Genomic DNA, 64,600 nt, shown 5'->3' with positions numbered 1-64,600 from the left:
ATGAAGATCACATCATAAACAAACATGACAATTTTTTTTAACAATGAACATTCATCATGTCTTTTTTTTTTTTTTTTTTTTTTTTTTTTACATCATCACATCTTTTCTGTATTTTTTTTTTTTTTTTTTTTTTAAGTCACATAATCTTGAAGCCATGCAGGAGCATGTCGTATTCTCGGTGCACTAGGAGAGGGATGTGTTGAGGGCACAGTTTCAGTTTCGGGTGGCTCAGCAACTTGGTCGCTTGGCAGGAGGCAAGCATCATTATCAGGAGGCTGTGGCGCTGAAACAGCAGCACAGGTGGAAGAATGGGCAAGGTGGAAAGCATTCCACACCTTTCCATCAGACAGCAGATAAGTGGCTGGACCCTTTTGAGCTACCACTGTCAGTGGCTTGGTGAACCTTGAGTGTCCTTTCGCAATGATTCCAGGTTTGCGGATGCGAACCGCAGAGCCAATCTGGAAGCTGGGTGATTTTGCACCGCGACGTTTGTCGGTGTATCGTTTGTACTTCCGTTGTTTGTTTTGTATGTTTTGTAGCATGTTGCCTTTGTCAGCAGTGGGACGCATGGAGTGAAGACCTGTGATGTGAAGCTTTGTATTCAGTGGTCTACCATGCAACAGTTCAGCGGGGGATACTGAAGTCACAGCATGTGGTGTGGCTCTGTAAGTCTGTAAAAACTCAGTGAAGAAGGCTTTCAGTGGTTTACCTTCGATGTTGGCTGTTTGTAGACAGTCCTTGAAGACTCTGTTGAAACGCTCAATTTCACCGTTGGCTTGGGGGTAGTACACAGAGCTGCGACGGTGTGTGATGTTCCTGTCACTAAGGAATGCTTCAAACTCGGTCGACACGAACTGAGGGCCATTGTCAGTAACAATTTCCTGTGGATTACCTTCTCTGCTAAACACAATGGAAAGAAAAGTCATAACAGAGGCAGAAGTAACATTTGAGCAGAAGGCAATCTCAGGCCATCGGCTGTAATAGTCAATGAGGGTGATGGCGAAGCGGCAATCAGCAGGCGCAGAGTGAATAGGACCAACAATGTCCACAGCAACTTTTTCCCAGGCAGCAGTTGGGGTAGGCACAGGCTGTAATGGTGCAGTAAGTGTGGTTGCAGTTTTATCATGCTGCAAGCAGGTGGTGCATGATTTGATGGCGAGCTCAACGTGAGAATCCATTCCAGGCCACCAGTACAAGTCTCTCAGTCTTTGTTTTGTGCGAACTATCCCTTGGTGTGAAGCATGAGCAAGTTGGATCATTTTTTCCTGTAGCTGTTGTGGTATCACAACACGATGAGTGCCACGCACAATGACACTGTTCTGCAAGGCAAGCTCATTTCGCACACGGAAGTATGGCACGATGAGGGGGTCAAGGCCTTTTGCAGTACGAGGCCATCCCTTCTGCATGTAGTGTCGCACCTTCTGTAGCACTGGACATTCCTCACATGCACTGGAGAGCTCATCAGCAGTGAATGCAGCAAAATCAGGAGACACAGCAGCCACCATCTCCATGATGCCATCATTTTCCAGTTTCGTCAGCTCCTCCGACACCTTGTCACGCACGGCATATGGGAGTCTGCGTAGCTTTTGCTGGACTGGAGGGACGTCTGCACGCACTTTAACTTTGTGTATAAAACCTGTAGCAACGCCTAGAGCATTTGTAGTGTTGACAGTGTAACTCATCTCCGATGCGGCAGGTGTTGCAATCTGCCCATCTTGTATGTGGAGGCGAAGTGCAGTGAACAGGTCCATTCCCAGTAGTGGAGTACCGTCAGGAACTATGTAGAAGTCAGTATGTGCACTCTGGTTGCAGTATGTAGCAGTAAGTTGAAGACAGCCCAACACTGGAATTGGCTTCTTCATGTAGGTCACCAGACGCACAGTAGGCTTTGAGAGAGGCAAGTGCATGAATGACTGTCTGTAAATTCTCTCTGGCAGAATTGAAACTGCTGAACCAGTGTCCACAAGCAGGTCAGTAGTAATTGACTGTTCATCATTCGCATGGAGAGCAACTGTACACGTAAGGCGCTTTGGGACTGCAGCTGTAGGGGCTACATGACACACAGTAAGTTCTGGGACAGTAACTTCTCTTACTGATCGAGTAGGAATTGCGCTGCGGCACACTTTACTAAAATGTCCAATTTTTCCACATTGGTTGCATTTTGCATTTTTAGCAGGGCATTTGGGGTCATTTGCTAGATGAGAGTTGGATCCACAACGGTAGCAGGTTTTGTGTTGATTCCTTTTATCTCTCGAGCGCTGTGTATGTGTACTGCTCTGATTCCTTTTATCTCTTTGTTGCACAAACTTCACAGGAGTGTCGGACACGTGCACATGAGTAATAGCATTAGCTTCTGAAATAGCAGATTCGACTTGTGTAGCAATAGCGATCGCTTTGTCAAGCTTTAAGTCCGTTTCCAGCAGCAAGCGCTCTCTGATTCTCGAAGAGGACATCTTCTCAATGAATTGATCCCTGATCATATCATCAGCAAACGTGCCAAAGTCACAGTTAGCAATTAATTCCCTCAATGCGGCAATGAACTGAGCAGTGGTCTCGCCCGGTCTCTGAGCACGCTGACGGAACTTGGTACGCTGAGCAACGACATTAATCTTCGGTACAAAGAAAATTTCTAGCGCATCACAGGCGGATTTGTAAGAAGTGCCAGTGTCAGGAAGGGAAAGAAAAATTCTCTGCCCTTCTGTGCCTAAACAGTGCAGCAGTAGTGCGCGCTTTCGTTTGTCCGGCATTTCGTTAGCAGTCAATGCTAGCAGGTAATTTTCGAACATCTGAATCCACGTGGAGTACAACATCGTAGGCTCACCCGGGGTTTCAAGCAAAGCAGGGGGTTGTGAAATTCCGATCCAAGTCATCCTCGTCGCCAATATGTTGTGTATGTAGTCGGGTTGCAGTCGGATTCAGAGACAGGCACGGACGGTACAGTCATAGAGTGTTTACTCAACTTCTCCTTCGGTAGTTCTCTAGCACAAGTGCAAGGCTGCGCATAAGTATACAGTGACACCGCAGGAAGGGGAGTGTATTACACGACACCACACTGTCCCCTGCACTCAGCAATTGTTGACGAAGGAAAATGGATTGCGGCCACAATTGTGCATTTAACCTTAGGCCAGGGGTGGCGAACACGCGGCCCTAGAGCCACATGTGGCTCTTGGCCAATCAGAATGCGGCTCTTTGCCTCATCATATTTTCTATTTACTGTGGCTCTTCACCTCGGTTCATGTTTAGTTTTTTCCCCCTTTTAAAACACACTTGAATCCATCAGAGTGACGAATAAAAAATAAAAATTAATATTTTGAAATTAATTTGGCAGATTTTTAGTTTTTATGCTGCTCCGGACACATAACTGCGTAGGTTACGTCTAATGCCAGGAAATTAAGTAAACATTTCATGAGCGTGCAGACTGTTACCCTCATGGTTAAAATGGCAAAATGCATAGCGAAACGGAAATAGTGTTATGTTATGTGTGTTGTGGGAAATGATATGTTTTTAAATGTGTGTGTTTGTGTGTGTCTGTCTGTCATGGCAGGTCAGTATGTGGTGTGGCTCTTTGACTCTTGCAGTTAAATATTTCAGCTCTTTGTGTCAAACGTGTTCGCCACCCCTGCTTTAGGCCAACCAGAATGGAACAACTTCCGACAAAAGTGCCTTTGGGAAGTCACCGCTGATAGCAACATAAGTGCAGTTTATTTCAGGTAGAAATACACTAAAGGCAAAAAACGAGCCGCCACGCCTGTCAAAAGTGTGCTCTACAGGTCCCCGCTCACGGCAACATGCGATGGGTGATAATGAATTGCGGCGTCAGGAGTGCAGTTTCCTTTCGGTGAACAGAATGGATATTATTGCATTACTGTATTAAAGAGTGTAAACCAAATCTTGCTTTGACTTTCCCCAAACTAATTGTAGCAGAAAATCCCGAGTAGTTTTGAAACTATTAATATTTAGAATAAAATGACAACAACTTCTTTTATCTTAAAAACATAAATAAGTCAGCTACTGTAATCGGAGTCAACAAAAGCACGGTCCGACACCTCCTTGCAATAACGATTTATTTTAAATTCTTACCAAGCTGAAAAGAATCATTCTTGCAAGCGTTAGCCACCATTTGATCCACCTCAATCAAGGCTGACAACCCAGAACGCAGACACCGATGTCGTCATGGTCACAGAGGGGGATTATATACAGACTTTACATGCATAAAAAAATCAAATGGCGATTACATCGTTTTGAATTTCAACATCGTATGGCAGCTGATGAAAGTCATTGAATGTTCCTACTGATGACGAGGTGCTCGCTCCAGGCTCCAACAAATGGTCATTTACTGTAAACATGTATGTTTAATGTCATCTTAAAATTCAGTTACTACTGTACATATCTCAAAATAATATTCATATACCTATATATTACTTTTTTAATGATGTGCTTGCTTTATGTACAATTTCTAAGCATCATTTAAAGGGACAGTAAGTATTATTTGACCACTAGATGTTGCTGCTGTCTGTAGTGCAACTGAAAACCAGTGCTCAAAAGCACAATTAAGAATACAAACTACGGCGACTCAAAGTGACCAAGAATTAGGAGTAAGATGATAGAAAATTATGTCGCCCCCCTCTAGGTGGGGCTCATGTTATGTAAATTAAACGCAAATTTCTTGACTTTCAAGAATTTAAAAAAAAGCACAGTTCATGACAGTGCATGCATTTTGCATAATATTTAAATAAATATTGTTTTCTTTCTAATGAATGAAGTTTTTTTTACCACTAAGCGGTGCCAAATAATACCCACCGTCTCTTTATTAGCAAGACATTTTCCTGCTTCCTATAAAACTCCCCATTGTACAAGCAAAACATCCCATTTACTTGCGCTCCAACCCATCATGTGTCAGCTAACTGTTGTAAATCTTTTTTTGTCTTCAGTGTTGTTATCTGTGTTTAATTTGCGGACACATTAACTGAATCACGTGACCTTGGTAATGTACAGGGTGTCCCAAAAATGTATACACATTTTATCAGCTGATAACTCAATTATTTAGTCTTCCTTTATAGAATGAACCGAGTGGTAACAGCCAGACTTGACTTGAAGGAAAATGTATTCTAAAATACTACCGGAAGTATGAAAACACAGTAGAAGTGCTAAGAAATTTAGGAGGGATTTTAGCAAAGAGTCACTAACACAAGTTACCATCACTTGAATTAGATGTAAGTTTAAAGGTACCTTGTTTACCTCCTAAATTGTCTTTGCACTTCTGCCCGTTTTCATACTTCTAGTAACATTTTAAATTACATGTGCTTTCTTCAAATTCAACTCTGGCTGCCATCACTCTGTTTAATGGGTTCCATCTATAAAGATAGAATAAATAATTGAGTTATCAACTGGTATCTTGTGTATAAAAGATATGGGACACCCTATATCTTAAACAAATGTGATACAAAGGATGTGACTTGCAACACAAGGAAATATTTAACAAAGTGTTAACGTACATTTAAAAAGGAATTATGATCCAGGTAGTCTGATTATTAAATGGAAATCTATGTACCGTTAAACCGATCATTAAAAACAAATCCATTAAAAGCATGAATTAGATTTTGCTTAAACGATTATATTCAGAAAATGTGACTGTTAAGAGCTATAGTTTGCTCAGAGAATGAATAGCAACTATGATAATAAAGCATAGAAAGAGGGTTTATAGTTGTGACACAAAACGGGCTTCATGTAGATTTTGGATGAGTATTTCAATGCAGGTGTAACACAATGGCGAGGGTGGGGATGGTGCAAAAGAGATCCTGTTACCATGGCAACAATGTAACAATAATGCCACTTATCCACTCACCAGTTTTGAGACAATCATAATGGGAGGATTTAAGGACACGTGCAGTTTTAAAGACAGTTTTAAGTATGAGAGGGCAATCGGAGAATGTCCAATCTAGACTAGCGCTTAAAGTTTGTCCCCTTGAGACTTGAGACAAATACCAAGGAGAGCTACAAGCCTCGGCTGCATCGGTTTGATTCGAGGGACAAAACGGGGCATCGTCGGGGTAGGTGTCGAGTTCTCCATCGCTGAGGGCACGAACGAAGAAATAAACAGTAAAGGCCTTGAGAGTTGACTGACAATGGGAGGAGAAAGAGGGAAAGCAGATCACTGTTTGGCTATGTCCCCTTTTTTCAGGATGATCTGTCGTTGCCAGGGGGCCAGTTTGGTCTCGTCGTAACCCAGGATCCTCAGTCGTTCCTGTTCGGTCTTCTCCTCCACCTCCTTGGCTTGTTTGGCCTCCTCCTCTGCTTTCCTATGTCCGTTCAGAAAAAAATAGTTTCAAGGTTCAATGATATTCACAAACCAAGTCTAAGGTAGCATTGCAACTCAATACTCACTACTACAAAAAAATACTAGAGGTTCTTCTGACACCGCTACAGTACTTGAGGAACCCTATTTTAGGTCAACTCTTATTAAACAGATCAGTGCGAAAATAATAAAGAAAAGTGCCACTGGCAAATTATTTAGCCTATCATAAATATTATTCCCTCATATTTGAAAACATTTTTAAAGGAGCTGTATGGAATTTGAAACTTTGTTACTTTCTGCCGCCATCTCCTGCAGTTGTTAAATATTTTGTCTCTTTGATTGTTTTTATGTTATAATTTAATAAAAAGCATTGCAAATACACTAAATTTAGGGCTTAAAAAATGACATCTGTACACGCAGCTTAAGTCCTCCTAAACATTTTAAGTTGGAAGTAAAAAAATATATATTTTGGAAATTAAATAAACACCATGTGGGCGCATATGTTCCATGGTCTAAATAACTCAAATAGATAGTTATTTCGAACCCCAAGGGTTTAATTGAGCTGTAGAGAATTTTTATCTTATTTAACCGCTGCCAACATCTCCTGGTTTATGTCATCATCGCAGACTCAGTCAGCTCTTTCATGATGCATGTGCATGTACGTGCATTTCTTACACGCGATCGAAAACTTATTTTTTCATCTTTCTTGGGGTTTGGGTTAGTGTTGCGACTCTACTTGAGGCAGGCCTTTTTTTATTTTACCATTTTCATGCTACACTCAGAAATGGGAAAAAACTGTGGGGAAGAGCAGGATGTCACTCTCCAGCGCTCCGTTTAGCCTTCATTCCTCAAACCCAATGTGTTTTGTCGAGAACAGCTCTGCTAAAAGTAAGATAAAAGACAGGCACAATGTAAAATGAAGCATAATGGTTTATTAACCTCAGTTGGGCACTGTTAACGCATACTTAATAGAGAAATGTTTAACTTGAGACTTTTTAAGGACACCTCAAATGACACTCCCCACTTCAAAGGGACAGCATGTAATATTTTGTATCTCCTAGTGGAATAAAACAACGTTCATCTGGTAAAAAAAAAAAAAAACGACAACAACATTGATTTGAATATTATTAAAAATACACGAACTATCGTACCAATATAAAATTCTATCTAAAAAAAAAAAAATCATGGGTCGAGAAATTTGTATTTACACCATGGAATCTCAACTTTAATCTGCGCCACGTTTGTCCGGCATCCTGCTGCCCTGCTGTGCAGTCTGTTTACTGGCCCTAGCTCGTACCAGACAACAGAGTGCCATCTAGTTGTCAAATATTACACATTGGGGCTTTAAGTAATTGAAAATTTTACTGATTTTAAGTATACTTTCTTATATAATAAAAGTATTCCTTCCAACAATTATTATGAAGGGATGAATAATATTTAAAATGAGCAAAAAAAGGGGAACAAGATAATTTTTCTTCAAGATGTGATTGTTAATATTGATATTCTACTACGGGCTGTGGCTGTCCAGACTCGTAGGGGAACCACTTCCTGTGGTGTTACTTGGGCAAGTACAGCCTGGTGGTGCCTATCCCTCTTCAGGCCAACAAATGTTTAACCTCAACCATATCTAAACAAAAAGGATGCTTTTCACACAGCTCCATGATATCTCATTTAATACTCTGGGATACTGTCATCATTTGGTTTCCTAATATGTTATTGTGAGAAGTGTCAAATCAAAAAAATGTCTGGCTTATTGCCATAATCTCTTTTTTTCATTTAAAAAAAAAAAATCAATTTTTTTATAAGGTTGTTGATTTAGAATTATTCGTAGCATTGCATTTGGATGAACGGAAAATGAAAATAAAATGGTCAATCAATCGATCAATCAATCAATCAATGAAATGATCTGCATTTATATAGCGCTTTTCAAGTCAAGACTTCCCAAAGCGCTTTACAGTGTGCTTCACTTTTCCCAATAGTGGCCGTGCAGCTATGTAATACCCCCAATATGCAGGTTAGCATATTGGGGGAATTAGGGGTTCAGTGTCTTACCCAAGGACACTTCGATATGTAACACGGAGGAGCCGGGATTCGAACTGCGATCTCTTGATCCCAAGACGAGCGCTCTACCTTCTGAGCCACTGCTGCCTCAATCAATCAATTAATCGACCAACCGACCAACCAACCAACCATTTACTGCTTTTACATCCATTTTTATAAACTTTATAAATGCACTTTTTCCAGTATTTTAATTTGCCAAAGATAAAAAAAATATTGCACATATTAAAAAATAATAATTTACACTACACACATTTTACAATTGATTGAGAGCTGTGAAGAATATATTGAAAAAAAGGATGTTGAACTTACTCAAGACCTTTTGCTAAACGGATGCACAAAATACAGTTATTGAGATCCATTTGTATTTTAGATTTTGGAAATAGCTAAACTAAAATTGGTGAAATGAAATTAAGTTTTTTGGGTCAACTTTAACATTTTATGTAAAGATTGACCCTTTTTATTACAAAATTAAGGACAAGCAAATAATCTGTACATCATTTGAATTACGTAGCACAATTGTGCAGTGATGGTTAACCAAATGACACCACCCCAATGTCGCCTCTCTCCTAAATAAGCTATACCGTACTGCACAAGCTTGGAATGAAGACGCTTTGATATTTAGAGTTTTGGGGATATTTGTAAAAATCATTAATAATTGTTTAACAGGAGGTACGTTAACGTGAAACTATTGTCTCAGAAGCCAAAGAAAAACTTTTGATGGTCAGGTGAGAGCATTTGACTTTGGATATTATTCTCATTCAGATGTCATTAAAAAACTAACATGTCAAAAACAAAGCTTATTCCGTGTATGTCAAAATACTTTTAGTGTTCAGAGACCTTCTCTCAAATTAAATTGTTTACAAATAAAAACGGCACTACCCAGTGGCATAAACTGTATTGACATTGCACTAGATGAGATTGGAAATACAATTGTCTTTATTGCCATTGATAGAAACATAGTGAATACTGTTTACAGCAAGATTATACATGGCACTCCAGGATAAACAGGTAAAGAGACTTAAAAGTGAGGAAAGATAAGAAAATAAATAGGATTTTTCAGTATACAAGAACCGTGAATGGTAAATTTACTTGTGATAGGTGTCATTTTAAATCTCAATGATGAAATACATATACAGTGCATATGGAGAAAAAAATCTTACCTCTTTTGTTCCCTGTCACATCAGAAGGGCATAAGCACAAGAAGAAAAAATGTAAATATCACACACAATTTACAACAATTACATTCGTTACTTCTTTATGTTTAATGGTAAACAAAACTGACATGTCAAACGTGATGAATCACATTCCAAATTGTACGACTCAAATTTTCCAGTAATCATCAAACATCGACCGGCAAGGGTATTAATATTGTTGGGAACAGAGTTTAGTTACTCACCTATCTTCCTCCATTTTTTTCTTCATCATGTCTCTCCTCCAGGCAGGCATTGAAGCCAAACGTGCTGCCTCCTCGTCGGCCTGTCAACATCACCAGAGTGAAGGATGTTGTGTGAGTACTAGTTTCGCATTGTCTGCCACACCCATGCACTGTTTTGCTTAAAACCCCTTTTCTGACATTTAATTTATTTTATCTTATAAGGTAAAACGAACAAATGAAATGAAACAAAAGGAAAATGAATAAAAATGTGTTTTTCTGGAGGACAAGAATTACACATTTATATTAAATGGTATAATCTTATGCTGGAGGCCCTTAACTCAGAGCTGGTGTACAGTTGAAAGGAACAGAAATTATGTACAGAGTCACAATTGATGTTGCAGGCTCTCTCCAGGAATATATAATTTTAAACTTACATACCCTTATTTGATTAAATATATCCAAACAACTTAATAAATCCCGATTTGTGTGCGCGCATGTATGTTTTTGTATGTGACTTATAGGCTCTGAAACTGCTGAATCGATTTTCGTGAAAAGTTACACTGTTGTACTTTAGGCCTCCACGAGTGTATTAAGCTGGATTTTGTGTCAAGGCACCTCCAGTAAATACCCCCAAAATTGAAAAAAATATGCTCTTGTGTGGTCTGCCTTCATGATGTGTCTAACGCCACTTGGCGGTTAAATTTGGTTTAGCAGCTCTTGACCACCCACCACGCCAATCTTCTATGCCGGGCCATATTTGCTTGTTTGATTTAAAACGGCTCTGAAAATCGAATTATGAACTGAATTTTTTTCAGCATGCTCAGTAACATGTCATAAAATGGTGTTGACAAAAAAGTAAGCAGATGTTTTATTCTAATCACAATTAGTCCTTTTCCCTGCTAAATTTTGCCATTTTATTTTAAGGGGCTGACATTTTGAGGATTCTAACAAGTTAAACAAGAATGAATGATTAAATTGTAAGTGGATTAGTTTTTTATCTTCATCTTTTAGAGGTATTGCTGATGGAAGACAGGTGATGCATTTAAGTACCTGAATTCTATGGAGGACTGATCCTGCCATATGTAGAAATAAATGTAAAAATAAATAAATACCCACAAATATCATATCAATGAATGAACACATAAAAAACAGGTAATACTTGAATATAAAATACAAATACAATACATTTATATATTTATGCATTTTTATTTGGGATTTACTTGTTTCAGTTCTTATTTTGCTGTGTTGTTTGTCGCGTGACAAAAAGGCGTTGTAAAGGGAAGAAAGCAGTACTCTAATGAGGTGGTGGTATGTATGCAAAATAAATGACGAAATACAAAGCCAAATGCACATTAACATACATGACAAAAAATGACAAAATAAATACCAAAATAAATGACTAAATAAATCACAAAGTAAATTGCATTCATGTCATATATTTAGGTATTATGTTATTCAGTTATGTGTTAATTTATTTATTAGGCAAGTATATATTCTTAGTTATTTATACATCAACCGAATGGCAGGATTGGTCCCCCATAGAATTGAGTATTCCTCTATGCTTGTATTCATACACTGCAGTTGTACAGCATACATTCTCAAGCCTAAATAGAGTTTATTTATTTGGATCGATATAACCATGGAAACCCGTACTTTCTGTTGCATGTGGGTAAGCAAATTTCTAGCCCAAAAAAACAGCATGGAAAGGGATGGGCCGGCAGAGGCTGTACTTCCCCAATACGTACCACAGGAAGTGGTGCCACTATGACCCTGGTGGTTAAGGGATCTGTGAACTATGTACTGTTTCTTTGGTGGTAAAAGTAATGTTATCTAAAAGAGCGCTTGGTTAGCTGTCCCCTTCAACAGGTAGTGGTGAGTACATCAGGTAATAAAAACTTGTTTTTAAAACCGTAAAAAAAATTCTGAATCAACAGGCTGACAGAAAGTAACAAACCTGTTTAGTAAATTAATAACAATGTTAATTCTACAAGCTCGGTAACACTCCCTTTTCATCGGGGATCGAGCCACTTACTGTATTAATTGATGTTTATGTGACTTCTATTTTTTTTGTGAATGACTCTACTCCATTAGAGCATGTTTAAAATTATGTTTTAGTGCTGTCAAAAACGTTAAAGCTTTAACTTTGAGTCAAAGCAATACCTTTGATATGACTATGAATATTAACAAAAGCTTATTTCTTAAAAAAAAGTAAATTTGGGGCAATTACTTTTGGTTTATATCAGGTGTCTTTATATGAGCACATATAATTGGGAGATAAAATGGACTTTGAGCATTTACTTGATGTCTTGATATGTGCGGCGCCAAGAGGTCACTGGCTCAAAAAACGGTTCAGTCAAGGATATATAGGACACGATTTTGACTACAGTTTACAGTCAAGCTGTCACACCAACAGACCCTGTTTTGACTGTAAATTGCTAAATAATCCTTTATATGGAAGCTCATTTAACAATCTATGTTCATTGTCTGGATGGTTTATGATGAAAAACCACATAACAGACTTTAAATACCCAGAAGCTCTAACAAAGCACTTAGAGAAATTTGATTGGGTGAGTGGTTGGATAGGGCGCGGTTATACACAGAGCGCACACGCACTACTTTTCTTCCTTGCCAGCGTCGTCTGCACAGAATGTAAATGAGTTATACAACTTATTTGCAGTATTTTGAGACATTTTAACAAAAACCTCTGCTTGAACCTTGTTTTGAAAAAAATATTAATGACAAAAAGAGCCTTAACACTCTTATCTAACTGTGATGGAGACACATTTTAAGTGGTATATTTATATTGATATGGGACACATGATCTGGCATTATTATTATTTCCTAGATTTCATCATATCATCAAACATCATACAGTGATTTAAAATATGCTTAATGAAATGAAATGATCTGCATTTATATAGCGCTTTTCAAGTCAAGACTTCCCAAAGCGCTTTACAGTGTGCTTCACATTTCCCAATAGCGGCCGTGCAGCCATGTAAGGCGCTAACCTGCTTATTGGGGGTATTAGGGGTTCAGTGTCTTACCCAAGGACACTTCGACATGTAACACAGAGGAGCCGGGATTCGAACTGCGATCTCTTGATCTCAAGACGAGCGCTCTACCTCCTGCGCCACTGCCGCCCTTAAGAATTAGCTTTTGTCTGGAGATTGGGTTTGGCGGTTTTGTTTACTTTGGCTTAAATATATATGATGTGACTCTCGCAAGAAAAAAAAAATCAAAATAATTCTGCTTACATGGTTCTTTGGGTCAAAAGGTTCCTGACCACTGGTTTATACACTTGGACAATAGTTTCTACTGGTTGTTAATAGAAAAGAGTGAACCCTGGTCTACTGCTGATGTTACATTCCGGCAGTAGCTTAGGAGGTAAAGCACTCGTCTTGGGATCACAGGTTCAATTCCCGGCACCTCCTTATATGTCGAAGTGTTCTTGGGCAAGGCACTAAATCCCTAATGCCCCCATTTAGCAGGTTGTTGCCTTGCATGGTTGATGCTGCTATCTGTTAGTTAGTGTGTGTAAAAGGGAAAGTGAAGCCCATTGTAAAGCGCTTTGGGAGGTCTTCATTGACTTGAAAAGTGCTATATAAATGCAGACCATTTACATTCCCTCCCCCAAAATAAACGATCCAGCTCATCTCTGAAGAGCGGGATGACGCTTTACACCGGAAACCAACAGTGACCAGATGATAAAAGTGCTGTATCATAGTCAGATCAGGAGGCTTCTCCTGTTACAGTTAACCATGGAAACCAGGACTGTTTCATGTCTGGAAGCAAGACCCTACCCCATAAACCGGCCTGGAGTGGGATGGGTACCGCCAAGCTGCACTTGCCCAGGACACACCACAGGAAGTGGTGCCCCTACAGCCCTGGCGGTTAAGGGATCCCTGAACAGTGAACCTCATATAAAAAATATGGAGCAACTCATTGGTGTTACATTTTTACACGGTATTTCACAAAGCCAAAATTAATGAACATGTTGGAGCCCATTTTTTAATTAATATGCTTACTAGTTAATGCATTTTGTCCGTGTTATACAATTGCTCATGTTGTTATGAGCTTTTGCATAGAGGACAAACAACTGATGATCCCACTGTTCAACCACATGCTCTTGTATTAAAAGGCTTTATGGAAGAGCGCTCAATGCATTGAGTGTACCGATGTGCAAAAGTTACACATAAAACAGAGAAACTGGAGAGACATACTTAATAATGCGCACTGAGTCAACATATGACGTTTTCTCCACCAGCGCCAACGTGTAACTGGATTCTATTGTCTGGTTTTAGACTGTAATGCGAGGAGCGGCAGCAAAGAGGGCAGCAGCCATCTTCGATTCTCCCTTTTTTTTGACTTGACAAGATACATTACCCCTGAATGCATTTCGTCTGTTTAAGTGTTTCGCTTGTCTTGGCAAAAGGAATACAAGTAAGATAATCCACGTCATAAATGTTTTATGATTCCCTTGGGAATTAAACAAGTAAAAAAAAAAAGGTGATCAAAAATGTCCCTTATTTGCATGCAATAAGAATGGATTAATTTTCACATGCATTGCTAAATATTTTGTTAAAAATGGAACGGAACAACTGTTCTTCGGAGTATCAGCTGGTGTTAGAAATATTGAAAAGCTATTCAGGGATCGACTAACTCGGGGGTTCGCAACTCAAAATGTTGAAAGACCCATATTAGACTGAATTAATAGAACATATGTTCCGAGATGCAAAAAAATTAAAAGCTTTGTATAAGCCTTATAAAGAAGACAATACATACTGTGTATATGCATATTGTATATATCCATATTCACTAAAGCCAATAGGGAGCTTCAAAGAGCTGCATGCGGCTCCAAAGCCGCTCGTTGCCGACCCCTGGACTACCTGAAATACGACTCTTGAAAGCATTACTTTTACAGTGACGCATACATGTTTTTTACTGAGTCAATCTAGTTCAGGAAATAACTTGTATGTGACTTATAGGCTCTGAAACTCAAAACGTTGAAAGCCATATTGGAACAAAAGAAAAACCAACAACATACGTTTGGAGCAGCACAAAATTAAAAGCTCTATATGGGACTTAAATAGAAGTCAACACATTAGTATACACACACACACACACACACACACACACACACACACACACACACACACACACATCCATCCATCCTATAGCTGCACCGCTTATCCTCAGTAGGGTCGCGGGGGTGCTGGAGCCCATCTCAGCTGTCCTTGGGCAGTGGAAACCCTTAGCTGCTTGCCAGCCAGTCGCAGAACACACAGGGACAGACAAATCACTCGCTCATTCACACCTAGGGACAATTTGGACCGGCTAATTCACCCAACAAGCATGTTTTTGGATTGTGGAAAAAAAAACGGAGCGCCCGGAGGAAACCCACGCAAACACGAGGCGATCATGCAAACTCTGCACAGGTAGGCTGGTAGCTAAATTTGATCCCATGACCGTAGAACTCTGCCACGGACATGTTAACCACTCGGCCGCCCATTATATATATACATATATATATATATATATATTATATGTATGCACACACACACAATTTATTTATCAATATTAATTGGAAAACAATAACAATGAACACCAGGGAGCCATTAGGGACCGCCAAAGAGTCGCATGGCAGCTCCAGATCCGCTTATTTTCGACTAACTCTTGGGGAACCTCCACAGTTTTTTCTATGTGTTTTGTTGAATCTTTTACTTTGATCTATAGTGTGAAAGGTCTTGACATGGCACCACTGAATCTGCATTTATCAACTTGAAACCACAAAATCACAGATTCCACTCAAAAAACCATCTTATTTGTGAAGTTGCAGTTGATTAAGAGCCTCTGTAACCTTCTTCTGGCTTCTCAGACTAAGATGGTGCAGCAGCGGGAGTTGCTAAGAGGGTTATTTAAAGGTAATCTCAATGCTGTGGGAGACAAAATGACCAAACTGTAAGACCTCACAGATCAATGCCTTGCAAGACGACTAGTCTTTTGTAAGTTTTTGGGTACCCATAGCAGCAAGATGACGGATGATTCAGTCAGCTAACTTTCGGAGAGGCTCATGCCATGTGAAATAAATGCCCATTTTTTTGTATTTAAAAAAAATGAATGTTTATATGATAGTTAATGTATCCGTGCTAATTATTTAAATTGTTTTTAATATATATATATATATATATATATATATATATATGTATGTATTTTTTTTTTACCACCAGGAGGCGCTAAATAATGCAAACCGCCCCTTTAAACAGATAATGTAACCCTTCGTCAACCAAATGATTCCAAAAGTTGTCCTTATTTCTGAAATAAAAGAATAATGTGCATGGCTTTTAATCCATATTGTAATTGTGTATTACCTAATAGCTCACAAGTTTACATGTTCACAAAGAATGTAAACAGCTTTATTTATAAGAGCAAAACAGTAACATACATATGAATCAGAGAAATCTCCAACCACACAAACGCTCAAAAATTGGTGTGAAAATAATAATAATAATAATAATAATTTCCTTGTATTGTCATTCTGTGTAACAATGTACACAGAACGAAATGTCGATTGCACCTGACCCGTTGTAGCGAGCCGATGCAGCCGCAGCCAACAGAGGGCGCCGCCGACCACTTTTTAAGTCTTAGGAATGACTCGGCCGGGGCGCGAACCACCGACCTCCCAGTCTCAAAGCGGGCGCCTTACCATCTAGGCTACTGAGCTGGTAATGCAGAATAGAGCAAGTTCACTGGTAGATTTCTGTAAGCAATATGATCCTACAAACCTAGAAATTATCCTAAGGTCTAACATGCCAAACAAAATCGGGTTTTGGATCCCTTTTACCTAACTCGCCTGTGTATTTATAATTTACAGGGGTTGTTAACACTTTGTTCATAATAAAATGTTATACATCAGGACCCCACTACTCTAACCATAGTATTTTGATTCATATTGAGTTCATGGAATATAACTTGGGCAACAAAATCTCCAAGGTTTTATGCATCGCAGGGATACACAAATTTGACAATTGCTGTCTACTGTAAAAATTAAGGCACAGTGAACAAATAACAGCTGATTTTAAAGAATGAGGCAACATGAAACTGTCAATAACTGGTTGTCTTAAAAAAACAAATAAAAACAATTTGAGACATAATGGGTGATGCCATTTAAACAAATTTTCAGCCATTTCTAGAAATGCAACGTTCCCTTTCTACTTCACAGTTCAGGTATTAGAACTGCAAATGTATTTATTTTACGTTTTACTTTTTAAAAATGTCATCTTAATTATAACATGTATGGGATTTGTAATGGATTAAAGGAGGCTTATTGCCCCTTTCCCTAAAAAGGAAACATAGCTTTGCAGTCCTCAATATGGTATCATTTGAAAAATCGTTTAGATCACTATTGACATGGGCTATTCCTGTTTACAAAGTGTTTGAAAATAATCTGATCGTGAATTCATGATGTAAATAGACATTATTTCCGCATTGAACTTTTTACAAAAAAACTAAAAGTCAATTTTCTCAATGTCACCACCACTATCAATGAAGATATTTCCTCTTTACTTTACTAAGTTGTTTGATGGAAGCCTCATTTACACCATATATGTCCATATACAACAGTGGCATTTTCTCCACAATGACACATAATAAAGTAAAAATTTTACAACAAAAACAATATGTTCTCATGAGGCTTGATGATTGAGTTAGCCGTCAGTAGCGTTTATAACTCGTTTCTGTAGTACAAGGCCGAGAGTCATTGCAGCGCCAACAATCAAATGGGTTTACGTTACTGAGAATACCATTGATGAAAGAGTACCCAAGAATTAGAGCATATTTGGATTTCTGTGCTTGTTTCCACGGTCTTACATACCGGAATATTGGCAGCGTTTTAAACTAAAGCCGAATGCTACCTACATTGAGAATTTAATATGGATAATTTTAAAGACATTTCAGATATCAAAAAGCTCAGCTTCCTTTTCTTTCCAAAATGCAAAGCTTCTGTCAATGTATCGAATTATTTCCTCATTACTAAATTGCTTGAGTTCATAAATCACTTTAATTGAGTCCTCGTTTTCTGTATGTAGTGTCTTGTTCATATGTTCTGGTCTGGTTTCATCCTCTGCAACTACAACAGGTTCTTGGGTTTCTCTAAAGTCCTGAAACTGATGTGAGAGTTTTGTCATTGCATCACTTTTTTGCACGTTTTTCGCACTCTTGTTTATATCCTGCTGAGCATTTGGCCCGTTTAATGACATGTCCTTTATTTCCAACCCTGAATCTCCTAATGGGTCCAGCTGCATGTTCTGTCCCATGGGTTGCCTAGTGTCCAACGTAGCACCCAGGACAGCATAAGGTGACTCGATGGAGAAATTCAATTCAAATGGCAGTGTGGCATCTGCTGGAGTAGGATGTGCGTTTGGAGGTGGCGGGGGTGGAGGATGAGAGGGTGGGGGCGGATGTGTCTCTTCCTCTGGAATGGAGGTCTCCTCAGGTGATGTGGACTGCAGAGACGTCATCATAACTCCCCCTTCTTGATCCAAATCCCCAAAGTACTTTAGTTTGATGTCCTCAAAACTATCTGACCAGTCTCTTTTCCCGCTTTCAATTTCCCACATGACCTCCTTGTGGAACTGCTTTATGACTTCCCACTGATGCCTGCCAAGACGATCAAACATCTCATAGCACAAGAGGTGGCGGAACTTGCGTTCGCTGCGCGACATGTTCATTTCTAGAAGCTGAAAGTATCCGAGCATAAAAAGATCGAGCGTTAGGCTTTCGTAGCTCACAGGTGAGCCGTCAATATGTGGCAAGAAATGTTCCGGCCAGTAAATCATCTGGGCTCGACTCAGCCTGCGAATTTGACGACTGGGCACCTGGCTCATGATGGTCCTCCAGTGGCTGATCAGTTTACCCACAACCTGCTTGGACTTCATGAAAAGGAGGAGTTTGTCATCTTCACTGTGGCTCCCTCCAACAATCCCTCCGTTTGAGTGACTGAAGTTCTCCCAGCTCGCATCCGCGTTACTTCCTCTTCTGCTGGATTCTGAGATGGTGTACTTGCGCCAGTGTTCAAGAAACAGGAAGACAATCCTTTCTTTCCTTGTTTCAATGCATTCCTGAACATAGCTGACGTCTGTCTGGACCTCTGAACTTCTGGTCAGTTGGTGATTGTTTAAAAATTGGTCGGGAGAGAGAACCTGGTTGAACTCATCGATCTTAATTTGACCAGTCATGTTCGCGGTGGCAAATGTTTGATGAGCACAAGATGCCTCAATAAGTGGCTCTTCAACAAGTTTTAAGACAGACTCCGCCATTAAAGCCGAAGAGCAGTTTGTGTGAAACATAGGTGAGTGGTCAGAGGGACATGCGTCACTCAGAGAAAACATTTCTGGAATGGTTTTTGACCTGCTTACAACTGGGAGTGAGCTGTGGCGTTTACAAATCCTGGTTTCTCTGATATTCGGAGACTGTGACTGAGTTTCATAATTTGCCTTGAGGTTTTTCACCGACACACCAAATTGTTTCATCTCTTTCTCCACATCTTCCTTCGTAGAGAAAGACTGAGAGCGTCCAATAAATCCCATTGCTGGATCTGGCTGACTTGCTACCACATTCTTTGTCCCTTTCAGAGAATATGGAGGGTTTATTAGTTCCAGAATGTCAATCTCTTTGCCTCCTAGTGTTGCAAGAAGAATAGCCATACTCTTGAGCAAGGTAGAAATCTTGCTGCACCAGGCAGGAAGATCTTCAGCTTGTCCATGCACCTGCTTTGGATTGACTGAAAAATGTCCATGATTAAGTGCTGTCGAAACAGGCAGAAGCTGATGCAACTGTTGCTCCAGCTCTTCCAGCTCCTTCTCAACTTCTGAAACCTTGTGCATCACCTGCAAGTTCTCAATTTGCTTTTCAATGCGGTTGAGGTCACCCTCCGTCATCAGTTCCCCAAAGGGTCCCAATATAGCATTGTGGATGTGGGAGTAGTGCCAGTCCTGAGGATGTTGGCCACTTGTCGCAAACTAAAGCAGAGGTCAGAGGAGACCAAGAGACAAGAAAGTGGAAAAGGAGGGTTGGACTTTTCAGCACTGAATTCCTTGTTGAAACACTTTCCTTGCACATCCTTTCGGATACACCGCATTTACATGGATTTAGTGGTGCAATGGCAATGCCTCTTTTCATCCTCTATGTAAAAGGTAAGTATGTAAGACATATATCCATTTATTCTTTCTGCAATGCATATACTTTTTCCTATGCTTTTTGGTTTGAATGTTGATTTTTTTAATTGTATTTTTAACCATCAAATCTTATTTTGAAATAGTGGATAGTTTGATTTTCATCCTCCAATGTTGATTTGAGAATTTCTTCTCACATATTTATTTGAATGGTCACCCTATCAACCAACGTTCCCTCTCAACAATGGCTTTAGCACAGGGCTCGGGAATACATAAGAGCTGCAGGATTCTGAATCAGTTCTGGTCAATCATAACAACACATTACTTAAATGCATTCATGTAGATCAAGTTTTGCTTCACATTTTAAAACAAGATTGAAAGGTTTTTGTGCGTGTTGTGTTGAATATTTTTCTTTGAACTGTGGTGTGAAAGGGCTTGTCATCACACCACTGAATCTGCATGTATCAACTTAAAACCACAAAACACTCCAGCATCCAACCACTGCTCATTTTTTGAAATCCATTCAAGTGATTTGATGCTATGATGGGCAAGTATTCACATCACTCCAACCAAAAAAATACAATACCTGCCGCATCATTCTAAAGAAATACCAAGCAGGAAGACCCTTTCAACTACAAGATTGAAGACAAATCCATGCACATACACTAGGGATTAGAGCTAAGATTCATGGCCCGAGCCCGAACCCGAACCCGAGGCAATTTCGGGCCGGGTCGGGCCTGAAATGTCAGTCATACGGTCGGGTCGGGTTCGGTCCTGCTTTTTTTTTTTTTTTTTTTTTTTTTTTAAATTAATTAATAATTATAAATATATGTTCATTAAAAATATATACTTAAACTATGTATGGATACTAGACCAAGGAATACTTGTTATAAAATAAATAATTTGGATAAAACGGAGAAGGAGCTGTAATTGCTTTTAACGGAGCCAGAGCATGCTCTGTGCACGTGACGTGACGTGAATGCTGTCCTCTTAATAATCTTCCCCTCTGCAAATTCGCGTGATTTTGGCCTGGTATCCCCGATATGGAGTCGGACCAACAAGAAGTTAAGGATAAACTCAAGAGAGGAGAACTGACGAGGAAAACGCACTCTGGTAAGAGTTTTAATAAGCGTTTTATATAGAATACGATCGCTTTTGTCGGAAGTGTACATTGACGTTGGTGACATTTTCATCCGCGTTAAAAAACGCAATTTGCAGAATAAAATCACGCTTTATTGTTTAAATAAACGCGTTATATAGACTAGGATCTCCCAATTATTATAATTAGCTCGCTTTATTGTTTTAATAAGCGTTTTATATAGAATACGATCAGGGGGGGGGGGGGGGGGGGGGTTTGCATAGGAGTCGGAAAAGGACACAACACGTCAACACCCCCTCAATGATAGTGCCGCGCTAAAATCTTAAGGACGTACTACTACTGCTGCTGTGGATTATGGCCCAATGAAGTCGTCAAAATGACGGACGCCCTTAAATGTTTTCGCTACCTCAAAAAATGATGTAAATGTTTATACAGTTTTATTTAACTTAGGCCTAGATGTTGTAACAAAAGGCAGAGTTTAATTTGTTATCATAAATCACCCCTCCTTATAAATAAAATATGTAATTTCGGGCCCCCTCGGGCCGGGCCAGCAAATCCAGTTAATTAGTCGGGCTCGGTCCGGGTCGGGTTTAATACCCCTCGGGCCTGCGTCGGGCTCGGGTGCTTTTTTTGGGCCCGATCTTACCTCTACTAGGGATGCAACCAATTTTCTGCACCAAAACATATCCTGCCAAATATGAGCAAAAGTGCATTTTTGTCTTGAAGAGTGAATCAAGACGTTTGAAGCTGACAAGGGTATGTTTGTGTAAGAGGCAGTTGCCTAATTTTCATTCAGTCCATCAAACGAAGGAAATGGAAAAACAAGAATTCTTCCAAGTAAGACACTTTATCTGAAGTTTGTGCATCCCTCTGCTAGCATGTTTTGTTAAGCCGCTAGCTGGACTTTGGCTAATATTTACAGAGCTAACTTACTAGAGTTGGGCAGTTTTAATCCAGAAACATGTACTTTGTGTGTGACAGTCAGTTTGTAAGTTCCCCGAGCTGATTAGCAGGTGCTAACCTATGTGAGGTGATAGTTTAATTTTCTACAATTATAATAGTTTTTACTTAGTGAATATGTGAGTGTGACCCATTTTTTTGCATGAGGCTTGGCCGACTGGCTCACCATCAGTTACCCCCTCCTGTTTTCTTGTCACCATTGACTATCCTGTCCATTAAAAGCTAAAATGCCCCTAAAAGAGAGACTGTTCACTGTCAGTTACAGTTTTATCATAACTTCACTCAAAATAAACTTAACTTGCTTGCATTATCTGAATTTTAAATGCTTCAGCAGTTTTACTTGTTCTGTATCACTTTTCTGGTCTGACAAGGTCTCTTTTCCTTTGTGATACCTAATAGCTTTTGAATGTACAGTACAATAATTCAATAAAAGTACTTTAAATCAGCATCTTGTATCATGTTATCATTTCAAACACTACATTGTAAAATAATAGTTTTAATTGGGGATATAATTTTATATTTTTTTTGGTGGTTGGGTTTTTGAAAAAAAATTTCATTTTTGGTTTAAGACCAAAATTTTCCTTTCAGTGTACACTCTTACTAAAAACACAAAAAACATTCTATTCTAGAGCAGCCATTACATAAACTGTTGTTCTTATAATGAAACACTACAGTATGCCTGCAACAAATATAATATATATATATATATATATATATATATATATATATATATATATATATATATATATATATATATATATATATATATATATATATATATATATATATATATATACACGTATATACATATATATATATATATATATACATATATATTTATAAAGGGTAACAACTAGCAATGAATCAGTCGGTTTTTTGGTGGAATAATCAATTAATCAAATATCTTAATGACATTTTTAGATTCCTCCTCTTTATTCAAATATTGACGTTTTGGATGGATGAAAAAAAGTGGACTAAACAATTGTATATTCTATAATATAAACAAGACAAAAGTCTAAATTTTAGTCAATTAACTTGACAATAAGGGAGCATTCATACAAATGTATGCCACCCACCTGCAAATATGTCAGATACTATTTATTTTTCTACAACCTTATACAAAGATCATATAATATTTGGAATTATCATACAAAACAAAATCGAAAGAGCGATGGGTTTCATTTATGTGTAGCAAGTTTTTTATAAATCCACACAAAAATATCAAAAATGTAAACCCACTTTTCCAAATTTTGTCAGCAATTTTTATTTTGTTACATCTTTGAATATGACAAACATTTCCAATATGAAAATGATATATAATATGATCAAGAATTGACACCTGATGTAGATTTAAAAACGTGATTACTACTATTTTTATTTTTTCTTTATTTATTTTATTTACTTTTTTTCAGATTCTTTTTTCTCTGTACCTCTCTTTAGCTCTTTCTGTTCCCTTGAAAACATATATATATATATATATATATATATATATATATATATATATATATATATAAATGTATATACTGTATATATATGTATATACCGTATATATAAAATTTCAGTTTTGGGGAGGGGGAAATATATACAGGGTGTTTCCATAAAATAGATGCTTTGAGATGTAAATATCACAAAAAGTACATGAGCAAAGAAAACATATTAAAAAAGTATGAATGTTGAAAATCATCACATATATTCTTCCAAAAGAATGTGGATTATGTGAAAGATTTTACACAATGTCGAGTTGGTAATCCAGCTCCTGCCAAACATGCTGAAGCATATCTTTGGTAATAGCCTCCAGCGGATTGATATATATTTTCTTTTTATACACTAATTATCTGCTTGTGCGTTAGTATAGGGAAATACATACAGTATATTTATGATGATAATTAATGATTCATTTGTTATACTTAAAGTAGAAGGTTATTATACCAGCTCAGTAGCCTAGATGGTAAGGCGCCCGCTTTGAGACTGGGAGGTCGGTGGTTCGCGCCGCGGCCGAGTCATTCCTAAGACTTAAAAAGTGGTCGGCGGCGCCCTCTGTTGGCTGCGGCTGCATCGGCTCGCTACAACGGGTCAGGTGCAATCGACATTTCGTTCTGTGTACATTGTTACACAGAATGACAATACAAGGAAATTATTATTATTATTATTATTATATATATTAATACAGTTAGGTCGACTCAATGATTAGTTAATTTTCACGATACACACATTTTTCGCATGGCTTATTCTAACAAGAAGCAGATAAATCAGGATTATTGACAATGACATGGAGTAGAGCAAAGGTAGGTAAAGCAGGTTGACATTGTCATGCATGAATCAAAAAGGGACAGTCACAAAAAGCCACTTCAAAAGCAAGCTACTTCCCATCTGGGGTGATCGCTATTGTCAAGATGCAACTCTCACTATCAAATTGTATGTAGTACTACAAACGAGGTTGCAAAAAAGCAAACAAAAGGCAACAACCTTCCTGCCTACCTTTCGTCTATGCTCTTCCTCCTCTTGAACTTTGACTTGAAGCTTCCGCACCATCACTTGTCTCTTCCATTCCGGGATTGCTTTTCCCTGCTCGTCATGCGTGGGTACCAGTGCCTCCACATCGGCAAGGCTGGATTTTCTTCCGGACAGGCTTGCAGTTGTGCCGGCAGCAGCACTGCCATTGATTACAGGATTGGAGTGCAGTTGCTCGAAGCTTGTGGACGCTGACATGGTCCTGATGGTTCCTGACCCAGGAGGAATGAGAGGGGGACTTGGCGATGTGGTTGGAGAGGTGACCGTTTTATTGGTCGTAATTGAGGACGATGTCTTGGGTGGTGGGCTACAAGAGCGAGTCTCTGGGGGGGATGTGTTGTTTCCCTAGAGAAAAACAAAAGCCCGATTGATTTCAAATGGTTATCATGTTGGTCTATTATGCCTGTTTCATGAACTAAATTAATTGGCTAACACTACTATATATCATATTAGATTATTTTACAACAAACAATGAGATGGTTTTGATTCTTTCAAACCAAAAAACTCCAAAGATTGATGGGTTTGAACATCAATCACACCACATGAACAATCTTTAGACTTTTCAATCAGTGACAAAGTACAAAAGCAAATGAGGCTTCATACATCGTGATTTTAGATCAAGATTTAGTAGTCTAATGAGCAAAGCGATTTAGACTGTGTTCCAAATTTCCTGCGTCTTGTCATCATAGCAGCACCTGACATGAAAATGTTTGATGTGTTTGCTTCATCTAAATCAGGGATGTCAAACTCAGTTTGGCTCTGGTGCCAGACTTTCAGACTTTCTGTTCCGAGGCAGGCTGGATAAGTAAAAGAATGTCAACTCTACATTTTTAGCTTTGTTTTCCATTTTTATGCTTTATCTTCAAGTCTGCATTAGTAACCAACCCTACTTTTAGTTATCATGAACAGGGATCTTTCTTAGACACAACACATTTATTGGATAACAACGGGGAAATGGATGAGTGAATGTAGTTTTCCACCTGAACCTACGCACCACACTATACAAACTCAACATTGCCCTCTAGACTCACTTCTTTTTTGACATATTCAGACATTTATGGTGGGCCGGATTAAATCATCCGAAGGGCCGAATCCGGCCAGCTGGCGGAATTTTTGACATGGCTGATCTAAATGCTTAATGGAAAAAAGGTTTTAAATACCTTCTTTCTATACAGTTAGGTTTTCTGTTCCTGACTTAATTACCGCCAGTCTACTTAAATGCAAACTGGAAGATTCGTGTCTATTGCATTCTGTGTTGACAATGTTGTGATGGTTTATACAGTATTGTAATAATTATAGCATTCTATATGCTCCTCAAATTTCAGGGGAAGGGACAAAGTTTAAAGAAATTGTGGATACTGCGCACTTACATTGCTGCCCGGAAGTCCACAGTTGGAAAAGACAGTGGTGTAGCCTTTACTCTGAGGAGTTGGTTTCAGGCTCTTTCCGGCTTTGATTTCTGCCAGCAATTCTGAATTATCACCAGTTGGGGACATCATGTTGAAAGATTTTGTGCCTGAAAATAATAATAGTACAGATTAGAAATGAAGGTGGGATACAAGAACTGCGGCAAGATATGATGGATCCTTTTGAGGTAAAGGGAAGTATTGCTTAACTTCAGTGGATCATCTAATCAGGTAAGTTTCATTGACATGTTACATACTCATTGGACAGACATACAAGTGAATAACAGTTCCAGTAGATTTTAGTTGAGATGGTCAGGCTTTATTATCATTATGAAAGTTGAGATATTACCACCATCGGTCTTAGGCGGTCTAGTAGGTTACCCCAGATGTGAAAAATGCTGTAGCAAAGTTAACTCAGCACTTATGGTTTTGTTGACCGAGCATTTTTTTTTCAGCAAAAAAGGAGCAAAGGATGACTGAACAGGTCCTTCTCAACTCCAGTCTCCAGTTTTCTTTTGTTTATTTGTTGAGTTCTTTGGATATTGACGTTCATATTTTCCAAACGATAGACAATATATGTAGTTGACAAGATATTTGGCCTGTTCGTACCCCCATTTCAGGATGTTAGGCTCCCTCTAGACTTTTAGTCTTACTCTTTGGGTTTTCTATTCTTATGTGCTAGTGACCCAGCCAAAAAAGGATATGCCACCTAAAAATAGTTTTGCGTCTTTAATGGCACACAGTCATTCTAGTTAAAACTGTGCTAACAAACTGGCTATTCATCAGGTGAAAAAGAGAAACAATTGTTTTCAATGAAAAGCTTCAATTTTCTGTATTGTATTACCAAAGGCTAATGTACAGCTGCTGAACTCTCAGTTTGAGAGCGGATTGTTGTAAAATGTACGTATTCAGCTTTCAGTCCATAATCTTCTTACAGTGAATAATGAATCAACTCTAGGCATACTTTCAGCTGTGACCTGTTACGCCATTTACCCCCCCCACAAAAAAAAAAAAAACCTTTCATTTTTTACAACTAAAATGTCTTTAAAACCTCTAGCAACTTTTACGTTGGACCACTTTATAGCTATAGTACATTTGAGATATATCAATATCATAAATGGCAAATGAGTAATTTTATACACGTGACATCCAGCAATTGGTTCTTACGTCAAAATGATCACATTATAATCAAGACAATAACTAAAAGTATGGTTTCCCCTAAAACGTTCACCAATGAAACAACCTTTCCCTTTTAGCATGACATTATTAGTCCAAAACAAAATATCCAGATGGACATCTCACCTTAATTAATGAAAAACCTCAAAACAGTGAAACGTCCTCTGTCATATCTAATTGCCGGGTAAAAGTGAAATAAATTGTCCTTCAGTAAAAGGGTTCCTGTTGAGGACACTGCAATGGTCTAACTGGACCAAACAAGCCAAGCACCCTGACTGTATGTAACTCCTCCTCATGCTCCCTCGCTCCGCTGCACTCTCGCTCAGGAAGGAGAATGCGGCGTCCTGTTAAAGCCCCATCATTGCAGTCGGCGGAAACTCTAAAGGAATCACGAGTAACTGAAAGTGACAGCGAGCCATTGGCAAGCCGGCAAGGAATTATCACACATACGCTCGCACGCACATACTCACTTACAGCTTGTTTGTCAAAATCATTGGAACCAAGTTGGTACACAATAACGCCATTTTCACCACTCGCCACATGCATACCATTTGCCTTGTTTCCTAAACCAAAGTTAACCTTATTGTTCTGGATAATGTACAGCAACCGTCCCTAAACTACAGCCCGCGGGCCGGACATGGCCCGCCACCACGTTTGGTCCTGCCGGCTGAACAATACCAGAGAGCGTTTTAATGCACATTTTACTTAACAATAGTCTGAGTGTGCATTTATGGTTGCAATGGGACTCAAAACCAGGTCGCCCCGGTGAGAGTGACTGAACTTTAACCCCTGGACTACCAGTGATGTAGATCTTGGCATCCCGGACAGAGGACTGGAGGATGCTGCTTGGGAGGGTGGGAAGAAATCCCACTTGAGAAGACAGAGCTATGCCCCTGCACAATAGTATTGCCCTTCACAATTGGTCAACTGCTGATAAAAGTGTTGATAAAAATTGTTCAAACCTCATATTGTTAGAATATGATATAAGGAAATTGTGAATGTATTTAATTGCTGTTAAAAGTGTCGATAAAACCTTATATTGTTGTAATAAGATATAATGAAGTTGTTAATGTGTTTAATTGCTGTTAAAAATGTTGACAAAAATTGTTCAAATGTCATATTGTTAGAAAATGATATAATGAAATTGTGAATATGCTTAATTGCTGTTAAAAGTGTCGAGAAAAATTGTTCAAACCTCACATTGTTTATTTGCTATTAAAAATGTCAATAAAATGGTTCAACCCCCCCCCAAAAAAAACTGTGATGTAGATGAAATGTGAAAAGGAATTGGGTTTTATATCTTTATCACAGTATCTTGTGTCAGGGTACAAGAGACGGATGCAAATTTATTTTGTGCATTTCACATTTTAAAATGACAATAGAATTTTTACTGACAATGCTTAGCATAGATCAGGAGAATAGAATAGATTTTTAGTGTCAATGTAACATGTAAAACGTACAGCGAAATTAACATTTGTCTCTGATACGTGACTAAAATTAGTGTGATAATGAGATAAAATCTACTGCCTTTTCACCAGCAATCTATAACATGGGTGGTCCATTGCCCTGACAACTAAGTTGAACGAGTGCACGGCACAACAGACAGTTAATGTTCTATGGACTTTTTTTCAGTGAAAAACCTACAGTGTTCTGGGTTATTATTTATTTGATGAATAGTGTTATCATTTTCAGATTTTTGTTCGGTAAATAATCCAGAAGGGTTATTTGATATTTCTTTTTTTTAGTGCAAAAAAACTATGACATGTTATTAACAATAGTAGCATTGTTATTAATCATAAACATGCATACACACACAACTAATCATGGGCAGATGATTGGGCTTCTGCCTAATTCTATTGTATCTATCTATTTGGTATTGGGTTGTGGGTAGCTCATTGTTATGTGATCTCTACTTACTCTTCATTTGTCTTAGTGCCCCTCCCTCTGCTGATGGGGCAGAGAGACCCCCACCTTGAAAAAGCAGCAGTGAGTAAAAGAACATAGATCGGGTCAAAAAAAAAGTCAACATGAGCAGACAGAGAAAGGTGAGAATGAGTGTTGAAAAAAATGTCCTTTTCATGACTGCACGAATTAGAAAACAATTGTAATAAAGGAAGCTTTACTCATGGGGAGATAAAAAAGCAATGAAAATAAAAAGGCCCATTGCCATTCAAAAGAGGAAAACACAAAATCCAATTGCAGCACTTTTTTGTATAGAGCACATGTGTAAAAACCATGGCCTGGAGGCCAAATGTGGCCAGCCACATTGTTTTATGTGGCCCGCAAGAGCTTAGAATGTCTTAACCTCTTGAAATAAGCAGGTCAAGAGTCCTTTGACCCATAACTACATTTCCCATGATCCCTGTCGACTACACTATTTGCAGAGTGGCTCAGCAACACTCAACGGCTGTATTTCCATATCCAGATCACAAAATCACTGAGTGGGGTTAAAAAATATCCTAAAAATGAAGATTTTGTTATACAGTGAATCCTGTACTTGAGAAATTAATCTGTTGCCGGATCGTGCTTGTATCTCGAGCAAATTTTGCCGACACGAATGAACTGAAAACCAATTAACTTGTACCTGACTTCCCCAAAGCATTCAAGGTAACCCTAAATAGCTATAAAACAAATCTTCCTGGTCACTAAAACATATTCGAATTGTATTTGAACATAAAAATAAGTAATAAGAAAAATAAGATGATAATAAAATAACTTTAAAGCTTCGGTCTCCAGTGGAAACAGGTGGAAATTCTCGTAGCTTGGATTTTTCTCTAATGTGGGGAAAGAATTGCTCAAAAGACATCTTGTAACTCGAATATCTCTGCTAAAGTAGTTTGTATGTAGAGGTATCTCTGCATTTATTTTTAACTCACTAAATGTGTCTGTTACTTTATACGAGGTAGTAGTTAAATTAGTTTTACCCACCATTGACGTTAAGGTAGATTTAGAAGTTACATCAGGCCCTTTGAGGAGAGTCATAAAACTGCTATGCTCTTCAGTGAAAATGAGTTTGACCCCCCTGCATTTGAGTATTACGAAATGTATTGCTATTTATACATTTACAAAGCTCTGTGCTCTGTGGGAATCTTTTTAAATATACTTTTGAACCTAAATTCTATCAATTCTTGTTTTTGGGAAATAATTACTGGTACTGTCAGCAGCATCTGAAATAGTAAAGCACTTAAGGAAATGGCTGAACACAAAACCGGTTTGCAGGGTAACGGAAGCTCTGCATCATGAATTTAAGATGAATTATTCAGGATTGAAGTGTTTGGTTCGAATCAAGTCTGCTTTGAGAGGGTTTGCGTTGCCTTAAACATGCTTTCTAGAGGAATTATGCAGCATATACTCTACCGTTCAAAAGTTAGGGGTTACCTGTGCAATTTAGTATTTTCTACGAAAAAGTCCACATTTATTTAGCAAATGAGTTGTCCAATGTCTGTTATTTTGCCCGGACTCAGATGTGTCCTTTTCTTTGCCTCTCTGCCATGAAGGCTAGCATCTCAGAGTCGTCTCTTCACCGTCGCGTTTTGCAGGTACTATTTAATGAGGCTACTAGTTAAAGATGTCTATTTTTCAAACTACAAACTATAATGTACTTGTCCTTTAGCTTGGTTGCGGCTTCCAATTCTCCTTCTAGTCTGGTTGGGAGAATGTTTTTTATTGATCTTTGAAGGGAGTACTACACACTATTGCAGGAGATCTTCAGTTTCTCTGCAATTTGTTACATAGAATAGCCCTCGTTTCTTAGAACAAGAATAGACTAGAATTTCAGGTGAAAGGATTATTTTTCTGGCCATTCTGAAAGTTAAATCATACCAACAACTGCCAGATATTTGACTAGCTCAAAGAATGTCCGTTTTAAAGCTCCTCTAACAAGCTAAACTGTTTTCAGCTGCACTAATATAATTGCAAAAGGGTTTTCTAATCATCCATTAGCCTTCTAATGATATCAGGTAACTCAATTCGCAAACAACACTGGAATACTGGTTGCTGAAAATGGGGCCTCGATACACATATGTATTTATTGCATTAAAAACAAACATTGCAGCTAAAATTGTCATTTACCAGGTTCATAATTCGGGGTGTTTTTCTGATTAGCTTGATGTTATCTTGATTGAAAAAAACAAGGAAAATTTTAAGCGACCCCAAACTTTTAAACGGTGGTGTATAAGTACTTACATTTATCTACAAGAAACCGACTGTAAAATTGTGTTTTCAAAATTACCCCTCCAACCTCTTTAATATTGGAGTGGGCTATTTGTGGGCAAAGCAAAACCTACTTCCAGATGAGGCGGATGTTCGTCGCTGTTTGTTGGAGTTGTTTGCTGAATTATTCTGATTTGTGGGTGTGTCTGATGGCAGTGGCGGAGGCGTTGGGGGTGTTGGCGTTGGGTTACTCAGAGGGGGGAGAGGAGGAGGAGGTGGAGGAGGTGGCGGTGGGGTTGGTGCCGGGACGAATTCCTCTGTTGTGCCGCTTTCTGATGTAGGGGCGGAGCTATCGGCGGGCTCCTCCAATAAAACAGAACCCTGGGCAATGAATTGTAAAATCCTTATTAGTGATATACTGTAAAATTATACACACCAGACTTCAAACAATTGCAAGTCATTTTAAGAATGAAATATTAAACAACAGCGACCCAATGAAAAAGGTGCTGTATCTGAGTCAGATCAGGAGGCTTCTACTGGAAGTGGTAACCATGGAATCTGTTTCATGTCAAGAAGCAAAACCCTACCCAAAACAAACGCCTGGAAAGGAATGGGCATCACCAGGCTGTACTTGCCCAAGATTTGCCAAAGACACACTTGGTTATTGGATCCGTGAATCCAGAACTATACTAGGGCTTTGTCAAAAAAGGAATGATTAAATACTACCATCAATAGGGTTTACAATAATCCCTTGCCGTACCGCGGTTTACTTATCTCCATTTTGCTACTTTGTGGATTTTCAGCTTGCATCCTGATCTGCATTCTGACTGGCTAAACAGTCGCCCGCGTTACGTTGTTAGTTGTAAACGTACAAATAACAGCTTGGCGAACCTACATTAAGTATGCGCAAAACAGTTTCAATGACAAGTTTCTCTAAAAGCCAAACGTGTCAACCTAACGCTTCTAAACCAGGGGTAGCGAACATGTGGCTCTGGAGCCGCATGCGGCTCTCGGCCAATAAGAATGCAGCTCTTTGCCTCATCATATTTTCTATATACTGTGGCTATTTGCCTTGTTTAATGTTTACTTTTTGTGTTTATTAAGAGTGGACACTTTCCTCGAAATCAACACAAAAACAATACTTGTTGTATTGTAAGGAGAGGAGTGTGTTATGGGAAATAAAATGTTTTTAATTGTGTGTGTTTGTGTGTGTCTGTGTCATGGCAGGTCAGTGCACGGTGTGGCTCTTTAACTCTCACAGTTAAGAACTTCGGCTCTTTGTGTCAAACTTGTTCACCACCCCTGCTCTAAACGGATGAAAGCACTAGCCACCAGAAGAAGATGCTTTCTATTGCCAACAAAGTTAGGCTTTGCAACCCCAGTAAACTTGCTCTCTTTGGCGTGTGTTTGATAATGGAAAAAATATATGGCTTCTGTAGGAACAAACAGGACACATTTTTTTACATTTTCCAATGACTATAGATAGAAACAGCATGTGTTTTCATCTTCTGGCTGCCTCCTCTTTGTTGAGTCTGTGATAGGCTGGTTTATGCTTTCAGTCAAACAGCGAAGGTGGGCGGGCGTACAAGTCAATGTGTCAAGTCAAGTTTACCAGATGCTAACGTGCAGCTAGCCAGCCGCTCTCTTCGTTGCTTTCCAATTGAATTGTAATATTGTATAATGACAATAAAGACTGTGTTCCGTATTTGTATTTGTAGATCTAGCGTTGTTATTTTATTACAGTTGTATACTCTCAGTCCGTAAGGTTGTCATCTTGGGGTGAGTTTGAATGAATGTGCAACGCTATTTCGTGTGTTTTCCTTTTTCTATGGAGTTTCTGGTCCCCATTCATTGCGATAACCAAGGGCTGACTTGATACAGTACATTACTATGAATGGCCTTGCTATTACAAGTGTGCTGTAAAAATAACTAGGAAAAAGACAGACAAAGAGTAATGATAGGCCCAGAAATAAAATACATTTTCATGATGACCCATTTATCGTCTGCATTTCATGTCATGAACTGTCCTTGTTGGTGTGCATAGGCATCCCTGCTAAAACACATGCTCGAGTGATCGGACATCAATTTCTGGCACAGACTAGTTATCGTGACAGATGTGAGCATTTCTGTTAAAAGTCTCCTCCCTCTTCTGTATTTAATCAACTCAAACAGGCACAATAACATGGCTAATACAAACCACCCACAAGGGATACCAACAAAGCCTAATATTTGGCCACGGGCCATCTGCTGCTGTAAGTGATAGTGCTTAACCCCCACGCCCACTGCACCCTCTTCACATCACATATAACACGCGTCTGACACGCTTTGAAAGCGTGCAATAACCCTGCTGGGGGGGAGTTAATGGACCGTGACAAAGAATCAGCCCCACCCTTTTATTCTTCAGGCGCGTGCCCATCACTGGACCCTTCCCCCATTTTTTGTACTATTCGGGACACCCTAGGGAGTATGAAGGGGAGTAGTGTCCAGATGAGGCCTGGTGGCACGTGCCGCTGATTAGCCGACCCATCTGCCCGAGAACCTCAGGGACCTAAAGGGGCCCCTCTGCTGTAATTGGCTCAGTGGGGATTATCCTCTATATCAGACAAGCACCCCCCACTCCTGATTCCCGTGAGATTATTGTAATACATCCCCAGAGACGGATGATTGTGTTTGACAGACCCTGTTCCTCTGAGTGCTGGTATGTGGCACCAAATCAACTCCTAGGAGTATGCAACTAAAGCAATATTTTATTTGTTTGAGTTTGTGATTTTGTCTTCCTATTCCTCATTCCGAGTGAAATTTCTATCGATTGTCATTACTTGAGAATAGGGGGGATCTTAAGTTCGAACCTGAACCGACCCGAACTACGGCCTAGGTCGGGCCTCAGATCTCAATCATTATGTTAAGGTTGGGCAGGGCTTGTCTCACACTGCCTTTTTTTCAATTATTATCCACCTGTCATTGTTCTTCTTTGTCTCTCTGGCTCTCTCTTCTCTCTTCTTGTAAAGTGTCGTGCTAGATTCTTAAGGATGTAGTGCTGCTGTGGTTTATGGCTCAATTTTAATCCAGTCAAAAAGGATGGACATCTTTTATATTTTCCTGCCAACTCTTAAAAAAACGTCAATGATGGAAAATTGACACTTCATGTAACTTCTGCAGACACTGAAGTAAAAAATAATGTAAATGGTTTTTCAGTCTTGTTTAACTTAGACCTTGTTAAAAAAGACCAGCTAAAAATGTATTATCAAAAATCACCCCTCCTCCTCCTGAATCCTTACAAACAAAATATAAAATGTGGAGTTCTTCAGTTAATTGGTTGGGCTCGGCTTTAATAACCTAGGTCGGATCGAGCTGAACTTTTTAGGCTTGATCAAGCTCTTCTTGATTCTACTCTATTCAAAGTTTTGTGACTCTATATCTACAAAATAAGGTTTGAACATTTTAAATGAAAGATAAAATCGTCTGTTATTGAATGCTAAAAGCAATATTGTTTAAATATCGTACAGCAAAATTGCTGTTGTTAGAGTGAAGTGAATCATGTACGTGCGGCAGTCAAAACGTAATACAGTGTTGGAGCAACACCAGTTTAGTGTTTGAACAAAGTAAGATTCTAAAACTGATTAATAACACTAACGGGTGAGGAGTCTGAGGACACACGAACACACTTATAACACAAGTTATAATAAAACACTGGTGATTTTGCTGATTGAAATAATTTAACATTCTTATTTCAGAATAATGTTATTTAAAATGTATTTCGGTGTTTTTTTTAAATAATAAACCATTGAACATTTTGCTAATTGAAATGTCATTATATTCTAAATTAGAACAAAGCAATTTAAAATATATTTTTGGGGCTTTTTGTGTGATAAACTGCTGGGAATATTGCTGATTGAAATACATGTATATTCTTAATGAGGAATTTACAATTTTAAAGACACATTTGCTCATTTTTTTAATGATAAAACACTGACAATTTTGGTGATTGAAAACATTTATATTCTTGATTAGGACCTAACAATTTAAAAATATAATTAGATTTTTTTTTTACAAACAATAAACTAGGGACAATTTTGCTGATTCATATTATTTTGTATTCTGAATTGGGACTAACTGTTTTTAAAAATACATTTTAGTTTTTTTTCAATAATAATCCATTGGCAATTTTGCTGATTGAAATAACTTCATATTCTTAATTAGGATTAAACAATTTTGAAAATACATTTTGTTCTCTTTTTCAATAATAAACCTTCGGCGATGTTACTGATTGAAATAACTATATTTTTAATGATAAAATTCAGATTTTGTACATTTTTATTTTTTTAATGAAGCTTGAGAAGCAAACTGAAAGCTGCCCCTTGTAATGCAAGCAACCACATAAGATCTAAATATTTGTCAGTACTATTGTCCTTTTTTAAGCCACGATGAATTTGGGCTAAGCCCTTGATGGGCCGATTGTCCACGTGCTTCCTGTTGTCGCTTGTCAGATAGTTTAAACAGCAAGGTGGATACTCAAAAGGGGATGGAAATAAGGGGGAAGTTTACATTGTGTGGCAAACAAATAGCTCTAAAGGGCAGATGATTATGTAAACAGAAGGCACAGGTAAGCAAATATTGTAACATTGTTTGCGTTTGCTTCTTTAACACAAATGAATTGATTAAATAGAGGTCCTTTTTAATCCTTTCTTGCGAATCTTTATAAAACCTCTTTCTCAAATTGTGCATGAATGCTGAGATACTATGATGAAATTCCATGCAGTAAAAAGTCTGCATTTATATAGCGCTTTTCTATTCAATGAAGACTTCCCAAAGCGCTTTACAATGTGCTTCACACTTACCCATTCATACACACTCACACAAACACTCACACACCAATAGCGGCAGTGCAGCCATGCAAGGCGCCAACCTGCTTATTGGGAGCATTAGGGATTCAGTGTCTTGCCAAGGACACTTCGACACGGAGGAGCCGGGAATCGAAACTGCGATCTCTTGATCCCAAGACGAGCGCTCTACCTCCTGCGCTAATAATAATTTTTAATGTACAGTATATAACAGGGGGGGGGGCACTATGGCCCGGCTCGTCTAGCGTTTCCATTTGTCCAAACGAAAATGATAAAAATATATAGAATATGGTATTAAATTGTAAAAAAAAAGTACTACTGATGACAATGTCATTGATTTTGTGCCATTTTGGCCCCAGTGTCTTCAGCATTCTAATAGATGGCTATTTTTTTTTCTTCACTTCTATTTTCCTCCTGTATTTATTTTATTTATCAAGATGGCCCGGCAATGCCGGGTCCTATAGAAGTTTGGATTTGGCTGCTTGGAGTGGTTGGTGGTCGGGAGCTGCCTACGTTATATTTTTCCCTCATGTATTAGAGGTTTGATCCAGCCCGACCCAACCCAGGCCCCCAGGTATTGAAGCCCCAAACAGCCCGAGCCTTACCAATTTACTCTATTTTCAAGAAAGAGCCATATTTTATTTGTGAGGACTCTGGAGGAGAAGAGCTTATTTATGATGAAAAAACTAAAGCCTGTTTTTTGTAATGAAGTTGAAAAAGACTTTATGAACAGTTACATATTATATGTGTCTTGTGTCTGAAGAAGTGACATGAACTGATACATTTCCAGCATTGACGGATTTTTTTTAAATGTTGACGGGAAATTTCAAGGCTGTCCGTCACTTTGACAGGTTAAAAACTAGGCCATAGATCACAGAAACAGTCCTTAAGAATCTAGTGCAGCACTTTAGAAGAGAGAGGGGAAGAAAAAGAAGAACAGTGAAAGGTGGATATTAGACAGGAGGAAGTTCTTTGAATTGACACTGTGAGATATTAGCACAGTATGTGTTCTGATGAGGCGAGTTCCGTTTTTTTTTTTTTTTTTGCGAATCACGGTCTCTCGAGGCCAAAATGAGTTGGATTGGGCCCAGACTTGGACTTGGCCTTAAGATGTTACCTCTATCTTGTTTGGATTCAAGAATGTATCAGTCAAAAAATAAAAAAATATTGATATATCAATTTTTTTCTTTCGACCATTTTGCCAAACCCGATGCAGCTTGCGACCCAAATAGTTTGCCCACCCCTGGTATATAATGTAAAACATGCAGTCAAATGCCGAATGTGAGCATTTACCTCCTCCTTGGGTGCCATGACTATGCTCCCACGGAGCTCGGCGTTGTCGCTCCCCAGGGTCTTATAGTAGTCCCCAGTACTTGGCTGCTTATTGAAGCTCCTTGACTTTCTGTTGGAGTCAACACGTCGTAACTTATCGTGGTTTTCTCCCACTGTCAGCAGCTAAAATTTAAAATAAATACAAAACAAGAGGGAAAGACGTAAAGGGAAAGAGAATTTAGACAATTGCCAAGAAATTATTTAATGTAACCACCCGATATTAGTTTCAGTGAAACGTTTTGGACACCGCAAGACCGCCTAATGGCTTTTCTTTCCCGGATTAGCACTCGTCGATGCACAGAGCAGCTTTATTTTAATAACTGAACAAGGCTCGCATTGAGCTTCAGAGCCCCGTTGGCATTTGTGTTTCATTCTAGACTCACACAACATCGCCAGCGTGAGAGGTTATGAACGGCTTGACCTTAGATCAAGGGTTGGTATGGCTCGTGGGCCGTGAAGGTATGGCTCGTGGGCCGGGTTCGGCTCTTTTCAGAGTACATATGACCCGGAAATAAAATTCACTTATTAATGCATCCAGACCGGACTGCAACACTGTGTTTTTAACCATAGGCAGCAGGGTCGCTCTAGGCAGGGGTGGCGAACACGCGACTCTAGAGCCGCATGCGGCTCTTGGCCAATAAGAATGCGGCTCTTTGCCTCATCATATTTTCTATATACTGTGGCTCTTTGCTTTGTTTCATGTTTATTTTTCCCGCCCCTTAAAACACACTTGAATCCATCGGAGTTAATAACAAATAATAAATAATATTTTGAAATTAATTTGGCAGATTTGTTGTTTTCATGCTGGTCTGGAAACATAACTGACTGCCAATCATCTGCGTAGGTTACGTCCAATGCCGGTCAGTGCATGGTGTGGCTCTTTGACTCGCACGGTTGATAATTTTGGCTCTTTGTGTCAAACTTGTTCGCCACCCCTGCTCTAGAGCTTTTCTACATTTAAGGCCGGTAACATGCAACGTCATTAAGATTTTTTTCAATGTCTCTCAGCCAATCAGATGCATCAGTATACACATGAGAGTGTGCGGATTTTTTTCGTCGTCTATAATTTGTGCAAAGTATGCAAAGATGACAAATGATCAACGATGTGCATGAAGACTTTCAGATGAATGTTTGTAGATTTTAAATACGTTTAGGATTCGCATCTATAAAATAGGATGAAAGATGAATAATGACCACGGTAAATACTGTATATCTGAATCCTTTGCACTATTTAGTGCAGGGGTCACCAATCTTTTTGAAGGGGAGCTACTTTTAGTTAATGATTGGCGCAAAGGGCTACCTTTGATATACTGTACATTTCTACAATGTTGCTATAATGTTCTTATCAGGTTGTGCTCATTAAAAGTTAAGTCGACAACTATAACATTATGCCAGTTTGATATCAAATTTACTAGAACGACACAAAGATCCATCACTGGTTAGCTATTTTCAGAACCTGGCTATTTAAGTGTTTTTTGGGGGTGCCCACTTTGAGCAACCTTGGAGACTCCTGATTTAGTCACATTTTTATCAAATAACTCCTCCCACCTTGTTGACAAAAAACCTCAACGTTCCTAAAGAACTGTGAAAGGGAGACAAACTTTAACTGGGATATCTGTTGAAATGGGACACAGGCTCTGTCATTTTTGTTATTCCATATATTTTATGAAATCACCAAAAATCACACAGTGAAATAAATTCACTGAAGAATAAGCTTTTATCTCGGCATCGAATAATTCAACCAAATAGGCCACCTACTTAATTTTTGTCTTAAAATACTGGTATATGGTGTGGCTCGTAGTGAAAAATATTGAAATATTTTGCTTTCATGGCTCTTTTAAGTAAAAAGGCTACCATATCCAATTCATGCCATACTGTACACTTGGGAAACACATTCTCAAAACATGCATGTCAGGTTAATTGGCCGGTCCAAATTGTCCCTAGGTGTGAATGAGCGAGTAAGTTGTCTGTCCCTGTGTGCCCTTCGACTGGCTGGCAACCAGTTCAGGGTGTCCCCTGCCCACTGCCCGAAGATAGCTGGGATGGGCTCCAGCACCCCCACGACCCTACTGAGGATAAGCGGTGCAGATAATGGATAGATGGATGGATGCTGTATTTATTCAGTGTTTAAGTTCTTTCTCATTTAACTTACCGATTTTCATTTTCCAAATTGCATAATTTTTACATGATACTATGAATATTTTTAATAAAATTGGGATGCAACTTATTACTGCGTTGAGCGACCGCAGATGCAGAGTGAGGAACACATTTCTCCTGCCAAGGATTCTGATTTGGCGCACACCTCAGCCCCTTAGTGATTAGTAGTTTTAGCAAGCTAACAGCAAGTCGACCCATACAGTATTTTTTTTTTCTGGTTACATGGCCTTTTTTCATACTGGAGGATTACTTCTCTAGTGATGTTTGAATTCAGAAGAAGCAGTGCATAAACTCCATTTATAAGATAAGGTAAGACAATAAAACCTTTTTTTGTATTGCTTTCTTGCTCCGTCAATCAGATGATAAATACGATTTCTGTTAGTTTATTTGTAAATTTGTTGTGCCTAACCAGACACGAACCTCACTGCACATTACTGTTCTACAATGATAATTTGAAGTAATGTTTTGTTACAGATATGGGATCGACATTTATTCTGTTATCTAAATTTGGTTCACCAATTAACTGACACAGTCATCAAATGATCAACTGGATATTACATAAATCATTTATTGTAGCCCTATAACAAACAACTGATCCTCAAAATGAAGACGTGAAAAACATAAACGTTATGAACAACAATGCATCAGATCGAGTTTCTATTTGCGCGCTACGCATCCGCCTCGTTCAAAACACCAGCAAAGACAACAAAAATGTAAGATTAGTATGCAACATAGGCTGCCATTTGGACTGCATAATCCAAGTCAAGTCAAGTCATGTTTATTTGTATAGCCCTTAATCACAAAGAGTCTCAAAGGGCTGCACAGACCACAGATTATTGCAAACTACAGACCATCCCCTGACAGTAAAAAAAAATATTTTCTTTACCTGTATAGTCCTTGCGTGTGAATAATACCCATAGTAAAGGAAGACGTGTCAAATTTCATAAAGCGTTGTGAATCAGGAGATAGAGTATTCTCTTTATCAATGCCCCCCACCAACCTACTCTTGGCTATACAGGGAGAGAATGTAGGCCACTTTAAAAGCTTACCTGAGTGAGACTTGCTGTGTTTCCTGGACTTTTCCCGCAGTCTCATCACAACCTCAGGCACAAAGCCCGGTAGGGCACAGTTGTCACCAGATCCAGAGCAGTAGCTCAGCGCCACACCTGTCACTCTACCTGCCCGTCTCACTTTACGCAAAAGACGCATCGATAACCTGATGGGCCGAGTTTGCGGTAAGCGCTGATGTCATCTGTGGCAGCCAATGCAGATTGGCTCATTTGGCCAGTTATGTAAAGCACGACAAGGCGGGTGCTTCCCTGATAATAATGTAAACCTCGGTACTTTGAACAGCACGGTGCAAAAAAAGAGCAAATTTACAAACCACTGATCTCAAAGTCCGTTACCTCTGGGATAACGCTTGTGACGGGCAAAATCACCCAGCCTGATTTACACAACAACATTTGACTTGAGTCAGCACAAATGAATTGACTCGTGCTTTCTTTATATGATCACCTGATCAGCTTAGCACACGAGCGTCAAACTCATGGCCCGTGAACCAAATGTGGCCCGCAAAATCATTTAATGTAGCCTGCGAGACAATGCTTAGAGAAGCACAAAAGAGAAATGAGCCACCATGACCTGCTGATTTAAATATGTCCACTGGATGTTGCCAAAGCCGGGCGCTATTCGAAAAGCACCTGCTGTAGCTGTGTTTGGTGACTATCATTAATCAACCAGAAAACATTGAGGAAACCCATCCTGTTATTATTTCACTTAACATGAAAATCATAGACGCATTGTTAAAGGAAATACGAAAAAAACAAAATACCAAAATAGCACCAGGGTGTCTTTTCAGAAATTCAAAGAAGCTATAGCTTCTACCTCTAATGTATGTGTAATCTAAAAGCACATTTCCCATTATTCAGGTCAACATTTTTGTTAAAAAAAAATAAAAATAAAAAGCAGAACGACATTTAAGTCATTAAACCAATCATTTAAATTAGTGTTTGTTCACTTTTGTGTCACTTTCCAGTCTACATGAGTGTCCCTGAGTTAAATAAACGGTAGTGTAAATGAATAGTTGTTCTTTAACTTTTTTTAACACTGCACAGTTTATAAGAACTACAAAAGATTACATTTAAGCGAAGGACAAAAAAATACTAAGAGAAAAAAACCCTTAATGATTGTGTTATAATCAGAATAATCAAATATTACATCCCTGAAAAATAATATAATTGTGAGCCTTTCAAAGAACCCCAGCCTCACACCTTTTATGCCATTATTTACTAGTACGGACGCCGTAACAATGTTTTTTCTTCTTCCTGTTTAATGTGCACACTCACATCCGTAAGCAGACGATGATCTTAAATATTTAATGATGAGTCAGCTCAGCTGGCCTTCATGGTAAAAAGAGTAGGAGCAAGACTAATTAAAATTCTCCTCCAACGCAATCGACACACAATCAGGAGCACACACACATAGGCATCAGGTCACTTTCACTATACCTGTGACAGACATCACTACAAATAAATGGTCTAGTTTCAAAAACGATTTACGGTATATAGGTATTTCTGTTTCCCTTATGCTTCTTGCATACGCATGATCAGCCTATATCAGGAGGCAAATTGCAGTTTGCACGCTACATACGGTCAACCGAGCCTTTTTAAATCGGCTCGATGGATAAAAAGTAAAACAGAAAGTTACAATAAATTAAAAAAATATATGTACTTTGGTGCCACGCTGGTCCTCAGTGTCTTTTGTGGGCCCCTCCTCTTTAAAAATACATTTTTCATAAAACATTGTGTTCTGCATTAAGTACATTCAAATAATCTCATCTCATCTCATCAGCTGCACCGCTTATCCTCAGTAGGGTCGCGGGGATGCTGGAGCCCATCCCAGCAATCATCGGGCAGTGGGCAGGGGACACCCTGGACTGGTTGCCAGCCAATCGCAGGGCACATTCAAATAATGTAAATGTTATTTCTAAGATGTTTTTATATGTGCATTTGCAAATGTATTTATCATCTATTTATTTTATTTATCAAGATATTTATTAAATGTCATACAAAATAAGTTGAGTTTTTAGAATTTTAAATGCGTAATGACAATGTTAGTCTCAAGTCAAGTCTTGTTTGTTTGTATAGCCCTTCATGTGCTTAAAAAGGGGCACAACTTCCTGTGGTGTCTCTTGGGCAAGTACAATCTGGCGGTGCCCATCCTTCTACAGCTTTTTTTCTAGCAGAAGTCTTCTGATCTGACGCAGATACAGCACATTCATCATCTGGTCGCTGTTATTTTTCACTGTAAATTGTAATTGGGGGTGGCATTAGCTCAGGCTTCTCCGTGATACATGTCGAAGTGTCCTTGGGCAAGACACTGAATCCCTAATGCCCCCAATAAGCAGGTGGGCGCCTTGCATGGCTGCATGGCCGCTATTGGTGTGTGAGTGTGTGTGTAAATGGATAAGTGTGAAGCACATTGTAAATCGCTTTGGGAGGTCTTCATTGACTTGAAAAGCCCTATATAAATGCAGACCATTTACCATTTACCATAATCCTGCTCTTCAGAGATGAGCGGAACTTCGGCCATTGAAAGGCAGCAGCGTATGACAATACTGATACTAGATCCTAAATCACTAAGGAAAAACGATGTTGTTCCAAGATTTTAAGTATCTTATCGTGCAATATGCGTTGCATTAAGTCAAGTTATCGCTTTCATATTTCTGCTTGAAAAAGAAACTTTGTGGCGATGACAATATGTCCTTTTTTTTTGTGACATTTTAAAGGCCCAAAGGCTCTTGGTTTGGTGCGGGACTTTGCTTTTTATATATTTTTTAATCTGTATTTAAATTGTTTATGTTTTTATAAAACTAAATGACTACATAAATCAAACAATCAAATATTAATGTTAATGTTATTTTATGAGTGATCTGCAGCCAGGTCACTTGCAGTAATAGAATTCATACCCATCACATAAGAACAGTTTGTCAACTTTGAGGCTTGCCTTGGTAATGAGCGTCTTCATTAGCCTTGTGAGACCTTGCTGACACAACAATGTCTTTGTGACCACTGTTACATAAGAGCAACAGTCCAACTAGTGAGGCACAAGGGAAAACGAGAGCAAGCGACAAAAGCATTCCCTTTCAATTAGACCAGTTGTTTTCTTCGGGATTCACCAGCTTTAAATGTGTTTCAAGGTCAATGTTTGTACTATTTTGGACTAAACAGCCGGTAATTTTTCATAAGCATAACTAGATGTGCAGCACGGCGGTGCAGTGGTTAGCGCATGTGCGACACAGTTCTGAGGTCGTGAGATAAAACCTTTCTCTTTAAAGTTTGCATGTTCTCCCCGTGCCTGTGTGGGTTTCCTCCCACTTTCCAAAAACATGCATGTCAGGTAAATTGGCCATTCCAACTTGTCCCTTGGTGCGAATGAGCGAGTGAGTTGTCGGTCTCTGTGTGCCCTGCGACTGGCTGGCAACAGGTTCAGGGTGTCCTCTGCCCACTGCTTGAAGACACAACCCTACTGAGGATAAGCGGTGCAGATAATGGATGGATGGATAACTAAAAGATGTCGGGCCTGCAATGTAAGAACTGCAATGTTGGTACTTTGATGGAAATAATAATTCAGACTGTGTCGGCATGTGCGACCATTCGCACTGATCGCTGCATGGCTCTGTGGCTAGGACCTTGTCTCGGCCCCTTGGCTTTGTAGCGCATTATGATTTGACCGATAACGGATAATGGATAATTGATAAAGAATATAAAACAATAAACCTTACAAAAAGGCTTTTCTCTTTTCTCTGATTAAAAAGGCTTACCCTCAATAGGCCTGCGGGGGTGCTGGAACCCACCTGAGCTATCTTTGGGCAGTGGGCAGAGGAAACCATGAACTGGTTGCCAGCCGGTCGCAGGGCACACCGAGAAAGACAACTCACTCACCCATTTACACCCAGGGACAATTTGGACAGGCCAATTAACCCAAAATGCATGTTTTATGGAATGTTGGAGGAAACCAGAGTCCTCGGCGGTAACCCACGCATGGGAGGAATGTTCAAACTCCGCAGAGGAAAACTGAAAGCCGGATTTGAACCCATGACCTCAGAACTGTGCCGCGGATGCGATGACCAATCAGCTGCTGTGCCGCATAGCATTACTTACATTTTGTAAAACAAATGCTTATGCCTGAAAATAAGGCTTGTTCTTTGGTTTCAATATAAATCCATCCATCTATCCATTATCTGCACCGCTTATCCTCAGTAGGGTCACGGCGGGGTGCTGGAGCCCATCCCAGCCGTCTTCAGGCAGTGGGCAGGGGACACCCTGAACTGGCTGCCAGCCAGTCGCAGGGCACACAGAGACAGGCAACTTACCCGCTCATTCACACCTAGGGACAATTTTGGACTGGCCAATTAACATGACATGAATGTGCAAGGATTGTCCGGAAGAAACCCACGCAAGCACGGGGAGAACATGCAAACTCCGCACAGGAAGGCTGATAGCTAAATTTGATCCCAAGACCTCAGAACTGTGCCGAGGACGCGCTTACCACTGCGACGACGTGCCGCCCCTGTTTCGATATATAATTGTATTTAATTGTATAATAATTGTAAAATAATAAAGGTTTTTATCTATTGCGGGTTGTTTACATAAGGCAAACAAGCTACATTACAGACAAAGCCTAACAATTTTAAAAGAAAGACATGTGAAAAAAGAGGAGTAGTGCGTACAACTATTGCATTTAAGAAAGAAATAATAGCAAAATTTGAAGAAGGTGTGTGAGTTTCCCTTCTTTCAGGAATACAGCTTCTGCCGACCGGTAAGAAATCCTATTCATAATTCTTTTCTTTATCCTTTAACCGCTCACCACTTGTTGTGGAGACCCAGGTGCTAAATGACGTGTAAACGACCTGATTTTTTTATTTTTACACGTTCATGTTAGCGTAATCTTCCGTACAAACGTACGATTAGCCTGGGTTAGCTTTACGTTAAATATTCAAGATAAACATTCAGGGTGTTGGAACGGATTATAACAATTTTACATTACTTTTAATTGGAAAAAACGGCTTCGGTGATCGTACAAATCGTTTTTCGTACAAAGAAACGGAACGGATTATGGTCGAGAACCGAGGTTCCACTGTATATGGCAAAATTGCATCTAGGTTTTGTGTCGATGAAAAAGTAAGAAACTTTAAATTGAGTTTAAGCCCTTATATTTACTGTCAAACTCAATTTAATTTAGAGTTTATTACTTTTACCTTGAATTACACAGCTATATTGATACTTGTCCTTCTCCACTTAAGCTACATATCTATGAAGTAATTACAGTGGAAAATTGTAAGTTTCAAAAGGTTGAATGAATACAATCATTTGGCCACATTGTATTCAAAGTCTCTCAAAAAGGAACATTTCCATCCATTTCAACTTTTTTTATGAGTCCTTACTTTTGTTCATTATCTACCCACCCCACACCCTTATTTTGAACATGAACATGAAAATATATTCACCTCCTTCTTGTTGTTGTTGCCCTCCACGTGGCGTAAGTTGCTCTTCACCTTTAGGAACTCGGCCGACGAGGCCTCCTGAGGGGGCTTCGGAGCTGGATAACCTGGTGGTGGTGGTGCGGTAGGAGGGGAATGCGGTGGAGGTGGGGGTGGATATGTTGGTGGTGGTGGTGGCAAAACCGATTCGGGACTTTTCTTGGGCCTGTCTGAGTCGATTTCGGGGTTTAACATGTCCATGTATGCTTGCATGTCGGAGATGGCGGTCTCTGGTGCACCTAAAAAAAGATTAAAACGTTTTTGGGGGAGATATCCTAAAAGACACTAATTGAAGGTGTAATTTGATTAAGAACATCATCGGTTGGTTCAATAAATGAGTTTGAATTTTTAATTACTTGGGACGTGGATCGACTTGACGTTGTGCTATAGGCGTTAGATAGCAACCAGAATCTGTTGCTATCAGCACATCCACCTCACAGTTTAGACGTCCTGGTTTTAATTACAGCTACTGGGCTTCTTGTATAAAGTTTGCATCTTCTCCCCATGCCCAAGAGCAATCCTGTATCCTTCCACTTTCTAAAAACATGACTGGGATGATCCCAGCAACCCAGGGACACTTGTTTGAGTAAGCGGTTTGGAAAATGAATGAATGGGATTTTGCTTCAGTGTTACTAAATCTGCCAGATGTGTATGCAATGGGTTTACGCTCACTATTGTTATTAATGTCATAAAGGTTATTATTGTGGTTACTATTATTGTCATTTTAAAATTTACAAACATGTTTAATGCCCCCCTTGGGCTGGGCCATGATTAGGTCAGTGGTATAAAAAAGGTTGGCAATCACTGGTAGGGGCAAGGAAACTTGATACGGAAATGTTTTGAATGCACTAATGATACCAAATAGGACTTGCTTGAAGCCTCAATTTACTGTTTGGCCACTAGAGAGCAGCACATGTATAGCACCTGTAAAAACAAACTTAATGTAATCTAATTATACATTTTGTCTTTGTAAACATGTAGATACGTTAACTGACATAGTTTTTAAAGATAGAATTTTGTAAGTGTTTTTAATCATGTGATATTTTTATTGAGCATGCCATACTCGAGAATAGTGTCACCTTAGGCAACCTTTGAAAGCAGTTGGAGATGAAATGTAAGAGGATTATAATTTGTATTAGTATTGAAATGTACCTGAGTGAGCGACTGTGTTCAGCTGTGGGCCTCGAGACAATGATAGACTACATCTCTTCTCTCCGGTGCTGGACTGGCTTGAGTTGGCCGAGCCATAGTTAGATAAGGAGCTGGCTGGTGAACTGAGGTCAAAATGGGCTGCTTGGTTGGTAGGGGGCATGGTGGTGTTGGGAGATGAAAGGCCAGAATCCTGCTGTTTGTTTTCTGGTTCCTTGCTCTCAAGGTCAAGCGAAGGGTCCCGAGACAACACTCGGTGCTCCACACTCTGAAAAGACACAAAGAAGTGCTATTAATACTCGACTTTTATGTTAACAAAGAAGCTGTACAGAATTTGCAACTGTGTTACTCTCTGCCGCCATCTCCTAGCTTAAAATCATGATCGCAGCCTCAGTTAACTCGTTCATAATTCACAGGCAAGTACGTGCATTTCTTAAATAGTCTCACATACACTCTTACTTTTATATCCTTCTCAGGGCTTGGGTTGGCGTTTGTACACTACTAGAAGCAGGCTTTTTCTTACTTTCACCATTTTCATGCTACACTGACAAATAAAATAAAAACCTGTGGGGACGAGCATGACAGTACTCTCCGGAAGTCGCCCCATTCCTCAAACCTAATGTGTCCTGCCCCAAGCGGTTCTAATAAAAGTAAAATAAAATCAGAAAGGCGCAGTGGAAAATAACACACAACGGTTCTCTGAACTCAGTTTTGCATTTTTAACACATACTTAAAAGATAAAATATTTAACTTTCAATTTTTTTAAAGACACTTCAGATGATGCACCGAACATTTAAAGCTCTGCGACCATAGTGTGGTTTTATGTTTTCCCTACCAGACCATCAGATGTGGCACTTCAAGCACTGAATATTCCCCTTTGAGTATCCACAGGGAACATTCAGTAGTCGAAGAACTGCCTTCGGCAGTCTTTTGGGACTCATAGAACCTTAGTTACAGTCCTAAGTTACCTTCAATTTAATTACTCAACACTAATGAAACATCCCTCAAGTGATCAAGAAAGTTCTAGAGACCTTTACTTTCTCCATATCACTTGGACTTTTGTCTCACTGTCCCTCGTGACAACCAACACAAAAGGGTGTGTGTGCTTCCTGATTGTAAAGAGTTATAATTGTACTTGCCATTTGAGAGACATATTGTTCAATTGTAACACTGCATTTGCACTGTGGTGACATGTGTTTTAGAAACCAACATCTTGGCTCTGTAAGAAATATTGTGACACACTTTGACTGTTGGTGGTTGTATTTTAGAATACCTTGGGGTATCTGTTTGTATTAAAGAAAATGTTACCCTTTTTAATGTACCCCAATATTTACTGGAATATAATTTTGTGTTTGTGATTTAGAACAAGACATAATGTACAAAATGTTCTTATTAAAAGTACTCCTGTTCTGACAAGTACAAGCAGAGCTCCCATTGGCCCAATTAGTGCTGACAATGCGCACCGAGACTCTGGTTTATGGAATGCTCAGACCTTACTACAATTATTGAATGTTTGACAAAGAGTGTTAGCAAAACGCTTAAATTTCAGTACACTGTGAAGTCTCAGCGCTATTCTATTACTCACCATATTCTCAACAGTGCGTAAATACTTGGCGCACTGGAAGTGTCCATTGTACTCAGCCAGATCAGCCCCCGTGAAGCCATCCTGGTCCCTGATGCCCAGATCCACCCCATTGACCACCAAAATCTGGCAACACTGGGAAAAGACACAAGTTATTAAGTATACAGTTAGTGATTTTCATGTTTTGGATCATATGCCTGGCAGGTGCCTGTGAAATTGTATAAATTCAAGATAATCATTGAAAACAGACCAATTTTGAGAATATTAACAGCATTGCGTTCAAACTAAAAGTGAAGAAACAAAATCATTTTCACCTCAAGTTCACCATTCTCTGCAGCGTCATGAAGGGGAGTCCCTCCCCAGTTGTCAGTCACTATCTCGCCACCGTGCAGTAGCAACCAGCTCAGAACTTTTGCATGACCGCGACTGGCTGCAAAGTGCATGGCGGTGGCACCGTCGGCATCTTTGTCTATCAGACTGATCTCTGTGAAACTTATCTGCAAAGACACTCATGATCTTATTTGAAAATATCTATTTAAGATGATACTTTGCTCTTAAAGTAGTCCTAGAATTTCTCTTGGACATATGTGGCATTTACATATTGATATATTTCGAGTTGTTCCACTTGCACATACCAGCCAGACAATGACGGTGTTGTGGCCCATTTGGGAAGCAGCATGCAAGGGTGTCATCCCATCATTGGCTCTGATGAGTGGATCAGCTCCACAGTCCTTGACCAGGAACTGGATGACCTCCAAATGGCCCTCCTGGCAAGCCAGGTAGAGCGGTGTGGCACCATTCTTAGTTTGGGAGTTGATGAAACTATCAGGCAAAAAACCAACGTGGTGAAATTAAGATACATGCAAGTCAGAATTAAAATATGGCTGACATAAAAACATGTTGCAAGTAGAATTTTAATATGTAGTACCGAAGCAGAGGAAATGTTACAGGAGCTGTACAGAATTTGGAACTATGTAACTCTTTGCCGCTTATCCTGGCTTAACGTTATGATTGCAGCCTTAGTCAGCTTATTCATGATGCGCGTGTAAGTACATGCATTTCTTTGATGCACTCAAATAAACGCTTTTCTAGTGATCTTTCTTGGGGTTTGTTTGGCTGTTGGACTTTATTTGAGTCAGGCCTTTTCTTGCTTTCTCCATTTTAGTGTTACATTGATAAATATGAATAAATGAAAATCCTGTGGGAACGAGCATGACGTCACTCTCTAGCACTCCCCCGTTCCTTGAACCTAATGTGTTTTGCCCCGAACAACTTTGCTCAGAGTAAAATACAAGCAGATAACCAATGTGGAGAATAAAGCACAAGGGCTCTTTAAGCTCAGTTAGACATTGTTAACACATATTTAATAGAGAAAATGTTTAACTTTCCGCCTTTAGGCTTAACCAAGTCAATAATTATCTTTGACCACACACTTTAAAAAAACTGCTGGTTACAGTCAGTCCACTGAGGAAATAACATGTGTATAAAGCATCAACAGTAATTGGAAATTTGTAAAGCAACACACAAAATAGTTCTTATGCCGGGTACGTCAAGCAAGAATGGACTTTTGACAAAAGTTCATGGTGCAGTTGTAAAAACAGACGGGAGTGTCAATTATTAAGTTTATGGAATTTAATCTTGTTTTAACTTCTGTGGTAGTTTAAAAAATAAATAAATACATAAACAAACCTGGTTACGGACATCTACTTTCGATGTTTCTGACAATAAATGAGATTTTGAATAATGCGATTTTAAGTTTTTTGCTTTTGAGTCCTTAATTCCTTTTCATCAGGGGTCAACTAAATTCTGAAATACTATGCAGTACTATTTACCTTAAATAACGCTCTGAAGTCATTATTGTTATGAACACAAAATGATCAAGGACTTGACTGATTTATTACAAGAACCATCCGATACACTCACAAATAGATAGTCCTTCGTGTGGTTGTCAGCAATGATCTTAAGGCCTACCAAGCATCAGGGATGAGTTTGCTATTCAAATGACAATGCAAAAATCTTAGACTGAGCTTCTAAAAACAAGCAGAAGAAAGTCTGTAAGACTGCCTAGACAAATAAGATACTTCTTTAGGCTGTTTTGTACATGGACACAGTTGAACTGATGAGTATTCTTCGGTTTCAAGCTGTTGACTATATGTATATACATTCCTCAAAATAGTCTTTCCTACATCAGGTCGATGACAATAGCTTTATTACTTTGAATGGTCATCCCGATTTTTCCCAGCCTAAGCCATGCCCCCTTTCTCTTGCATCCAGCCGAGGATCCCGAGAAAATGTCATACCATCCATCTATCCTTGTCCCACACAGCGAGGTCAGGGAGTGACCAGGCACTTCCCGATCAAATCCTATAAAGTTGTTCTTTATCTGGACATGGACAAATGAGCAACACGTCTCCTAAGAGGATTACCACTCTACTGGCTTTGCCAGACTGGCTTGTGCCTAATGAAGGGTTACTGCTGTTGAAGGTGGCAGAGTAAGTGATGACTAGCTACAGACAAGTTAGAAAAAAAGTGAAAGCTGATGCTCCAATCCTGTTGAGAAAACCTCACCGATCCCTCACTTGATAGGATGTAATGTAACTCAAGGCCAACACAAAGGCCTACTAAAGGAAGCCAAAAAGTAGATCCAATTTTAGACTTAGTAAAACCAGGTCCAGTTTGTGGTAAAGGGTCAAAACATGATCAGTATTTGAACCAGCCACAAGCAGACAAATGAAGTGTAAATGTCAGAGATTTGGATTTATTTATTTATTGACCACATACTTCTACTCTGTTGAATATGAATGGAATTATGGTAGCCCCACAGAGGAATAACTGAAAAGAATCAAGGAACATCAGAAGGAAGAGAACAACAAAGGAACAAACTTTTTACTTTCTGTGGCAGAATGAACGATACAATTAAGATTCAAATGGAAAGACTATAATTAATAAACTGGATTTGTGTTGAGTTCGTCACTCTTAATTGTCATTCTCCTTTAAAACTGATATAAAAGAAATGTGAACTTGCTTATTTATTGGTCTTCAGACATTCTGAACCACTGAACACAATGAAAATGGCTAAATGTAAACATTTCTAAATTCTAACTGAATTAACTCAGAAAATACAAAAGACGTATGTGCCTTTACTTCAAAATTGTTCTGTATATCTTTTTGTTGTTGTCTTTTCGTCGACTGAATCCTATTACATGCACCTAATTACAGGAGAACTATTGACATAGGTACAATGAGGCTATAAAAACATGAATTTAACAAAAAGATAAATGGGTTTTACTCGCAGACGTTAGTTCCGTTGTCCTTGCTTGTGGCCAATCATTAAAATAGTGAGAAGGAAAAGTTGTTTATTTTTAAGTTTTCAACTTCATTTCCTTAATCGATCATCCTTGATGATGAACTCTTGAAATGACTCTAAATCTTTGGACTTCAAGGTTTTGACATCTTGCTTAAGTCTGTGATGGGGCTACATTTTGATAATACAGTATTATTGTGGATTAAGACACGTTAAATTGTGATCTCGCTCAAAATATAACACAGGCAAAAGGCCATCCGACACCTTTCCAACAAAACCAAATGTGAAATTCGACAACCAAACACAACCCCCAACTGTAATGGATGATACACACTATTAGCTCCATGCAGCAATTTGTTTTTCTGTCATTACATTGCCAGGTCCTAAACTAATGATGTAATTCAGGAGTCATGTTGTCCCGGCCATTTTTCAACGACAACAAACCCGAGCCATCCATTCACCTCCTAAAATTCGTGGATACAGATTTGGCCCTTGTCATAAATCTTAAAACAGGACTGCTTATCTTGCCGCCACAAAGTTCCGTGGCAGACAATGCTAGCGGCAAACGATGCTTTGGCCATTCAAACGTATTTGTTTTCCTCATTAGCTTATCGCAGGTTGGCGCTCATGTGCGTCGCTGTGGAGATGGTGACAAACAGCAAGGAGGGGGCGGGGGAGAAGAGTGAATGGGGCCCAAGCTATCAGGGAGCTATCTGTCCTTGGGCCTCATTAAGTTTTCAGCAGCTCGGGCCTACCTAGCTGCGCAATTGCAAAACAACAGAACAGCTCCATTTTTAGCATGGGGAACTAATTTCGTTCAAGTGTGTTGATATGGTTCCCTCAGTTTAAAAAACTAATATAAAATAGAGTAGCCTTGGCATTTTTTCTTGTGTTGCTTTTAAATTGTAATAGGCTTTTTAACACAAATGCATCAAGAATCATTATATGATCTTTTTACAGTTGCTTCTAGTATTACTTTTTATGATAGGTAGTTTGAGAAGTAAATCATACTTGCTCTCACATATAAGATCCTACTCTCGCACAACTGTACTCACATGCATGTACAGTCATATTCATGCACAAACACTACTCTACTCTCTAATACGCACTACTATACTCTCACACATACTATTGTATTCTCATATACACACACTTCTATTCTTTATGTGTATATGTTGTACATTTTGATGTCAAACTAGAGTTGCTCCCACTATAGTAGTACATGTGAGAGAGTATAGTAATATACTGTACATTAGTGAGTATAATACCATATGTGTGACAGCATAGTAGTGTGTTTATGTGTGTATAGTGGTATGTGTGCAAACATTTACTGGTGTAAGTATGAGAGTGTCGTGGTAAGTCTGAGAGTATAAATTAGTCGTGGGGCGGCACGGCGGAGCAGTGGTTAGCACATTTGCAGCACGGTTCTGAGGTCATGGGATCAAATCGATCTACCAGCCTTCCTGTGCGGAGTTTGCATGTTCTCCTCGTGCTTGCGTGGGTTTCCTCCGGGTACTCTGGTTTCCTCCCACATTCCAAATACATGCATGTCAGGTTAATTGTCCGGTCCGAATTGTCCCTTAGTGTGAATGATCGAGTGAGTTGTCCGTCTCTGTGCGCCCTGCAACTGGCTGGTATCCGGTACAGGGTGTCCCCTGCGCAAAGACAGCTGGGATGGGCTCCTGCACCCTCACAAACCTACTGAAGATAAGCGAGGCAAATAATGGATGCATGCATGGATGGATAATGGTAGTGTGTGAGAGAGTATAGTAGTATGTATGAGAGAATAGAGTTAAGTCGTATATGAATGAGAATACAGTACTTTGTGTGGGAGAGTATAGAAGTGTGTATGCGAACAGAGTAGATAGATAGATAGATAGATAGATAGATAGATAGATAGATAGATAGATAGATAGATAGATAGATAGATAGATAGATAGATAGATAGATAGATAGATAGATAGATAGATAGATAGATAGATAGATAGATAGATAGATAGATAGATAGATAGATAGATAGATAGATAGATAGATAGATAGATAGATAGATAGATAGATAGATAGATAGATAGACAGATAGATAGATACTTTATTCATCCCCGTAGGGAAATTCACACTTCCAGCAGTCTAGCAGTAGTACGTATACTAGAGTATACTGTAGTAGTGTTTGTGCATGGGTAGGACTATGTCTACATGAGAGTATAGTTGTACACGTGTCTAAGTATGATGTTATATGCAAGACCAAGTATGATTTTCTTCTCAAATGGCCTCTCATAACATTTCACTAATATTTATAACTCTTTGGCCTGGGCTCATTTTCCGCGACTGGACACCTTAAGTCGCCAGATAATTTCTGTGAACAGTTCCCTCTGTAATATTTCTTTGGTCTTCTTGTGAACATTGCAAATAAAGGGTCTTTGTTTTCCCCCTGTCCAAATCTCCACTCCGTTGCCAAAACCAGATGCCTCTTATGTTTTCTAGTAAGCTGAGGGAAAGGGGCCGGTCCTTGTTGCGACTCGAATCCCGCTGAACCACAAATGACCTGGCCACTGATTGGGATAAGTTAGCACTGTGATTTGTACCGTTTCAGTGATTGGAGCTATGTGCCAAGTTTTTTTTGTTAGAGTGGACAACCCAGCCTCCCTCATGTGTTAGCAGTGTCCATGGAAATCATTCAGCGCTGTATTATCTCTGCAACCAGGTCTGAGTCTGACTCCACTGATAAAGGACAGTAGTCATAAACAAAGCACAGGCACCTTATACATGATGCAGTACAAGCAGATATCGTGTACTATATAACAAAAGTATTGGTCCGCACGTAGACACTATGGTAAATACCGGTTTGTGTAGAACTTCAACCCCATCTAACTCTTTTGTGATGAAGTAGAACAAAGAGTGAGTTGCAAGGTCACCTTAATCATCAATACCTCACTTGTACTCAATGTTGGGAGTACTACGTTACAAAGGAACGAGTTTCTGGAACCCAATTAGTTTTCTCGTTAACAAGTACTGTAACGTGTTACTGACAATATTTCTTTACCTAATTGTCGTTACAACAGGCTGTGTTTTTTCCGATTCTTATTAAACAAATAAATGAAATTACTATGCTCTCTGTCATGAACAGGAACACACTCACACATATGACTTTCACAGCAGTTAAAATTTTCAGCCAACCCATCACTTTACTTCTAAGACTTAAATAACAGTTCCATCATTCGACTAGAAATAGTCCAGGATATCCCTGATCCACTACACGAACATTTCATCCCACTACTATCAAGGCGCAGGAACAGGACAATCAGATTCAGGAGGGCCCACCCCAGGAAAATCCTGATCCCTGCTGCCATTACCCTTCTAAACAACAGGCCCTGCTGCCCCATCCAATCAGTCTACCGTCATTGTCCCGCACTGTCATATATGTTTGTCATTCTGCCGTTTTTGTAATTGAATGCCTGTTATTTTCCCCTGGTACAGTCGGTAGAAGTGAATTTCTCTAAGGGGGCCAATAAAGTAAATCTAAATCTAAAAAGCAGAAAATACATTACAATGCATTATATTCATTGACCGTTCCTTCTCCGCTAATAAAGTAATACACAACCCTCGTTCCATCAGCAACACAATGCTAAAAACATCAATATGGTAAGACTGGAATATTTATAACGCCTAGTAAATGCAACTGAATACAGTTATGAGGGTGCCGTCTCAAGCACAGAGTACGTAGATTATTTTTCCCTACTGATATTCTGATATTTTTCCTACTGTATATACTCTGCTCGCATCCAAGATGTTATATAAAATACAAATAAAAATAAAATGCTAAAAACAAGGGGTCAGTTCGTATGCACATATTCGATTGTGTGTCACCAGTGGTGAATGGTAGGTAGTGCGTAGGGGAGAGGCGTGGCTTATACAGGAACACAAACGTGAACATAGAATTTACAGCAAGTGAGTGCTGAATTTTGGTGTTTTTATTTTTAAAATTATTTTGCAATACACCATGCCTGAAGAAAAAAGTCATTGTCTTGGACAATACCTGAAAATCAAAAACAAAACATTCAAATGGATTGAAGACAAAAACCAAAATGGATGCAGATTGTTTCAACTGTTGGAGGCTCTCTAGACTGCTCAAGAACAATAAAAATGTCATCCCCTCTGCACGTTGGTGTACACGTTTTCTTCTATTTCTTTTATCAGGTGGCTGTTTTTAAACAGATTTAGGTGGTCAGCTTCAATGTGAGTGTAGAAGGGAATTTCTAACTAGATTCAACTTTATTTCTGTGTAACGTGCTACTTCGTGGTGTCAGTATTCTGGGGGCTCACAGTTATTAAATGAAGTAACAAGCAACGGTAACTGATCATTTTTCAATACACAGCTTTAACTTTAATCACTGAGTTTAATAATAATTCTAAATAACTTACATAAGCAGCACATGGAAATTGCACGAGTTTTTTTTTTTAATTGACAAAATCTCTCAGCGAGTCTCTTAGCCTCAACTGGATTTAGGTATTTGGATTGCAAAACTGGAATCTGAAAAGCAAAGTTCAGCTTATGCCTGACCAATGCCAGACTATAAAGTACATTTGCAACGCCTGCCCAAAAGCTTATTCACTCGTGTTTTTGCAACTGCCCTGACTTGTTTACTAAGTACAGCGGAATTGACTGTGAACAAAACTTACAGCTTTTTCTTGAGCCTCGATAGGCTTCAACCGTTTCTGCCTTTAAGATACTTGTGCCTTGTCACTTAGGTGTAAAAAGTATTTATGCTGATAAAATTAACACATCACGAAAATGAACAGCGTTCACCATATCGCAAAAAAAGAAAAGAATATTACGCATTGGAGCCTTGAGAACAGTGTTCTAATTAGGGATATGTTTCACATTAGAAATATCTCCTTGTGCATAAAAATAAGATTATAAGCTCTCTAAACTAAATCCAAAACGTGCCAAACATCTAACATTGATGCTTGTTTCAGTGACAACAAGTTGATGTACTCATCAGGAAGCAGTGACTCATTCTATTGTCCAAGTAATGACAGGTGTATACACACATTTAAAGGGTGATTTTGTCATTTGATTTTTTTCATCCTTTTACAATATGTCCCAAGCCTAGACCTATCGATAAAGATACCTTTCCGTTGAGAAATTTCAGGAAATTGATGCAAAATCGGACGCTTTGTCACATCACCACTGATAAAGGTGACAAACCACTTTGTTTCAAATTCACAACTGCAATTTACGCTAAGCAAAAGGCGGCTCTGGAGCCACATGCAGTCCTTTGGTGCTTACTACTAGATCCCGGGATTCGCTGTATTTTTTTCAGTCGTCTTGGGACCAAGAGGTCGCTGGTTCGATTCCCGGCTTCTTTTGAGTTTAATGTTGAAGTGTCTGTCCTTGGGGAGACACTGAATTCCTAATGTCCTTGACAGGCAGGTAGGTGCCTTGCATGACTGCCTCTGTCTATTGGTGTGTGAGTGTGTGTGTGCGTGTATGAAAGGGTAAAGTGTGAATTACATTGTGAAGAGCTTTGGAGGTCTTCAGTGACTCATTAAAAGCAATATACAAATGCAGTCCATTTACTCTTTTTCCAAAAATGTTTGATAATTAAAACATATATGGTGTCTCAAGGAGGACAAACATGACACCATATATATATATATATATATATATATATATATATATATATATATATATATATATATATACGTTTCTCACAAGTTTTATAACAAGAAAAGGAAGGGGTTGCGCCCACGACCCGGGGATTGCTAGATGCGGGAAGCAGGCCGAGATAAAAAACGGATTGTTATTTGGGATGGGAGAACAGACGTGGTCGAAATCAAAACAGGTCGTAATTCGGGACGGGAGAGCAGACGGGGTCGAGATCAAAACAGATAGTAGCGTGAGACAAACAGGAGCAAAAAAACGGGACAGGCGAAAAAGGGCTTGCCGTGTAAAAACAGAGATTCGCAGACGGAATGACAAAAGGGGACTGACAGGACGGAGTTTAAATATTGACAGGCAGCCAATCCGTCAACAAGCTGCAGCAAGCGCCACACGGGCGGGGTAAATTGGGTGCCATGGCAACCGTGACATACGGGTGCGGCCAATTACGCGCCATGGCAACCGTGACAGAACGCTGATATTCCAATAAAACTTTGATAAATCGTCAATCCTTACGGCGTATACAACGCAATTCAGTTCGAATGTATATAAAATACAATTTATCCAGAAAATCGGATTTTGTATGTCATTGGGAATGCAAATAAGCTTTGCGTAATTTATTACAAGACAAAAAAAAATTCATGAGACTGAAAAGTCAACTGTTCATCAGCCCCTATTTTGAAAACGTGCAGCAATAAAAACAGTCTGCTTGTTCTTACTTTGGGCTGTGCCCCAGTAACAGCCGGAGCGAGGACAGGTCTCCCTTGGCAGCAGCATAGTGAACCGGCAGGGCCCCCATGTCAGTGGCGGCCCCGGGATCCGCCTCCCCAGTCTTGAGCAGCCAGTCGGTGATCTCGTGGTGACTGAAGCGGGAGGCCAGGTGGAGGATGGTGGCCCCAGAACTGTCTTTGTCCTGGAACCAAAACAAAGTTGCAGTGCTACTGTGACCTCAAACGACCACTCAAAAAATGTCTTCCGCTGCATTTAGGGTTTCTTAACAGACCGAATAACATTCAAGATGAGAGAATGAAACGCTAAAACACCACGATAGGTTATTTTGCCATTGTGAATGATTCAAAGACTCCCAAAACTGCAATACTTAATCGTGATAGTAATATACATTAGATATTTATTATTTTGTCACAATTATTGTCATGTCCAGCATGGTCGCCGTGGCGACCGGCTGGCCCCGCCCCCTGGGCACCGGCTGTAGTAGATCATCTCATCTGCGTGTGTGCTTTTTAAGGGCGGGTTGTGGGTTTTGCCGGTTGCTGGTTCATTGCTTTTTCTGTTCTGTTTTGCTCTGACCTGTTTTGTTTGATTCGGAGGAAACCTGTGTTCGCACGTTTTGAGTAAAAGGCTGTTTTGTGAGTGTCCCTAGTCTTAGTTCCTGTTTGCCTGTAAGCCTGTTTTTGTTTTGTTTTGTCCCTGAGTGTTGGACGACTTTTATTTCCTTAATAAAAGTATCTGATCGTTTACGCGATTGAGTTCATCCTTGCTGCCTCCTGCCTCCGATCTGGTCCGGTCTCGTGACAATTATTTTAATATCATGGTACAAATATCTAGTACAATTAAAATGACTTAACTAAAATCACAATTATTATCCAACAAAAAACAATGAAAAAAACTACAATTGCAGCGGGATCATGGCAAAAAAAACTTGTAACTCATTTTATACAGAAATTTGCAGCTACAAACGCTTAAAATGATTTAAAATATATGAGTGTGGAGATTATCAAAACAGACATAAACCTTGAGTGTTGAACTTGAACTAAGTGCATAAGTGTTACTAGAGCAAGGATGTCCAAACTACGACAGAAGGACCATTTGTGGCCCATCAAATGTCTTTCAGGGGGCCGAACCATATAATGAAATATCATATTTGAATTGTCAATGATGCTAATTAAGTTAAAAACAAATAGTGGATGATGTCAAATGGATAATTACATTACAGAAATATAAACGGTTTCTTGCCGTTCTGCTTGGTACCAGGTGAAATTTATGAGGAATGATCCTTGGACTGTCAATTAGGTTCGACTGCTGTTGAACTTTAAGGTGGAAATAGTCTGTTGTGCTGGGTCGAGGACACCCTCTTATTTTTTTATTTCAATAAAGTGAAAAATGATGAGTAAGCCGAGCACTGGAGCAGAGCATTTCCATTGAAGGTTTTATTACATTAAAACAAATTAAAAAAACCTGAAAATATTCTTGGCTTGTGATTACAGTCAGAGCTGCTGCCTATACTTAAAAAAAACATTTATGAACTTGCAGTTTTGAGGTGGTTAAAAATAATAAAGCCCCAGATGCATGAAAAACCTCAACAAAAGTATTCTGACCCTTAAAAGGTATTTGAAGGTGGTCTTGCAAGGCCAACGCTCCATTCCTCAGCAAAACAAATATCACTTGGAGCACACCAAGAAGTAAAAATGTAATTCACATATAAGGATAATCGTATTCATAAGGTGTATCAATTACAACATAATGAATGAATCGATGAAAATAATCATCTAAGTAAGTACTTGAAAAACTCAAACAATTATGACGATAAATGCAGTGAGATTATTCAATTTTCCAACAAGAGCTTGTAACTGTCCACAAAAATGGCTATCCTCCTATGTTTATTTCTGAGTGATATAAAAAGTTAATGCATTTCATAGGAACCCCTAAATTTTTCCATTTTTCTTTGCGCTCCTCTATAAAGAAAAAATGTGGCTCCTATGTAATAAAGCGGTGGTCCGCATCCTCTTCTTTACTACGGTTCAGTTTAATGTCTGACAATATTCTCCCAGCCCGGCCCAGTAATGACATTAATAATAACAATGATTACAACCACAATACAAATAAAAATAAGTCTAAATCCACTGTGTGATCCAGATATGGGCACTCCGAATCTCAAAGGCTACATGTCCTACAGGATTTTTGAGGTTTCTCTTATCCAATACAGATGATTCCAATCACCAGGATCATAAACAAGCTCCTGCCATTATGCAAATGAGCTGATAATTTGTATTAAAATCATGCAGGACATGCAGTTCTTCGAAGACCGGTCTAGTGTAATTAATAGTGTGATCATGAGATAAAATATATTGCCCTTTTTTACCTTGCCAACAGTCCTAGCAATGTAGTGGTTAAAATAGTGTGGATCTCTCTGCCGCGATTCAGGTTTGAATCCCACAGCCTTTTCAACTTGCTGCCGTCAGGAAATACAGTACGGAGTCTCTGAGCCAGAACCGGCAGGCTCAAGGATAACTTCTTCCTTCAGGCTGTCAGGACTCTGAACTCTCTCCCTGTAACCCCCCTCTCCCTATTTACATTCTAACTTGTTATTTGCATAGTATTTATTCTAAACCTTCTAAATTTTTATTTTCTATATGCTTACTTTTTTCTATCCTGTTATTTGTTATCTGTATTTATTGCATGTTTGCATGTGGGGTGAGAGGAAGCAATCTCATCTGTGACATATGTTGTGCACATAGCCTATTTGACAATAAAATTGTCAATGGAAAGAAAAATACATGTACAGTTTACACAAATTAATATGGTATTAGCAAAAATAAGCGTTTGGCCCGGTATCAAACAACCCATGGCCTGGTACTGGTCCGCTGCCCAGTGGTTGCCGACCACTGCATAGAAGCATATTTTTTGCACAAAGGTCCTTGGTACTATATAAGTGCCCTGTGTTCTAAACAAGGACAAACCGGCTCAGAGACAGCTCCTTCCGCGGGGCCACCCTAGACGAGCGCACAAAACTCTGAAAACATTTATCTTGTAACTTTTTTATTTTTTTGATGCTTGATGTTATTGGACAAAACTGTTGAGAATATATTCATTGCAACTTATTTGGGGATTCTTGTTGCTGCTAAATCTAAATGCACAGATTTTCATTGCGCTATTGTTACAGTGTACTATTATTTATCATTGCACTGTTAATACAATTTATTCCAGTCTGTAAGCGCTATAATGTAGACATTATACCGTCTTTTTTCTTTCTTTAAAGTCTTTGGAACATATTTAACCTGGAGTGCCATGTCTAATCTCGTTGCATACAATATTTCGGTCCCAGTCCCCCACTCACGACTCACCTCTGGCCGACATCCACCCTGCATCAGCAGCCACTGCAAACACGCCAAATTGCCGGTGGCTGCGGCATCGTGCGCCGGACTCGCTCCGTTGTGGGCCAGACAGTGGCCCGGCAAACCGGCCTCTTCTACCAGGAAGCGCACGCACGCTAGTTTGCCCGCCCGGGCTGCGTGATGGACGGGGGAAGCCCCCAGCGCATCCTTGACGTCCCTGGTGAGCAATCTCGAAGCCAATTGCACCTTCAGGGTTTGCACGTCTCCCTGTCTGGAGGCCAACAACGTCCGCTCGCCTTCGACGGCCATGGCAGCCCCCCTCCCTATTTCTTGGTTCCGTGCTACACTGGGCCACGACTACTTCACCGCGCGGATAACCTCAGCGTTTGGAGACCCCCCATTCTGCTTCAGTTCAGTGCAGTCAAGTCCATCCCAAGCTGTGTCAAATGAGAAATTGTCCCGCTCCACAGCGCACGACCGGCGCGGGGCGGGGGTGCACCTGTTGCGCACGGTACTCTACTTATTTGAATGTCGTTTACTCGTTCGAGCGGTCTATTTTCCAACAACTAAGTCGCGTCATGTGTTTCCGAGAGTATTTTTCCTCTTCTGACAGATGGCGACATGGGACTGAGCGCTTGTTAAATAATCCATCAGGGGGAGGATCACTGAGCTTGTTTGGAGGTGGTTGCATTCTGAAAATCGGCTCACGGGTTAAAGGGCCAGCACCGACATTACGTATAGATGCGCGTCAAATGTGCGCAACAAAGCTTGAGTCATATTCAAATCCAGATTTCTTTATATAGCACGTTTTAGACACCTAAATGCAACTAAATGTCCAATAAGATAAAACAATAATACATAAAGTTCACCCTCCTCAGCAAAAACGACAGTTATTTTAATACTACCTGGATAACTGATACATAAAATTCCCTCATCCAACCCCCTTTTAATTCAGTTGTTGCCAGACGTTTCTCTTAAAGAGAAGTGCTAGAGGTTTCTTGAAAATACTCGCTTACAAACCGGAGTGCCCGGAGGAAAACCCACGCAAGCACGGGGAGAACATACAAATTCCGCACAGGAAGTCTGGAGCTGGATTTGCCCCTGCATAAAATTATTGTTTGTAATATACCGATTAAAGGGATAACCACAAACCTGTCTTTTTATTTTCTCCTTTTATACTTTTTTTCTTAACTTCTTTATACAACATAATTCGTAATATCAATCATCAAAGCAAGTGAGCCGTTTGAGAGGCGGCTCTTTTTAATGAGTTGAGCCAAAAAAGCCGATTCTCTAAAAAAAGACGGACTACACTACACAACGAGATCTCGTTGGCCGAGATCGGCGTGCGGACGAAAACTCGAACCGCGAGACCAAAACAACAATGGCGGATCTGCCTGCCGATAAGTTTGGAGTGCAGTAAATCTTTGTTAAAAAATAAGTTATTGGGTGATAATGACAATTTTGTGGCATAAAGGTTGCGTCCCGGGGACGCACGTTGATTTGAGACTATGCGTCCCCAGCAAAAATTATGCGTCTGGGACAAACGAGAACACAGCTATAGCATAGAAAAAAGAGATATGCAGTTGGGGTATTTATTGACTTAAAAAAAGCATTTGATACCATTAATCATGATATACTATTGAAAAAAAGTGCAAAGATTTGGCAACAGGGGCATGGCTTTACAATGGATTCAAAGTTATTTGATGGGGAGTAAGCAATATGTGAAAATGGGAGAGTTGTCATCTGAACACTTGGACATCTGTTGTGGAGTACCACAGGGTTCTATCCTGGGTCCAAAGTTATTTAATTTATATATTTAATGTTTCAAAACTATTAAAATTAGAAATATTTGCAGACGACACTAACATTTTCTATTCAAATGCTAACTATATTGATTTGGTAACCTGCTTTAATCGTGAATTAATTAACCTAAAAGTATGGATGGATATAGATAAATTATCTTTAAATTTAAATAAAACCGAAGTAATATTTGGTCATCGCAAGGCAAATCAAGATTTAGAAGTAAAAATGGATGGTGCCGCAATAGACACTAGATCAGAAATTAAGTTTTTAGGGGTCATAATAGACAATAAATTAAGCTGGGAAACACACATCAGACACTTACAAACTAAAGTATCTAAAAGCATTTCAAATATTAATAAAGCCAAAATCCTTCTAAACTATAATGCATTGTATTTATTATATTGTTCTCTAGTTCGGCCGCAGAAGTCTGGGGTAATAATTACAAAAGTTCACTACAGCCCCTTTTTATACTCCAAAAACGCGAAATAAGAACCATACACAGGGTAAGATATCGGGATCAAACAAATATTTTATTCCTGCAGTCCAAATTATTAAAATTGGCTGATTTAGTAAAGTTTTTCACTTCACAACTGCTATTTAAGGTCAACAGAAACATGGTGCCAGAACATATCCAAAACCTATTCATTCGGAAAGAAGGAAATTATAACTTGAGCGGCTGTAGTAAATTCAAAATCCCAAAGGTGAGAACAACATACTCTCAATTGCTGGATGAAGGAAGCTCAGCAACAGGAAGAATTGGGGGCTGCGGAGGGTTCCTAGTTGTGTGGACAAAGATCTGGCCCAAGCAACTCCTGCCATTTAGTGGTTATTAATGATACTAAAATAATTCCCAGAGGCTTGATACCCACTGATCAGCAGTGCCAAAGCCTTCAAGTTTTTTACATATTTTTACCTTTTGGCACCCAGGGACAATGCTTTTAAAAACGTGTTTTTA

The 64,600-nt window shown here is 39.3% G+C and overlaps 1 protein-coding gene across 3 annotated transcripts; it reads right to left on the bottom strand.

The window, feature by feature from the left end:
* Positions 1-4,047: 4,047 nt before the first annotated feature.
* Positions 4,048-62,517, bottom strand: espn (espin). 3 transcript variants are annotated; one of them, XM_088332119.1, is made up of 15 exons: positions 61,852-62,517; positions 58,489-58,682; positions 49,442-49,628; positions 49,121-49,303; positions 48,810-48,941; positions 47,228-47,492; positions 46,043-46,314; positions 37,339-37,500; positions 31,339-31,585; positions 28,970-29,023; positions 25,841-25,986; positions 24,438-24,815; positions 9,754-9,832; positions 9,517-9,538; positions 4,048-6,299 (listed from the first exon to the last, which is right to left on the bottom strand). In XM_088332119.1, the coding sequence occupies exons 1-15, from the start codon at positions 62,149-62,151 to the stop codon at positions 6,152-6,154; spliced, it is 2,769 nt and encodes a 922-aa protein (XP_088188245.1). In that variant the 5' UTR covers positions 62,152-62,517; the 3' UTR covers positions 4,048-6,151. The 3 variants fall into 3 exon arrangements, with proteins under 3 accessions (XP_088188245.1, XP_088188247.1, XP_088188244.1); XM_088332121.1 differs by lacking the exon at positions 28,970-29,023; XM_088332118.1 differs by lacking the exons at positions 4,048-6,299; positions 9,517-9,538; positions 9,754-9,832 and adding an exon at positions 16,265-19,747.
* Positions 62,518-64,600: the final 2,083 nt, after the last annotated feature.

This window comes from Urocampus carinirostris, chromosome 3, assembly GCF_059441175.1.
Source record: "Urocampus carinirostris isolate Australia breed hairy pipefish chromosome 3, RoL_Ucar_1.0, whole genome shotgun sequence".
Classification (NCBI taxonomy): domain Eukaryota; kingdom Metazoa; phylum Chordata; class Actinopteri; order Syngnathiformes; family Syngnathidae; genus Urocampus; species Urocampus carinirostris.
This window is presented reverse-complemented; position numbering and strand designations above follow the sequence as displayed.

Excerpts from the sequence above, each read along its gene's own strand:
- espn (XM_088332118.1), bottom strand. The coding sequence starts at position 62,151 with ATGGCCGTCGAAGGCGAGCGGACGTTGTTGGCCTCCAGACAGGGAGAC. Across the intron at positions 37,501-46,042 it reads GCAACAACAACAAGAAGGAG|CTGCTGACAGTGGGAGAAAA; the intron begins GTGAATATATTT and ends TTTAAATTTTAG. Across the intron at positions 31,586-37,338 it reads TCATGGCACCCAAGGAGGAG|GGTTCTGTTTTATTGGAGGA; the intron begins GTAAATGCTCAC and ends TTCATTGCCCAG.